The following is a 72,089-nucleotide window of genomic DNA, read 5'->3' as shown; positions in this document are numbered from 1 at the left end:
ACACAGAATTACGCCCATGCAGGGAGAAATATAATACGTTGTTATATGATATGGTTTCACTGGTTTCAAAATTTTATACGCAGGTGAAATTGCTGAACGTGTATACTTCTTTGAAGGCCTATACGTGAATCCTTAAATTAGAACACCAGAATGCATCTTCGACATATAAGGGTTCCGCTGTCGGAAACATATCTTCTTGGTATTCTTGGAAAAAATAACTGAACAATTGAATAATCACAGTTGATTATTCTTAAAACTGATACGGAAACACGCATATCCGTGACCTCTTTTTTACATGATAACAGAAATAGCACGGGTGCACAACGGTAAAATTGACCAGCTTTGATTATGTGATATTCAAAAGACATATATTACATTATGTATCCTTGCAACTGGCGAGTGTTCTTTATGTCTGGAACAAATGGAATGGCTAGCCGTTTGATTTCACAATGGTATTCCGAATGTGTAGATAAAATATTTCTTTTTCCCAGCCTTCACGGGTGTGTCTCCCGTTTTCGCCGGGAAAGATCAGCTTGTCACCCCCTAGGGGGAGATAGCCTCGTTCCGTTTAGCACGTGTTCAATTGTGACGTCATTAGAATGTGTCACCGGTAATTGTGACGTCATCAAAAGGGAATGACGATATTCATACCCCACATGTGTTTTTGTTTACACTACTGTCAGTGTAGTTGTGACTGAGAGAATAGGATGGGAGAAAAACAATGATCCCCTACCTTGAGGGTGTGACAGAGAAACCTCCAACCCTCGGGGTGATTAAAAAACATCACCCCTCGGGTTGGTGATTTCTCTATCACACACTCAAGGTAGGGGAAGATTCTATTAGTCTCCCTGTTGTTATTCTCTGCTTAACTTTCAGCATCAAGGGGAATGGCAACAACTGGTTCACCCGTTGTCAGTATAATGTGACCGGCGGAATGCTGTGCTGGGTACATTAGGCTTGGTATTTCAGTGAGATAACACTATAAAGTCGGCACCAGATCCGCGCTATCACAAGGAGGCAAACACGCCAACATACCCTGTCACCTGCATACACACACGCAAGCATGCGTTCACTACACACATGGAGGCACGTTCTTAATTGACCTTAGCTGTTAAGAAGGACGTTAAACAAAATTAAACCAAACCAAACCAAATATGTCTCCCCTGTCACAACAATTACATGACGTCACATAAACAATGCACTGATGCCATGTGAACAAAAGTAGATCACAGAAGATAACTATGATTTGTTGTAAATAATTAACTCAACGTTTGCAGCTCATTTAATTGCCACTTGTATTTGATGTGGTAGAAAAATAATCCTGTCTTTTTCTTCTGGGAATACCTCCTACGCGCACCATGACGTCAGAACGTTTGCCGCGAGGCAAGTCCGCCAAATGACGTCAGAACGTTTGTCGCTAGGCAAGTCCGCCAAATGACGTCGGAACGTTTGTCGCTAGGCAAGTCCGCCAAATAACGTCGGTTGGAATTGGTTCTGTTATATTGACAGTGTTTGATAAATTACTTTTGTACTTATCATACGAGATATCAACTGATATATATCACTGCATTATTTCCCTGCCACAGAGCACACCCATGTAGGATCCTATTCATTCACAGCAGATCTTGTATTTCGAAGATGTCTCGATGAAGATAATTAATGATAATCTAGGTTTGGTTTTATTGTGATTGATAATGTAACTAAATCAAAACAGACAAGGAAGATATACTACTGATTGAGTTAGAATATATGACCGTTTCCTGTTAATCAATTAAATACAGTAAATGTACATTTTCAGTGGTAGTCTTGTTTTAGCGCTTTTCGCTAAATCATGAATGCGACGGTTGAAATTCGTGTATAATATTCTCTATTGCATATTTTCGGGACGCACCAATTCATAAATGCGTTAGTCTATTTATATTCGATAATGCGCTATAATTTGAGTGTTTTAAAATAAGTACGTAATACCATACTCCTCTAATGTAGCTCTTGTACTATCACTCACAGGAAATGAACCTGACAGCCATTCACATAAGAGATAGAGAGTGTGTATGAGTACGAGTGGTTCTATAGTATATGAAGGGATAAAGTTATCGTTACAAAGTATAAACTATTTTGATGCATAATGATAAATGAGATTACAGTTGAGTAGATTTGTTATATCTTGCTTATTTTCTATTCAATATGATAAACATAATAATATATTGCCTTTCTGTCACATTACTAAATTTGTACGTATTTACTCATAAACAGTATTAATAGCCATACACTTTACACGCACATGGACTTTTGGTCAAAGTCTACTGTTACTCAACTTCGCGAGCCAAGGGTGTTCAATACGATACCTTCCTATTCTATTGAATAGGAGAGTATCGTATTGAACACCCTTGGCTCGAGAGTATCGTATTGAACACCCTGTGCTCGAGAGAATGTATTGAACAGCCTTGGCTCGAGAGTATCGTATTGAACACCCTTGGCTCGCGAAGTCTACTCTTACTGTACATATGATATACTGACACTGACTATGCTTCATTTAATTAGAAAATAATTGTACGTGTGTTGGATGTATGATTGTTAGTTGTTTGTGTATTGTGTTTGTGATGTCCTCCCCTGATCCTTTAATTAGTATTACTCTTTATAATTTTTCATTTCAAAGTATCCTTAAATTAATTATATATTCGATCATAATTTTGAGCCACTCCTGAAAAGAATGTATATAGGCTTGCCTTTTATGCAATCCAATTAACTATTACATCTGTCAATAAAATTTGTTGAAATGAAAAAAAAAAGGTGACAATGTAAGAATGCTAGGTAGATACTTCAGCGAACTCAAAGAACTAAGAAGTAACATCTATACTTTCGTTGATTGGTTATTTATGTTACGAATACTATCTATATCTTAATATAGATATCATTTGTAACATGTAACATTTCCTTTAATGTCACTGTTCTCTCTTTCAGAAAAAAATCGTCACGACAACAGGTAGTTCACAGTGGAAGGTATACGTCATCAAAACCACCGGTTACGCATCGAACGCAACAAGGCAAACTATACGTCTTCAAAATGACGGGAAACCATGAATGCTACTGAATTTGAAAAAAAGAGTGTGTCGTAACATCAGCGCCGATAATCAACACAGAACAAACAAAACATAAGTAAGGTGCTTGAAATAAGGGAAACAGCAAATATCTGTAACCATGGCGACACTTTCTGAAATAAATGCGGCCGAGGCTTTCCGTCAGTTTCCCCTGTCCGTATATTTGTCAGTATTGTCTCTAGTGGGACTTGTCGGAAACTCCATAGTATTATACATCTACACCAAAGTGTATACCAACTCAAACTCGCGTTCTTTCATCCGATTCCTGTCGACCGTTGACCTAATGACATGCGTAGTGGCAGTTCCGGTAGAGATCTTAACAGTTCTGAACCAGTACGAGTTCGACAACCCCGTCGCTTGTGTGATATCTCGGTTCGTAAACTCGGCCGGAACTGTATCAGCGTCCACAATATTAATACTGATAGCTATTGACAGATATCGTAAAATCTGCCAACCTCTTGAGTGGCAAATATCAAACAAAAGAGCGAAAATCTTAAGTGTGTGCTCGATGATATTTGGTGTTGTGTTTTCAATACCGAATATTTTTCTGTACGGTGTTCGAACCCGCGAAGTAGTGTTTGAGTCGTTTGTGTATAACGGTACTGAATGTTCCGTTAGCGACGCTTGGTCTGAATCTCGCTTTCCTCTCATCAATAACGTCGTCACATTGCTAATGTTTATCGTGTCGGCTGTGACACTGGTAACACTGTATTCCATCATCGGTAGAAATGTCCGATTCTTCGCAAGGCGTCAGGAACAACGGAAAAATTCGTCCGTTGTCTTGGACACGCATAGTGGTGCCAACACGGCAGTGAAGAGGCGAGTTTCTGAGATGAGGTCACAAGATGGTTTATCAGCGGATTCAGTTTGTGAGAATCCTAAACGCAGGTGTAGGAAGTTACCCATTCCAGAAGAAAATAATCAGACGCTTAATCAAAGTAAATCATCCGACCAGCTCGTTCAGACGCTTGACAGGGAGCAAACACTACATGAAATTATCGAATTAGAAACGGATCTGGAGCAGAAAAGTGATTCGTGTGATTCAAAGGACAATGCATATTATGAAGTGGAGACTGGGGAAACGATTGGAAGCGCGCCGATAATTCTTATAAATTGTTCGCCAAAAACGAAGGAAACTACTCCAAATATTAGAACTCTATCAGATTCAACTCACACTTCAATCTCAAAAATATCCTCCCTCAAAACCAAGGTCAGTAGCGTGCTTCCGTCCAACCACAGGCACATCTCTCGAGACACATCCCGACAAAATAAGAATCTCGCAAAAAGTACAACGTATTTAATGTTTATTATATCCATGGTCTTTATTTTGAATTTCGTGCCGTACCTGCTGCTTGTTATCCTAAGAGAACTTAAAGACGACTTTGTTGACAGCTTGCAAAACAATGATGCTGCCAGGACTGCCTATCGTTTCTTCCTGAGGTCCTACTTCGCTAACTGTGCCGTAAACCCGATCATTTACAGCATATTCGATAGAAGGTTTAGACAGGCTTGTAAACAAACACTGAGGTCTGTTATTTTAAAATGTTTTCCTGCTAAATGCTGAAAATTCTGTCAAACTTCCCTGTATCGAATTTGTTGGAACGGTAGCAATACATGGAGTTATAAATAGCAGTTAAAATAGCTTGTTTAAAACTCGATATTCCATATATTTAACATTTGTAAAAAAAAAAATCGGAATTCAATGCATAGCAGTAATTCATTCATTTAAAATAGTGTCATCAATTACCAAATGTTATCGGTGTAATCACGTGTGTGTGACTTACTTAAGTTTCCTAACTTATATTAATTGCTCTTGTTGGTCTGCCGTAGCTGTCAGTGCGCAGGGTGTCTTAATGAAAGAGGTAATTGAGAAAGCCCGGAGAAAGCCCACGCGGGTGGACAGGTGACCGAATACCTCTTCACGATCGGGGAGTTAAACCCCGGCCGTTTTGGTGAAGGGCGAGTTCGCTTTCCTCTACGCATTCGAACCACCCAAACTAATACCTTTTACTCTTGATACCAGTAACAGTTTTTAAGCTTGATGCAATCTTGTTTTGGTTTGACAGTTGTTGTCATCTGATGCCATTTGATGCCATTTGATGAGTTAAATTTACCTGTACTGTTTGCTTGGATACTTATTCTGACTGAGGTTTAAATATAGATGGGGTGTTTTTTTTATAGAAAAGACAAAAGCTAACTTGACACTAGCACACTTGTAAATTATGTAAATACTTATATGATGTCTCATAATCTGACTAGGGCTGGGCTGTACATCATTTATTCAAGGCTGCAGCTTTATTTTCAATGACTATTCAAACGAAATGTGTATATTATCTATGTCTTGTAAGAATGTAATTTGATGTGTGTCACTCTAATTAAAGCTTCATATTGCTTGAGAGTTAGAATGTTAGAGTGTTCGCTTTTCTAAGTAGGTTTATTGTATTGTATTTTGATATGACCAGTTAAATGCCGATTTTATTGTTCTTTATATNCCCCCCCCCCCCCCCCCCCCGAAAACAAAACAAAAACCACACACACAAACACACATTTTCACTTACCACAATCTACAGCACCCCATTGTAGATTTATATGGCGACAACACACCCACCCTTTAGAAGACGCCCAGGTCATAATCATCGCTAGAGATTTAGTCCACCATCCACAACTAATATATCTTGTAAATTTAGTACGTTTTCATTTCTCAAAATTCCCGGAGCAACGTTCTCTGCTTCTCTGGGATAGACCATGACAAAATCGACGGTGCGGTGTAAGCTTAGCTATTTGATTGGCTTTAGGTTAAAAAGAGGGACTGACCAATCGCTAGGCTGATACATAACCTTTTGAGATTATAGACGAGCGAACGACACCCGACTGTAAAGCAATTTAAGCGTTATGTTGTCGCGCGATTCTTTTAATATAGAAGTGCGGAGAACGTTAGCGAGCGTGGAATTTAGAGTGTTCGCTTTTCTAAGTAGGTTTATTGTATTGTATTTTAATATGACCAGTTAAAGTGCCGATTTTATTGTTCTTTATTTTGTAAATGCAACAGGTTTTTATGGTGTTCCTTGTACATACAAAATTGCAATATGCTATTGTGCTGTATCTAATAAATATAACTGGTTTTGGATGCTATATGTATTGCATTGTATCATTTAAATATGAGATGTACTGATACTATATTTTTTTCGACATTAAAGATAACATTTCTCATTATTTCTTCTTTATTTCAAACTCCAAATTGATAAAAGTAGGGTAAAATATGAACAAGAGAAAAATTGACATGGAGACCATTGCAAGCGTATCAGGAGAATAAAACCAGGAAGGGTAAGCGTCATCTTCCTCATCCACGCCACCTGTCATATGACTCTGAAAGGTGGTTAACAAAATACCACGTAAACATATAAGGGTCTTGCTATACAAAGTACAAGTGCTCATCCATTGTCCTTTAGCCATAGCACCATTCTATTGTTCTGTCAGTATAGGGGTAGTAGATAAAACACACTTGACACGTTATGGCTAACAATTAACGATCCATAATTCTTTTCTGTTTTAAACAGAATATATGCTATTGTAATGAACAGTACTGCAAATGTATTATATATGAACTACTATACCTATTTAAAGCTATAAACATGTTAATAACAATAATCTGAACTTTTATACGTATTTATAGCTATAAATATAATAATAATGTTACGCTGAACTTTTATACTTATTTATAGCTATAAATATGTTAAAAATATTTACTTGTTGCTATACTTTTATACCTATCTATAGCTATGAATATGTTAATAATATTAAGCTGAACTTTTGTACCTATGTATAGCTATAAATATGTTAATAATATTAAGCTGAACTTTTATACTTATTTATAGCTATACATGTGTTAAAATCTTTACTTGTTGCTATACTTTTATACCTATTTATAGCTATAAATATGTTAATAATATTAAGCTGAACTTTTATACTTATTTATAGCTATAAATATGTTAATAATATTATGCTGATCTTTTATACTTATTTATAGCTATAAATATGTTAAAAATATTTACTTGTTGCTATACTTTTGTACCTATGTATAGCTATAAATATGTTAATAATATTAAGCCGAACTTTTATACTTACTTATAGCTATAAATATGTTAATGATATTTAGCTAAATTTTATCCGTTTTTATAGCTTTGAATAAGTTAATAATAATTAGCTGAACTTTTATACCTATTTTAAGCTATACACATGTTAATGCTATTTAGCTAAAATATTAAACCTATATATAGCTATAGATATGTTGATAATATTAATCTGAAATACCATACCTATTTAAAGCTATAAATATGATAATGATTTAAAATGTACTATCCAACCTATCAATATCTATAATGTTATCACATAATGTGCTGTGTTATCAAAAGGGTTGGGTTTTTTTTTGCGTATTAACCCATGTATTATGACCTATCAGCCCTGTGAATGGTTGTAAGAATTGTAAAGTCACGCCTAGGACAAGTACATGACGTCACACACTGGAGTCAAAATGGCGGCTTTTTACATTTCCGGGTTGCATGAAAATTGTCGGTTTACACGAATTAATGCCATAAATCTTGTTTATGTGATAAAAAAGATCTTACACTCGTCTTCAATCATGTGAAATTTATAAAACTCGTCATGGAAAAAATCTAAGACTCCTTTGATAAATCTCATATGAAGTGGAAACTCATGTAAGATCCTTCATGTATATATATCATTATGTATCAATAATATCTTTGTCATTCTTGCTTTTCTCTGATAACTATCAATATATTGATGAAAAACAATTCCTATTATTACTCTTCCTGGATTTATTTGCTTCGTATTGTAATATATTGTTTGTCGTTGTCGTTAACAGACTATCGTTACTTTCTACATTGTAATAAAATAATCGAAATGTTATAACCATGAAGATATTTTATATTTTCACAATGTCATATTGTATGTCATTGTTGTAACCTGTGGTATCATAATACAACTATTAAAAAGTATTAACTTAAAAAAACCACACATTATGTTTATAATTCATATTCACATTTTACTGAACTTGGACTCAATAAACTCACCAAAGAATATGAATTTTAATTTTCTATTAACGTGCCTGCGTATTGGCGTATGCAAACGTATTCAACCAAAAGCAGCAATTTATCTTACAACAAAGGTACCGCGAAAGGGAACATAATACGTCCGTCATACAACGAATGAACAGTTGTCTGTATGGTTGTACATACAGGGTCATTACTCCATAGTTTTTTGTTGGACATTGGTGGTAATCGAACTTGTCGGAGTTATCATTGCAATGAACCTTCTTATAAAGTTTCAATTTAATCCCTTAAAAAATACTGGAGATATCGAGCGGACACTGTTTTGGCAAATAAATAAAGGGCCATAACTCTGTTAATACGGTCCGATAATTGCGGTTATCGAACTTGTCCGAGCGAATATGGTAATATTTCTACGAAGTTTGAAGATAATCCATTGAAAACTGCTCCAGGTATGGAGCGAACACCGTTTCGGAAAGTGAATAAAGGGCCCTTACTCCGTAAGTTACGGTCGTATATTGGTGGCTATCGAATTTGCCCGAGGTTTTTTAATAATAAACTTTCCTATGAAGTTTGAATTTAATCTGTTGAAAATTAGTGAAGATATCGAGCGGACACCGTTTCGGAAAGTTATTAAATGGCCCTTACTCCGTAAATTACGGTTAGGTATATATTGGTTGTTATCGACCCGTCGGCCCATCCGACCGCCCGCCCGCCCGCCAATGTGATAGCATAATTCGTCACGTCTTTCGAGGGGTGTCATTATGACCTATTACGTCATATAGTAAGTGATGACGTCACATGCGGTGGCACCTTCCGTTACATAGACTTGCAAAAGTCCATTGTTTTAGAAATTATCAGGATTGAATTCTGTTCTGTTAAAGTTTATTGGTAAACTCACTATTAATTTTGAGCTGTTCGTTATTTATTTTGAAGACCCAATGAGGTTTCCTTTTTTTTTTCGATTTGCCATTTACTATATCATTGTAATATAAATATATGTGTGTTTGTAAACCACTTTACTTTTACAATGTATGTATTTTACTACATTTGTACAGACCTGTATCATAATCATTATAATGTTCATCTCTGTGTGAAGCTGTACAGTCAAACTTATCATAATGTTCATCTTTGTGTCACGCTGTATAGTCGAACTTATCATAACGTTCATCGTATTTATATATAAAACATTGAACTTAATATTGTGCAAGTAGGATCTAGCCCCGCTAAAATGTTAAACTCCGAACACTAATATTCGTTATATTTCTTCTTTCTTATTTCCCCTTAAAGTACAACAAGGTATAGTTTTCCTTTCACAAATGATTTATCAAAACTATGATTATGCCGGAATAACAGTTTCAAATACTTATCTACAGTGTTTGGCAGTGGTACGTGGATCAGTGGCGGCCTCGTGAGCAGATGTAATGGCTTTTTCTCAAAAATGATAAACAAATAATTATTCCTGGAAAATGAACAAATGCATGATAAAAACCGGGACATTGATTGTCCAATTGATATACTTGGAACTCATTGAAGCTATATTTAGTATAACGGGACATTGATTGTCCAATTGATATACTTGGAACTCATTGAAGCTATATTTAGTATAACTGGAATCCAACGGAACTTCCTCATTAACATTTACTGACGTTTTAATTCATAATTTTATCATTTTCATGCACTTAACATTTTATCTTAAAACTTTGTGAATGATGAAGTAATATCACTGGAATAACTAGGTAATATCACTTATCAGAAAGCTCGCGTGGTGCATTGGATAGCGCACTTGCCTTTCACGGAGTCGGCCGGTGTTCGATTCTCCGATCGGACGTGAAAAGGTAAGGACACCTGCCCGACCACGTGGGTTTTCTCCGGGTACTCCGTTTTCCTCCCACATTTTAAAAGACCCTCCGCGCTCACATCCGAGCCAACAAGAGTACTCAATATAAGTTGTAAAAATTTGTTTCATAATTGTTGTAAAATATACAAAGTTTATATTATACTTATCAGGTAATATCTATTTTCGAAATGGTGATACCGCAATCATCTTAATAAACCCTTGCAAACACCCAATGACTGTCCAAAAGTTTCAGACAGGTAAAATCACTCGAAAAATGGCATTAACCAAGCTACTGTACATTCTTCATCAAATAAATATACTGTTATAAAGTCGAAAGGTCCCATGTGTTTAATGCAAATCCTCCCATTTGTTGAAAGTATATTCAAAGCTTTATAAGGACGGTTGTGAAAGCCTCTCGCGCTTAAAGGTGCCGACAACTGATTCGTTAAAGTGTTAAAAAGCTACTTAAAACATGTTTCTTTGCAGTAGATGTATTGACTATTAAGATTTGTTATTTATCAATTTAATTTTAACGAACAAATTTCCTACGATGTGTAGTTTGCGCAGAACAGTGTTTTAGTAAAGGCCCGGTCACATTGTAACGAGTTTGCGTGAACTCTTAAGGGTTCGTGTAGGACTCAATCTCATCTTCATGTCGCCAGTATTCGGCAAACAGCGGCGAGGATTTTCATCGGTTTAAAATTGTCCTGCGATATTTTGTCTCGTACACATGTCATTGACATGTTGATGGGGTGTTGTCCAATCTCGTACACCCATGGTAGACATGTCGACACTTGTCGCCGTGTAAAATGTCGTTTGAAATACTACAAGTTTAGTTGTGAGTTTGGAATGCAACGAGTGTCCACGACTTCTGCCGTGTTGTGATGATTCAGCATCAGTTCTCCAGTAGACTTTGATCCCTCCACATCGTTTTGTCAATCAAGGCCCAAATTTTTAATAAATATTCGTCTACTGTAGAACACGTCCTGACGTATTAACTTTTAACTATAAGTGACATTTTCCTCGGCATTATACTTAAATGAGGAATGACTTCGTGTAATTTCGTCGCAACATTCATGAGGTAAAATACCTTGTAAAAACAACATCAATTCTGGACTGAAAGAAAATTATTTTACAGAATAACATGCCTTTTTGTAATGTTCATCACGGTCGACCCGTTAATATAGACAATTATGTGTTGTATATAAATGTAAACTTTATGTATTCTACAAAAATAAATCTACAAAAAATGAAAAACAGGTGTTATCAACAAATATTTATCATGTCGTTGGCCCAGAAGCGCACAGGGGATCTCAAATTGGAAGAAAATGGGGTTCCCGAAGAGCCATCGAGGCTGGGCAAATGACGAATGGGATTTGTCAAGTTGACAAAGTAGTTGTTATTGCGATAATAACACTTTAACCTAGTAACATTAACTGTCGCTCTACCGGGATTTTAGTATGAGAGGCACTGATCCTAACTGCTCCAAAAACTGCTATTTAAGGCAATAGATAGATAAAAAAAATATTTCCTCCATTATCATGAACATTATAAACATATATACATACAATCAAACATTTAGAGTAAGCTCATTTAAAGAGTTATCGTATATTGCAACGATACGTACATCGTTACAAGTGCACATATTTTTCAAGTGAAAAGGCCCTCAGCTACGTCAAAAGCAAAAACAATGATATTTCTTAAATACTTAACATGACTATAACATGAAAATACTGTAAAATGTATAACTGTTTTTATGTCCGCTTCCGAGTAGTAGTTCCGTTATCCAGACGAATAATGACAAAGGTGCCGATGCTTTTATAATGCATTTAGCACAATGATAGGCAGTGCATGGTATAGTAGTGTATACGTATTATAACTTATAATGCTTAACAAACCGTATTTGGTCTTATGCAAGCCCGTTTTTAACTTACCTCGCAAAGTTTAACAATGATCTTTTCATATATTACATTCGCAAATATCAAGAATACTTTGGATATATTTAATGCTAATAAGATGTTGCTACATTATACATTGTCTTCAAATTATGTGTGTTCAAACCCTTTTACACTGCAATCTCTATGCTCTGTACAGGTCCCGACAGAACATTATTGAATTGAGTTGCTGATACACTAAGTGCTTCATTAAAGCGATAGACAATAGTTAGGGGATATTACAACCTGTCTTAGCAATGGACAATAGTGAGATGTATTGCTACTTTTCCCAAACGGTGGCAATATTGAGGCGGTTCAAATGCTTATACGACACAAGTTACACAAGTTACGCTCTAAAGGATAAGAGTCAATGACCCAAAGAAGTAAATGTGACTACAGGTACAGCTATTGTGCTTGGCCTTCAATCTTTAAATAGGTTTTGAATATATTGAAAACATGACAAAAATGTAGAATATTGTTTTTGTATATATTTGTAACTAATGCGCAGTGTAGAAACAGTAAAATAGTTTACCTCGCAATGTTTTTGACATTTACTAAAAAGAAAGAAAACAACAGATAAGTTGACTTCTGTTCTTCTTCCTTCATCGAAAGAAACGGATGAGCATTGTCTTCTCATGCATGACAAAGTAATTATTATATATCAAATATAGTGGGCTACTTTACCAGTTGTCACAATGAATGTTTTTTTAGTTAAACATTAAGTTTGGCTATGTCACTGCTGTTTTAAATCACTTATTGTTTGCCCTGTCATTTGCCATAGGCTGTTGCAATGACGTAAAACTCAAAACAAACTATTATTTTCTTTTGAAGTTGTTTATTTTTCAGAGATTTTAAATCGTCAATAAACGTGAATGATAGATGCACATAGAATATACAAATGTGAGCTTTCCTCTTTGCAATCATCATCAACAACTCTCCTAAATTAGACCTCGTGAGTGAATGTTCCACTTTGGTTGGCGATTACCCTGACGTTCCAGTGATACTAAGTCATGAGTTATATATACACAGGAATAAAATAAAAACTCCAAGCGAATGAGGATCTCAAATATAAAACGTAAGTAAAGGTCCATCCATCTTTAAAATGTTAATTTAAATGCACCAGACCACCACACATGCTACTTCAGGATGGACTAAGATGATCTGAGTCACAATGTAAGTAAGAGTCCGGCCGTCAAGCATCGCTATGGTAAATATTACACACATTAAGTGTGTACACGTTTGTCGAGTGAAGCACAATACTCAAAGGTCAAAGGTCAAAGAGCGTGAACTAGCTTATATTGTGCGGCTGTTTAGTCAGGGAAATATACGGTGTGAATAACGTACAATGCAGATATATACAAACAATATTGATCAAAGGTCAAAGAGCGAGAGCTGGCAAATATTGCACAACAGCTTATTCAGAGGCATTGGCATGTTGCCGCTTATCAGAGCGAATTATGTGTAATGTAGATACATGCATACACAGACAACACAAATTACACACATAGTACAATATACATTGATAGACAGTATTAGACATTTTTATTACATTCTGAAGAGCTCGGTGCCATGTTTTACATTGTAGAAGAACTTTATATATTATTTCACTGTGTTATAAAAAAAAAAATGAAACACATGCTCGCAAAAAAAATCCGGCTGAAATAAAATCAAAATGTTAAATGTAAGTGCACGAACCCAATTAGTGTTTTGCAAACGCATATTTTGTTTCATGCAAATTGTCAGACCATACAAATTACAAACAATGCAAAGTCATTTTCCGGCCCTGTCTATACCATTGTATGGACACAGATGTGCAATGCTTCCATTTAGCTTCGTGTTCGACCCCAGAATGGAGTAAAGAACCCGGGTAAGAACTTGTTAAAAATCTGTCGATGTGTTGACATTGCCAGACCCAAGTACAAGTTCAACAATATTCCATATGTAAAGTAAGACTCATATATATTAGCATTTGATGCATTGAGGCTACACTTGGCATCTTCCTGTAAGTTTAAATTCTCGAACTTCGTTTGTGCTTTTTGGATTTTGGATTGTTGAAAATATGTTCAAGCAGTTTTAGATTATTGGTNAAAATGTTAATTTAAATGCACCAGACCACCACACATGCTACTTCAGGATGGACTAAGATGATCTGAGTCACAATGTAAGTAAGAGTCCGGCCGTCAAGCATCGCTATGGTAAATATTACACACATTAAGTGTGTACACGTTTGTCGAGTGAAGCACAATACTCAAAGGTCAAAGGTCAAAGAGCGTGAACTAGCTTATATTGTGCGGCTGTTTAGTCAGGGAAATATACGGTGTGAATAACGTACAATGCAGATATATACAAACAATATTGATCAAAGGTCAAAGAGCGAGAGCTGGCAAATATTGCACAACAGCTTATTCAGAGGCATTGGCATGTTGCCGCTTATCAGAGCGAATTATGTGTAATGTAGATACATGCATACACAGACAACACAAATTACACACATAGTACAATATACATTGATAGACAGTATCAGACATTTTTATTACATTCTGAAGAGCTCGGTGCCATGTTTTACATTGTAGAAGAACTTTATATATTATTTCACTGTGTTATAAAAAAAAAATGAAACACATGCTCGCAAAAAAAATCCGGCTGAAATAAAATCAAAATGTTAAATGTAAGTGCACGAACCCAATTAGTGTTTTGCAAACGCATATTTTGTTTCATGCAAATTGTCAGACCATACAAATTACAAACAATGCAAAGTCATTTTCCGGCCCTGTCTATACCATTGTATGGACACAGATGTGCAATGCTTCCATTTAGCTTCGTGTTCGACCCCAGAATGGAGTAAAGAACCCGGGTAAGAACTTGTTAAAAATCTGTCGATGTGTTGACATTGCCAGACCCAAGTACAAGTTCAACAATATTCCATATGTAAAGTAAGACTCATATATATTAGCATTTGATGCATTGAGGCTACACTTGGCATCTTCCTGTAAGTTTAAATTCTCGAACTTCGTTTGTGCTTTTTGGATTTTGGATTGTTGAAAATATGTTCAAGCAGTTTTAGATTATTGGTAAACATAAATGTACGGCCAAAGAAGAATAGATGAAAATGTGTTAACAGATTCACACAATAGAATAATGACTTTCTCACTCATGATTGTGAATATCGTTGTTCAGGATCTGTCGGTGTTCTGCTTGTGCAAGCAATTAGTTTCCTGATATTATATGGCGTCTAACAGGGATTCCATCGACCACATAATTAGCCAACTTTGTCGGATCAAAGTATGGCAATACTGAGTCTTTAGTCAGTTCCTTTTTGAGCTTTTGAAACAGCTGTTTTCTTTTGACCATTTCCCTGGCGATGAGATCTAGTTTGGAGATCGTGTTGGCACCATTTAAATCTCTATCAAATCATCGAAAGTCAATGTTATGGGGCGTTTACACCTAGTCTTCCTCTATCAACACCTAAAATCTGCCATTGCCAGTTATGAATTACATGACTATCAGCAAGATATTACAAGACATGCTCATTGCTAAATATAAATGAAACTATTTTTCTATGTGAATTGATCTGTTTATTTGAGTTCTCAATACCTTGCAACACTTTGATTTTTCTCTCTCTTCTGAACAATTGTTTCGTAACATCTTCCTTGGCAATATCTTTTTTTTTTCTCTCTTTTGAACAAGTATTTCGTAACATCTCTATGTGTTGCGTTTAACTTTGAGTGAGAGGCAGTAATGACACGCTAGTCCGAGGTCAATATAGTGTGACCGGGTAGAGTTACATGATACAGTGTCCAGATTATGACTTTTCGGTGTGATGGCGCCTAACATTGGCCCTTGAGTTGCATCACCATCCATGGGTATTGTTTTAATTTGACATAGGCTGTTGCATTGACGTAAAACTCAAAACAAACTATTATATTTCTTTTGAAGTTGTTTATTTTTCAGAGATTTTAAATCGTCAATAAACGTGAATGGCAGATGCACATAGAATATACAAATGTGAGCTTTCCTCTTTGCAATCATCATCAACAACTCTCCTAAATTAAACCTCGTGAGTGAATGTTCCACTTTGGTGGGCGATTACCCTAATGTTTCAAACCTTAGACCGTTGGTATGTAAACTGGCTTTTCCCTTATTCGGCTCCATCCTCCTCCTCCTCCTCCCCTCCTCCTCCTCCTCCTCATCATCATCATCTTCCTCCTCAGCATCAGCAACAGCAGCATCAACACGACAACATAATGGTCATCATTATGGATAACGGCAGCGAAAAAAATATTATTTTACACACACACCATTATCATTATACATATACTCAATTTGCACACACAAAGATACATCTTATAGAGATTTGATACCATGTTATGAAACAGTGCACAAATGAAAATGTGAGCAAAGTTGTGGAATGTGCAGGATATATTATATCTGTTGTTCGTTGCAGAGATTTTGTGTATACATACGATTCACAGAATTGCGTGATGCGAATGCTGAACAAACATGCGAGGAAAACTACTGAATTGTAATGATAGATACTTGATATACATACATTTTGGAGGCTGGCAAACGCAAAGGCATTTCGTGACACCAACATCATATACCCGCCGGGTGTGGTTGAAAACGAAACATGTTCAGGGGAGTTAATGCACGGAAACAAATTGACCAATCAGAAACGGAGAGCCGCGTTAGTTATGTAAAAAGCACGCATCAAATTTGTTATTAAATTTAGCCCCATACTATCCAATAATAATGCGATCACAAAATTAGGTTGAATTTGAATCTCCTAAATTGAACAAACCGAAAAGAGAAGTTGCATTATTGTTTTGAATCACCTAACCAGTATCGTGTAATTACTGATAGACATTTTTACAAAATGATTATCTAATCATTGTCAACGAAGCTGCGAACATCATGCTTATTGAAGATGCAGTCATGTTCATTTAAATGTACGTATACTCTCAGATTTTAATTTCTAAAAAATTGACAGATAGTTGGACTAGATTCAGGTTAATCCTTCTATAGATTGTAATATTTCAGATTGCATCACATTTGTAAATATAAACATAAACTATTTCTTTATCAAAATACTTGTCGGGGTTGGCAATGACCTATGACCCCCAAAGGTCGCATATTTATCAAGCAATTCATGGCCGCATAACTCTGTCTTAGGCAGGACTTCGTCACACCAATGTTTTCACGAAATACCACACTCCATCCAGGTTGACAGCGTCATTTGACCTATCTGGTGTCGATTTCAGCAATCTGCAACGGGCGGATGTGACGTCAAATAGGAAATTATCACAGTTAGCTTGTTTGCGACACTGCACACCACACAGTTCCTGATTTCATGTGTCTGTTTCCAAAAGTACGGGCAAAACATCACCGGCTAATCCCAGCTTGGCTTTCCATTTATCACATTTATCTGCGGAAAAAGCTTTTTTTAGCATTACCTATCTAAAGAAATACTGATTAAACCACTTTATAAAAGGGGCACAACTCTTAACATTTAGTTTGCATATCAAATAAGATGAAGTTTGTCTTTGTTTATTTCCGGAGTTTAATCATAAAAGGTAAAAATCACTTATTAGATGTGAAGCAGATTGCACAATAAAATAATAAATATATTATATGATATGGTTTTTTTTCGATAGCCATGAAATTGCCATAATGAGTAGCAATGCTGCAGATGTACATTTTAAATATTCAACCGAATGAGGACGAAATATTCATACTGGCATAAACATTGAAATATACTTTTAAATAAATATATTTACATTCTAAATTGTATAGTTATTATTGGTCTAAATATAGGCATTCCCTTATATTTTTGATACTGAATGTCTGTGTCGTCAGTGCAGACAAGATTTCTGGAACAGCCTAACGTCTACAAATTATTTGCTTCTAATGGGCTTCTCACGTTATTTGAGGCGAGAGAAGATGCTTCAAAATTACGCTTTTAAACTGCATTCAATGCCATATGAACCCAATTTCTTTTAGTTATAATTGCAGTCGAAATGTCAATATACTGCAACGTGCGGGCGGTCACCCATCCAACTACTGACCACGCTCGACGTTGCTGAACTAGTGAGCGGGTCCCCGGGTTATACCGCATCACGGGAAAAGATAGCTTGTCAGGGAGGCAGTATTGTCCCCTCATAATCCTTAGCTGTTACAATACTTAGTAGCATTTCATTCAACGACGTTTTGCAACAATAACTGATGAACGTGATCACGCCATTGGTATAAGAAGGAGTTATTGTGAAGTGACATGCATCTATCATATAAATTGATCTTACGGTGCAATATATCAATTTTAAAGTTATCCAATATACTTATAAACAGATGAAAGAGAAGAAAGACCTATTCTGCAGTTTAATTTTGTCTTTCCATACTTTAAACATATCTAACTAGCAAAAAGTAATAGTATGATACACAACGGATGAGGAGGGGCAACCCGTGACCTTTAGCCTCATCGATCTGTAAACAAAGGCGGCAACGGGGTAGATCCGGAAGTAATTAGCGGTGATAGTCCCTTTCAGGTTATTTTTCACGGAAGTGTTTCTATCGAAGTTTTCGGGAAACACCTTAACGAAATAAACCGAACCATTACCAGACTTCTAGCAAGCCTTTTGAATACCATTAAAGCAGGGTTACAGTCGACTGTGACGTATTTTTATCAATCATTATGACTCTCTTCTATACCATATCCCGCCTATCATAATATTTGACTTTTCACCCTTTACACTACCATGCTTCTTATAAAGAGATTCTACTTTTTCAGGAAAGGCAAACTGTGATATAAATATATCGTTTAAACACTATTTGAAAATCACGACGAAGATCAAGAAAAAGTTTACTAAGGATGAAATCATAAGTTCATGGTTGATAATATCTTTGTTGAGTTCAGTGGTAAAAATTTCCAGCTCTTTGAATTTTTAAATAATGAAGAAAATGTGAATATGGTTTGAGAACCTTATTACGAGTACATATCTATCCTTTCTTTTCTTTTTCATTTTTTTTCTCATTTTTTTTTCAGCCAAACATACATATACATTTTACATAGTAATATCAATACACACAAACACGCACACATATACATAGCAAACATACAAACATACATATATATAATATATATATATATAATACATACATACATAGCATACATACATATGTACATATGTATACATGGACATACACTAGAGGTGTCTCAATACGCCAAGAGTGTATCACGATATATCGCAATACAGAATGAATATATTGCGATACGTATCCCGATATATTGTCATAGCGATTGTATGATAAGTTGTTGTCAGAATGTTATCAAACTTATTTGAACTAATTTCCACCACTATTAAAAGCCTTTTGTATGCTTATTGGCATATCTGTTAGAATTTGTAGTAATTTGCAAAGTTAGATTACCAAGCAGATTGAGATACATGAAAATTACTTTAAAAAAATATTGCGATACAGCAATATTTCATCTCCGTATTGTAGTACAATATAATATACCTGTGTACTGCGATACACCTGTTTTCCGATATATTGCGACAGCCTTAACACACAGCTACACACATATGTATACTGAACACACTTACATTTACTCAGGATACATACAAACATACATGACATATGAAAATATTGTAAACATACACACATTCCTACATACATGCATAAACGTAGCACAAATCAATACATGTAGTTTATGCAATAATTCAAACCAAAAGGATTCTTCAGTATGTGTCACTTTTGATCTCTAAAATGTTTCATTACTACACAGCATTAATACGAGGGGAGTCATCAGAACATATATACACGTGTAAATCGAGAATGCGTACATGCATATATGCATGCTCCAACATATATACACACAGATATGCACATATATACACATATATCCAATCCATGCCTAAGAATGTGCAAATATATCCATTCGTACATACATAGATGCATAAGCATACACAAACAAACCAAAAAACATAAACATGTATACACATAGTTATATATTTCATGTGAGTTCTTTTTAATTTTATAAGATTATATGTCAATCATCAGTTTCCTCTCACAGCATTTTGCATATAGAATAGCATATACCTATATATATAAACAAATATAATTTAGAATATTCAATACTTTATGTAGACATATACTTAATTGTTGTTATATATACTATATATAGTTCTCGAGTTTTCTCGGGTTTCAGCTAGGTTTATTAATTTCTTTACCCATAGAGGATTTAAAATAAGATTTACATTTTTAGCTTTAGGGTATGAAAATATTCGACCATGACTCCCATGTTTTCTCAAAGGTCTCACTCTCCCCCCCCCCCCCCCCCCCCCCCTCTCTCTCTCTCTCTCTCTCTCTCTTGGGCTGTTACCTTGTCAATCCCAAGTACATTAAATAAATAAAAAAAATCAATCATACTAGGGTATAGGGTATACATATCTATTCTTGGTTTATATCTCTATTTACCAACGTTCCTCACAAACGGATCTCTTTACTTTGACACATATGCAGGCAAATCTTATGTCAGAAATTTTGATAATAACCATGTTCTTCGTAGAAATATTGAACATGAATGTGAGATTTATATTACGATTTTGCTTTCAGAAGCGAAGGCAAATAGTCAGATCGTCGTAATGGTTTTTTAGGAAATACGGAAAAACAGGTAAATAAATAGGTTTTTTTACATTTTAGTTATTTATTTTATTTTATGTTATATATTGTTATAGCATAAACGACAAGCCTTAAATATAAGCAAAAATCATTATATCGAAGAGTAGCAGAGTAACACCAATGGGGTTCGAGCTAGATTTACCATTTCATCTCCGGTAGAGTTCGATACGTAGGTCCAAGTGACTCCGTCCATACTGGTTCTGACTTTGTACTTGATCACCCATTGATCTGCGTTAACCCTCCCGAGGGTCGTTATAGCCTTCAGCATAGAGACGGTCCGAAATGCCACCTGTATATTGTAAGAATAGCACAACATTAGTGACCCTAGCCAACCAGATTAGTCGATGACGCAAAGTTTAATCTTTAATACTGACGATTACCAAAACCATAGAGGAACCTTGATCTCTACGATTATAAATACGATCACAATAGGTGTCTACTTACATAATTTTCATCGCCAGTTATGAGAAGGTTTGTGTAATCTATGAATGTTTACATTAATTTGGTCGGTGTGTGCTGATACATGTTTGTGCATGTGTTCATTTTGAGGTTCAAAGAAAATCATCTTTTTTATCTTCAGAAGGTATTTAAGATGTGATAGAAGTAATTTGTAATATATTTCTTATTGATGCAAACGAACCTGGACACAGCCTTTATCCTGCTAATGCAGCTATACCAGGTACAAGTATGTTGCAGTATGACTAATACACAGGCGGCCTATTTTGGAGAGAAAATTGACTGCATGGAATCCAAGACAAATCCTGCTTAGTTTTGAAGCTGCCTTTCACTCATGATATATTTGAATGGAATGAAACCCATGGTTATTTTCAAAGCTGGTCTCTTTTCAAATCAGGTTTATTATTGGGATTTTCGGGTGTTGCACCAAAGTCTCGAGATACCTTCATCTTGAAACATGTAAGTAAGAAGTTTATGGATGACGCAAATATAAAGGAAGCGGAACGCCGTGAGTTTTGGAAAACTGGTGCTCAAATACATTTATCTGACTAATAGTTGGTACAGATACGTGAGTTTTTTAAGAAGAAAAAACGTATTGAGATCAATGCTACCTTGTTAAGGTATCTCTTGAAATGTGGCAGTATATTGGCGACTGTATCGAGAGCAGTACCAAGGAAGAGATGGTGGCAGTGGTTGGGATACTTAGGGTGAAAGATACTGAACTGGTAAATGCTGAATTCACTGTACGTCGAAGGTCAAAGATTATTGAATGTTAACATTGGTCTACCAACACTCAATCACAGGGTAGAGGCTCATAAGAAAGACCACACCTGGCACAAGTGACACATCTCTTGGAAGGAGGACAGGAACTATCCAGTGAGGTCTGAACTACCCCGAGTAAGGTCCTGGTTGATGGACTGGTAAACACTCCTTCTCAATGATGCCATTTTGTACAGAACACGCGCAACTAGCACTTCAAGAAGAGTTCCGTCAATTGGTGTATAAAAATGTGTCATGTTGGGAAGACAGCCCTAGTGCTCATTCGAAAACGGACATAGCCCAGTATGTGAAAAACTTTAATGCTTGCCACCATGACAGAACATTGCCAGGTGTCTAAAACGCAGTTTTGAAATCGACTTTCACCACCTATCACTCGAAGCTTAAATCCATTAATTATATCCATTGGAAAGGTGAACAAGTTGTTTTACCTGTAACTCGTATTTAAAATTACCTGTAATAAAGTTCCAGGATTATCTGTAATAAAGGTCCAGTATTACCTGTAATAAAGGTCCAGTATTACCTGTTACGTTATACATTTGTAAAGTATTACCTGCAATACTTTTCCTGTTTTACCTGATACTGGTGTTTAGGACCCAGTATTACATGTTATAAGCATGCATTGAATCTTACAATTAAACATTACCATGCATTCAGTACAACAAGAGTTCAGCACGGATTTTGTAAGGCTGTGTCCTATTAAGACGTGTATAGAAAGGCATTACCAGCCAATTGGTATCATGATTACCTGTAAGTATTGTCCATCTACGGACCTGCCGGGACACCAGCCAGTGGTACTATTGATTCTAGCCTTGTTGGTAGGACAGTGGGGATGAGTTGAGGACGCGTCATAAGGCCCAGTCATAAGGTTGTAATCACAAACAGAACACACTAATACTGGGGGGAAGAGAAAAAATAATATTACAACTGAAACTTACTTGTTTGGCTCTCTGCAAAATTTATTAGCAATATCATATGTATCTTACTTGTCCAGTCCAGTCAACACACGTACACACGTTTGTATGGCCTTGTCCTTTTAAGGATAGAATCACAGTCTGATGATATTTATTGGGTATAAACTTCAATGAATAGGCATTAAGATAATTTGTTTTTACTCTAGATCCATTGAAGTGTATACCCCATAAACCACAATAGACCAGGATTGAATATATTTACTTCATTTGCAAAGATAATCTCGACAATATAGTATCAAAGAAGGAAGCGTTATTTTAGATTAATTATTTGAGGAATCAAAGTGTATTCTTAGAGTAAAACGAATTCGAAATTCATATGTCGTTGAACAGATTTTCGTGTCAGGATGTTGGTTGTTCATTATCCACTTTTACAAAATTGACACCAAATCAAATGAGTTGTTGACGTTTATAACGATTTAAATACTCGTTTTGTATTCCAGAGAATTGTCTTTCGCTCATAATCAATTTGGCCGAAACCGATGAAGGTATCAACAACAGGAAAACGTACACTTTAGATGTACATAAAATGGCTTGTTGAAATAAAATATGAAAATAAATAAGTTTCACTTTTCGCTTGAAACTTATTACAACTTACCACTATTCAAAGTCGCCAAAGTAAGCACACTTGCAGCATGCTCCCCATTGAAGGTAGTCCTCGGGCAGTGGTGTATGATGTATTGAACTATTAATGGTGAATGCTTTATGATGTCCTACCTATGTCGGAATCATTGAAGTAAAGTAAAGACAGCGTCATCTATTGATATGTAAGTTTTATTTTAAACCGCGTGTTTCGTCAACATACTTCAAAGTGCCCTCCCATTTTTTCTTACAAAAATCCTTAATACACATTTTGTATTGCTAGTATCAAACAAAATCATATTTCTTTTAAAGAAAAGCGTGTTTATGCAACATCTGAATAGTGGTACAAGGACGATGTTTACTTACATGAAAACGAGGGAACATCCGGCCAGATATTGACAGTGATTTGTATAAACCTCTCCTATATAAAGGAAAAAAGGAAAACATGATTACTTGTACAAAGATGACCTTCGTTGTCTCAACAATTCTAAAGACTTGAAAATTATAGAGTTTGTTTTACCAAAGGTAAGTAATGTTACAAGCCTAAAAATAAACGAGAGAATCGCACTGTTAAAGGAACACATTTTAATCACTTTAAACTATTACTTTCACAATTTTTGTGTTGCCATATAATGTTAATTTGGTTTGAGTTTACCAAATATTCTGGTATGAAAGAGATTTATGAGAAATTTCTACAAATAACTGACCAATCTAACCTTACATTTTGTGGGGTTCGTAAATACTGATTCAAAAAAACAAATTTTGAACTTGATATGACCTCGGTGAACAAACCGATGTTATATGCGCCCTCTCTTCTGTTGTCATAAAAAAAACCTTTAACAAGACATGTACATTTATCATCAAATAACATGCTCACTGCATCCCTACATTGGTTCAGATTTCGCCATTCCAAGGAAGCTGCTGTTACAAGTTTTGTGGGAAAGTGGTTATAAATATACATCTGTGGATACAAACAAATTACAATAATATACGTCATTACGAAGAAACCAAATAGATTTTTCCATTCCAGGTATAAATACACAATGAAAATTGATAAGAGGTGACGTCACATACAAACAGACATGCATACTTACAACAGCTGAGTATATGTCGGACATTGTTGAAATTTTTAAAATCCAATCACAGTTGGGTTTTTTTATATACATATATATATATTTTTTTAACATGATTACATGATATCAAACTATGACAACTAACCCCAATACAAAAGCCAGGATACTCTCCAAACGTAACGGGAGTGCCCTGTGACGTTGGGTAACTTGGAAAATCTATGAAGGTCATTAACGTGTATGGGTTAAGTGCGCTATCAATGCTTTCTACCTTGGTTCGTCAGTTGTATAAAGCGCTATCCTAGTGTTACTGGGGTAATATCGAATAGCCATGTACATATGACTATAAATATAAACTTTATTTATTTTACAACAATTATGAAACAAGTTAATTTTACTTTTATTAATCGCTCTTGTTGGCCCGGATGTTAGCGCGCGGGGGGTCTTAGTGTGGGAGGAAACCGGAGTACCCGGAGAAAACTCACGTGGTCGAGCAGGTGACCCTATACATTTTCACGTCCGATCAGGGAATCGAACCCCGGCTGCCTTGATGAAAGGCAAGTACGCTATCCACTGCATCACCCTACCACCCAAATGACTTGGTAACAGTACAGCAGTGAGTGATACTTCAATATTATGGTAACAAAAAATGTCAATACACCAAATACTCTTCACATGGGAATTGATTTTGTTTCAATTGTTGGCTGTTTGTAAGTGATTTAAAAGACAATGCAGCCAAACTACATAATGACATGTCTCGTAGAAATGGGAAACAAGAGCATCTGAGGAACGTGTACCTATGACACTAGGGGGAACACCATGGTATCCTGGATGTCAAGCTCTGGTTCTCAGATGTTTACCTATGGTACTAGGGGGAACGATATGGTATCCTGGATGTCAAGATCTGGTTCTCAGATGTTTACCTATGGTACTAGGGGGAACAATAAGGTAACCTGGATGTCAAGCTCTGGTTCTCAGCTGTTTACCTATGGTACTAGGGGGGACAATATGGTATCCTGGATGTCAAGCTCTGGTTCTCAGATGTTTACCTATGGTACTAGGGGGAACAATATGGGATCCTGGATGTCAAGCTCTGGTTATCAGATGTTTACCTATGGTACTAGGGTGAACACCATGGTATCCTGGATGTCAAGCCCTGGTTCTCAGATGTTTACCTATGGTACTAGGGGGAACAATATGGTAACCTGGATGTCAAGCTCTGTTTCTCAGATGTTTAGCTTTGGTACTCGGGAAGAATACTATGGTATCCTAGATATTTATCGTTGGTGCTTGTTGAATTAATAGTGTATCCTTAATATTTAGCTTTGGTACACGGGAGTGGGTACTTTTGTATTCTGGATATTTATCCGTGGTGCTTGTGGAATTAATATTGTATCCTTGATATTTAATTCTGGTACTCGGGGGGTGGGGGGGGGGGGGGGGGGGGGGGGGGGGGAGAGAGACTATGGTATCCTGAATTTTGAACTGACACAATGAGGGAATAGCATGGTATCTTTGGTATTCATGCTCTCTTGAGTTTTTTCAGGCGACAGATATAAATTAACAAAGTATCAATGTTGTTCTATCAAAAATATAACTTTGTAACTGAGATAGAGTGGCAATAAGCGGAACGACAAAAAATTATTTCAAAAAATAAAAATCCAATAATTATATAATGAAAATTTAAAAGATAAATTTTATTTTTATTTTTTTCCACAATTAGTCGAGAACAAATTATAATACCCATGACAATGAGATTAGTCAATAAATATGCGCGGTGAGTAATGTAAATTAATATGTACCGTAAAGTGCGGATGGGAGGTGTTTGTATCAGCCTGTCGGGGCGACCACATCCCTGATAGCTGTAGAGTATCATTGTTGATCCCTCTTGACCTCGATTGTGCTTATTATGAGTAAATAGCAGACACCAGGGAATTGATGGGTAAGTCTGGATACTTACATCATTGACTCACACCAACTGGTTCCCGAATAGGCTCTTACACTGTCTTGGGCATCGTCGATACACTAGGGGTAACGCTCACTTACGCTCTCTGCAATAGTGAGCGTAACCCCTTGGGTATCGATGATGCGTCTTGGGAGACTTCTGTGTATTAATTACCATCGTGTGACTACAGCTGTGCACCTCTGCCATCTCACATAACAATAATGAATAATATACAACATTTATATAGCGCCCTATATAATTGGTAAAATTACTCTAAAGCACTTTACAACATATGGATATTAGTAATAGTTATAATTGTGAAACAAAAGAAAAGGCTTACAATCACTTTTATACATTTAAGCAAGCAATTTGCATATGATTGAACAAATAAAGGTTGGTATTTACATGACGTCTTTGCAAGGATTCTAAAATGCAGACGTGAAGAGGTGAGTTTTGATGTTCCTCTTGAACTTGGCCAGGGTATTTGACTTTCTTATAGCAGATGGTAAGCTATTCTACAACGTGGCCGAAACCCTCCCAAAACACCTGCTTCCGTAGGTCACAGTACGAGATTTTGGGACACACAACAAAGATTCTGACTCCGACCGCAGTGATCGTAACGGCTGGTACAGGGGAACAAGTTCCTGTAGGTAGTGAGGAGCTGTTCCAGTCCGTGCGTTGTATGTGTACACCAGAATATTGTACTGCGACCTGTATCGTTCAGGAAACCAGTGCAACGAATATAGCACAGGTGTGATGTGCTCTCTCTTTCGAGTACGAGTAACCAGCCGTGCTGCAGTGTTATGGACCCTCTGTAGACGACTAGATAGTTTGTCAGATATACCACAGAGCAGGGTGTTACAATAATCCAAGCGATAGGTAACAAGGGTTGACATTTGCAATAGTTTGATGATTTAAGGAAAGTAAGATTTTATTTTTAAAAAAACGTGTACACACATAGTACAGCTTCAAAAAATGCGAGGTTATTTACCATTGAAAAGCGTCCTTGATCGCCAACGTTATAAGAATATGTAATATATACTCAATTGCTGTATACTATTTAATTATTTTGCTTTTTTGTCGTATACCATCAAAATTACACTTCATACATTTATGGCGTTTTATAGAAATCATATCATTGAGTTTGTAAGAATTGATAAAAGATATAAAGAAGAACAGTAATTTGAATACTTATATATATCAGACGCGGGGGGTCTCACACGGCTTGTTTGGGTAGTTTGTAAGCATTAGAAAGAAATATGGGAGCTTGACTAGTATCTAACAGGTGCAGAATAAATATGTTAATTTATGTTAATTTGGAGATTGGTTATTAGCAAGGGAAGGGAGAGAAGGTATATTACTAGTTTTATTACTTAATACTTACTTATTCAGTGTATCCAGGTTTACTCTAAAAAAAAAAAAATCAGATAAATATTTGGCATTAAAATTACTCGCATACCAATGCAAACTTTAATGAATGATTCATGCACTATTACTGTATATATTCTACAATGACATCATACACAACGTATATACAGACATTTTCCACAGGTAAATAGATGTTAAAACTGTTATTCTGACTCAAGTTTCTATTTGTTCTAATATCCCTTCTGATAATAAAAAGAATCAGGTAGCAGAGGGGTGATAAGGGATTGTTGTCTCTGGCAAATAGAATACCAAAATAAGACACAACACAAATTACATCACCATACCCACTTAATATTGCTTTCTACTACACAGGTTAGATCATGATATGGCGTAAAAAGTGTGGACGCCGTTTCGTAATTTATTACTTGTTTTTTTAACCGGACCTGTGTTGTTTGGATTGTTAAGTATAATATTGCGATTGTAATGCATTATGTTGATATTATGAGTGGAATAAATTGGTAAAAAGGTGCGTGTTTGTTATGATTGGTATACGTAATGTTTTCTGAGAGGATAATGAGCATATTATGACATTGCACAGAGTACCAGAATGTTAGGCATATGCACCTTCTCATCAAACTTTTCAGGGACACCCACAGGTCATCACCGATAAGCAAGGCATTACCATTCAAAGACCAGCCGGAATCCGGCGGATACCGAACCAATCAGTGAAAAATAAGGTTCATGAGTAGTACAGAGCGCGCTGAGCAAGAAGACACCGATGATAAAGGTTGTGGTTTGTCAGCGGCGTCAGTCAAACATGAAAGTATGTGTGTGAGTTGTTTGTGCCTAATGTCTATTGATGCTTTGTTTTCTTACTTGTAAACAATTTTATAGTAATCAACTTTAACATAATTTTCTACACAGAAGTTTTTTGTATTTGTGAATGTATGCTTATTGTAGTTATTACAAAATGTAATACACACCCCTCTTAACTGTAAATTGTTTACTTATGTATTTATGGTTAATGTACTTTTTTATTGTTATTATTACAATGACGTAAAATCACGTCCTATATATTACATTAAACATAGGCGTGTAAACACACCGTCTTTTTGTATTGCAGAGTTATCTGCTCTTGTGAACAGATGTTGATTGTTACGTCATTAGTTTGTGAGAGTAACGTCATCATTTTTTGAGAAAACGACGTAATTTTCTCATACAAACCGATGACGTAACAATCAATACCACCTGTTCACAAGAGAAGATAACTCTGCAATACTCAAAGACGGAATAGATGTATAAGACATTCTATTGTGTAGAGACGCATAAACATATACTAGAATCGCCTGCAATTTGGTAACAAGAGCCAAGACAGCCTTGACAGTCTCTATATCTATATAAATTTTTCATAAAAATTCAAAGATTTGTAAGTATTATATGATGTAGCCATAATACATTTGTCTACACTGTAAAATTCGTATTAACTGATGAGTGATTATTGTTATAATTATAGGATTAATATATATGCAGGTTAATTTCCCTACATCGTGATAATTTTAATAATGTATTATGCATGGTTGATGTTGATTATTATGATATGAACTTCCTTACACTGTACAGTTTGTAGTATTATTTAATGTTATTTACACTTCCCTACACTGTAGAGTGTGTAGTATTATTTAATGTTATTTACACGTCCCTACACTGTACAGTTTGTAGTATTATTTAATGTTTTTACACTTCCCTACACTGTACAGTTTGTAGTATTATTTAATGTTATTTACACTTCCCTACACTGTACAGTTTGCATTACTGTATGTGTGATTATTGTAATTAGTATATGCCGCAATTATTGGACACTTCACTACACTGTAAACTTTGTATAAATGTTTTGTGATTATTGTAATCATTATATGATTTAGCTTCAAAGTACTGTGAGGATCAACAACATCACAGCTTATATGACATATGTGGATTTAGATAAATAGACTAGACTGGTGACAATGAAGCGCATATCAGCTGTGTAGATCGACTCATGGGAATAGTTCTTTGGTCCTTTAATTTACTCCAGTTATTTCCCTTTAATAGTTAATATTGACCCTGAAGCAGTAAATGGAGTAACGCACCTAGTTCAATCCCCTTTAGACGTATTTGATATCTCCCACTCCGTTTTGAAAACCTAGCAAATATGCATACACTGTGAAATTCTTCAATGTTTAGGATTTGCCAAGAAAGGTACAAAATCAAATTCAAACAAGTCAGTGAAAAATATAATATGAGTGGAGTTAGTTTATCTGACTGAAGAATAAATTGTATGTATGTGTATATTAATCCCGTAATGACACTGATGATAAAACTACCACGGGTATTGAAATATTCATATTTTGTCTGATAAAATCGATGCAAATGTATTACCTTAATTGAACAATTCGCTTATTAATAAATGTAAGATAGATTAGAGTGATCGTCTGCAGAAAATGGTTAGGATAACTTAAAATCGATGTTCATTGAGAGTAGCATAGGCGGGTAAATGTCAAGACCTGCTTCCTCACACGTGTATATTTCATTGTCTTCTCTTTATTAAGCATTTGTGCAGCAGCTTTTTATTTTGTGATGCATTCTTAGTAACAACAAAATATGTTAATTATACGTACAGTGTCCGTCAAAGGTGTAAAATGCATAATTGCCTGTCATTCCAAAGTAATATTACATTATGTGATTATGTACGCTAACTCGCAATTATAAAATGCATTATCTATTAGCTTCTTATCATACCATAGCAACATTGCATTATGTAAATATTAATGCTCCCTCACACGCGTAAAATACATTTTTATTTTATTTTCTGCCATACCAAATTCATTATGCCATTATGTATACTCCCACGCACGTAGAACATACAATCTCTTGGTAGAATTGTAGTATTCCATTTACTTTAGTATCATATTCTACCTTCAATTGCTAGAGAGTTGGTGTTACTAGCAAAGGCAAGATGTTACTTTATACTGCAAAGTTGTTTCAACGCTTGTAGTGTTTGCCTGAATTTGTGTTTTGTACATCAACAAGTTCGACATTTATGTAAAAATAGTATTCAAAAATTGTAAAGGTAAATAACAGTAATATTTTTACAAATTATATTTATCTAACTTTGTCAATCTAAATGCAATCGATTTGATGACTAGATTTGTGCTTTTGAGAATTAATAAATAGTAAACACACATTTCCTAGATAAAACATTTATTTCCCAGAATAAATAATCAAACAAAATAATATAACCTATCGATATAGAGAAAAACGTTGTTGAAGCTTGCGTGAAAAGCTTTATAAGAATTTCACGCAAATATTTCATGGACTATTATAAAGTGATTTTGTAACTAAAATTGCATTAATTTTGGAATAAGGCCTTGTCATTCGAACCCCGATCAGATTATCAAGGATTAATACAGAATTTAAAACAAATGCTTTTCTACATATTAACAAGTAAGCTAAACAGGCATCCCTTTCTTCATCATTGAAATCCACTATTCTTCATTTTCGAAATAGAAGGGTTCTCGTTTTGATATCAAATGTCTACTCTACACCCTTGAGTTTTCTTATGACGTAGTCACTGTATTCGCAGCCTTATCTGTGATCTCAGAGAAATCATTTGATTATAGATCAAACTTGATCGCAGCGTAACAATAAAATTGGCAAGTTTTGATTTCACTGTAAACTTTTAATTATCTAAAAAAAAAATAGACTACCACTATCAGCCATTGGTCAGGTTTGAACTAGAACTGTAAACCGAAGGCTTACTAATATCCCTGCTGCTATATAAACCAGAACTGTAAGTTAAAGACTTACTAAAGCAAAGCATTGCAAAGCAATCCATAGTCTCCCACCAGTATCAAGTATTTCGCACAAAGGGGCATACCTCCATCAAAAAAGGTCGAAATCTCAAAATAAAATGCACAACTACATAAGATACTGATTATTCTTGCAAAGTTTCAATGAAATTCAGCTGTTAGTTAAGGAGGAGTTACGCGGACAAGTATTTCGCACAAAGGGGCATAACTCCATCAAAAAGGGTCGAAATCCCAAATTAAAATGCCGGTGCACAAATACATAAGATACCAATCATTCATGCAAAGTTTCAATGAAATCCACATGGTAGTTAAGGTGGAGTTTTTCGGACAAGTTACTGTGGACGAGTGATTCCAGTAAATCCCCCTCATAACTTCGTTGCGGGGGTATAATAAATGGAACTAATCAACGAGCTTTCCAAGACCATTCGATTTGTCAAGGTAAAATCCAAGGATGCAGAGATGATATTATTTTTTAACACATATGATATAAAACGCTATTAGAATTCGTTTAAATATCTATAATACTGTTTGGGTAATGGTTGCTTTACATAGTTATACGATCAAGAAACCTCCATCATCATTTGCCGCTGAGCTAATTTGATGTTTGATTCAGGACAGATTTTCCTACATCATCCATTTATTCCTCCTCTTGTCCACTTGTTTATCGGCATTGTTTGTTCGTTTTTCTCTTTTGACACGGACACTTGAGCTTTATTTCTCTTTCCACCCGGATAAAAGTCGTCTACTTTGATTTTTCCAAATATATGTTTCATGGCCTTGCGTGGCCGGACGTTGGCGGATTCCGATGGCATGATTCCTATGTTATCAGGGCCACCAGGTAGAGCATTCTTTTGATGTGGCCTAAGTTTGAAATACGAAAACACGTGAGGTTTACTTATTCTATCGGCAGCGAACTTTTCATCAACTTCATTCATTTTTTTCAACTTTTCTAGGCTCCTCGCTGCTATGGCGCGGTAGTAAGCGTCCCTATGGATGTTTGGATCGACGCGTGGATGCACTTTTGGCAAGTAGTCCTCAAAATCTTCGTCGTCAGAATAATCGGAGTGCTCTGTCCAACCTTCACGATTATAAACAAAGTCTTGATATGCCTTATCATATTTTTTATAATCCTCGTCCGTGACAGTTTTACTTCTAATACTGTCCGCATGCTTTTCTGCATGGGAGCCTTCTTTATCGTCCTCGAAGCGGACGTGTAGACCGGCAGCCTTCCCCGCTGTCAGAGGAGTATCACTAAACGGTCGTTTACGTGTGACGTCAGAATCATCTGACTTTGTAGTCCCCTTCGACAGTCTGCGCGTTAAACTTTGTTTCCGTTTAATGTCCGTCTTAAGGTCGTGTGAACTCAGTGTCTTCGTCTTACGCACGTGCCTCCCACATTTCGGACATTTTCCGTTACGAGTTGCAGAACGCGCGTACGTGCACCAATTCTCGTGCCCGCCTACGGCAGCACATTCGTCACATTTTAGTGTACTATGGTCAAGATTAGTACACTCGCACCAAAGTTCTGCTGATCCAATCTTTTGGATGATCATTGAGGGAGGATTCTCCTGGTTCGATTTCCTCCGGTCACCGAATGACACTTCCTTCAGTGAACTGGAGGACACGTCTAATGCACCAGTATTCAATTTTGAATTGTCGCGAGAAGGCGCCATTTCTAATCCTTCATTTGGAAGAGACGAGAACTCATCTCTGTGATTATATTTTAACACACCTTCTTCATCTTCATCGTCCTCATCATCATGACGTTGCATTTCATCCTTTTCCGGATGAGATTTTCCGGATTTTTCGTCCTCTCTTCTATTCCTTTTCTTCTTCAAGGAATTCCGCATCTTTATTGATCGCCGAGGTGACCTGGAAGCTTGGTCGTTTCTATACTCATCGAAGTTTGAGGTAATGTTTTTCGTTTTAGAAAGAGAGGGTAAATGGGGCACCTTAAAGTCATCGTCAGATAAGATCGTATGTTCCTCCTCAGCATAGGACCCTGCCTCGGCAAACGATTTATCACTGACATGTAATATGTGTTTCCCATTTTCTTGAACTTCCTTATCAAACATAGGCGGGAGTCGATATCTGTCGTCGTCATTATCGTAATCGTTATCATCCACGCCATTCAGGACAGCAGTATCGAAATATTTCTTGCTATATTTCTGATCCGGTGACGGGGAGTTCTTGTTTTTGATGGTGACACTCACACTGAGGTTCACGTTCGGGTAAGGGGGCGGTTGTCCTGGAGACCGATTCGTGATATATTCCGGGGGAATTAATGGAATATCAACGTCTTTATCATCCTCGATGAACGTGGGATATGGTGGGCGTGGTGGTTGCATGTGTTCGCAGTGGGCGAAGAAACCTTTCGCAAAGAGGTATCCGTTGGGATTTTTGTGGCGTGCATTAGGATCAAGTCGACTGCACACATAGCAGAAACCAGGTGGGAGAGGTCGGCGCCGAAGCTGTATAATATTGAAAAAACTTATTAGAACGGATTCTATATTTAACAATATGGTTGTAATATCATAGTATTATTCTGAACAGAAAACGCTTCATTAATAGATTATATACTTCTATTGCCTCAAAATGGTTAATATTTAAGGCATTAAACGATAAATGATACATGTCTAAAACATTACAAATTGCTTTGATTTATATCTAAAACATCAAATGATAAATTGATTGATATGTTTTATGCAATATAGTAAAATGATAAATAGATAAAACATAACATTATCAATATTCTTCTAAATGTTACACACCACAATATTAATAGTTACATGTCTAATATGAAATATATCGAACGATAAAAATGATGTAATACTTAAAACTTTAAAGTAATATTTTTAAATATATCAAATAATCATACAACCAAGTTATTATGCATTGCATGATCTACTTATCAATCGCACGATAGATAATAATTATCAGTTGAGCTCACGTTGATTCCGAAGTGTTGCCAAGACTTAAGCGACTTGTTATGATTATACGTTTTATATGTATGTATGTATGTGTGTATGTATGTATGAATGAATGTGTGTTTTATGTACATACATACATTCATACATACATTCATACATACATACATACATACATACATACATACATATATAGCGTGATTGTCTCTTTATTTGAATAATTCAAAGTGGCACTCAATAATTGGACATGCTCTGTTTTTTGAGGATTTGTTCTTTGATATAAGTTCTACATAAGAATAGCCATGCTTAACCACAGCTAAAAAGTCTCCTTTCTGTATTAGCCCGAAATGTCACGTCTTGGACACATATCATTTTGTACGTCCATGTTCTTCATATAAAGAGCTAGTGTTACTATGAGCCATGAAAGGAAAAATATTTGACGGAAAAGAAACGCCAATCAAAGCAAAGGGTTGTGGATAGTTCATTTAGGATGGAAACTAAGTTTAATACAAAATGTATTTTAGGGATTCTTAACATATTACACAGGACATTTTGGGAGTTTTTTCATCTTCTTTGGATAAACTTTGTTCGTTTAATCTTTATGAAAGATAAGGCATTGTATATGGTTGAATTCTTAGAGATATTTGATATATATTACGTTTTTAAAAGGGCATTAAGATGAAGTCTGTAAAGATGAAACAAATTTTGAATGTCTTTTCAGTTGAATTATTTCAATGTTTATCTTTGTTGTCACTATTGTCAGATGAATACTATAACATTATAGGGTTTGCCGCTGGATTACATCAAAGCATCTGCACGATATTTAACAATCTTATATATCAAAAGAAGGAATTGCAGTTTACAGTTGTATTGCGAACCCAGTGTAATGAAATTGAGGGATCAATCATATTAATTGCCTCTCGTAATACAAATTGGCAGCCGACTTCTTCCATATAGATAACACTAACAATTCTAATTAAAGGACGAGGCACATTAAAACATGACCAAAATGTGAATTTAAACTTAAATCACAGAAAACGGACAACATATAAACAAAATAGTGTGTTACGCGGAGAACATGAAAAAGGGACAAGAAGTGTAAGATCATGACTTCCGGAAAGGTAAGCGATTTCGGTTTCATCGACGTCACTCGCCATGATATCTAGGTAAAATCCAATCAATGCCACGTCCTCAAAGTAACAACGAAACCACAAGGTACACTTATTGGGATGATTATCATGTATGCTTAGTCGATTCACTTGTAGTTTGGTTTAGTTTGATTTAGTATTGTTTAACGTCCTATCAACAGTTATGGTCATTTAAGGACGGGATTTACTTGAAAAGAAATTCAACAGAAATAACAACGATATACTTAATACTGATCTGTATAACAAAACAGTCGATTTATATTCAACAAATATACACTGACAGATAATTCTTGAAGCAGTTTAAAACTAGAAAAATATTTTTTAAGTAATGAAGATCAAAACACATTAACGTTCCAATATTTTCATACAGCAATACTAAAAATAATTAAAAAGAAAAAAAAAAATATTTTACTTTTCAAATTGATCTATTGTTAGCATGTGCATCCCAGCAATGTCTCCCTGTAAATTATAACCTACCTCCTGATGCGGTTTGGGTTTGATCCTATGACCAAATAAACAATTATAACCTACCTCCTGATGTGGTTTGGGTTTGATCCTATGACCAAATAAACAATATGTCCTGGTGATATACGAATCCATAAATCCATCCATGATGATATTCCTAATAACTATGGCTTTTACGTATAAAGTGGTCTGTTTCTTACAGTATCACCATCGGAAACTATTTCATTCACAAACCGCAGAACTGTTCTTTTCTTACAACTTCATTCTGATGATTTTTCAACCATGATATTTCTTGTAGACGTATAATATTCCCAGTTTGTTGAGAAAAATAAATGAAAACTTCTTTTATCCAAAAACCAGTTATGCCTATATAATGCTTGTGTTACAACCAAACTACAATCGTATACCACGAAACTAGATCCACTGTTGATTAATTCCCGTTGTGGCTATGATACCGATGAGAGGTTTGGGTATGGTATGATCGTTGGCAATGTGACACCATCTCTGAATGTCTTTCATTACATATAATGGTTACATAGCTCTAGTAGAGAAACATTGTTTTAAAAGACGGTTCATTGTTTAAAACTCATTATCCATTGTTACATACGCCGTGTACTTTGGAGGGTATTGTTTAATTTTAAGAATAGATATTTAAAGTGTTCATTCAGAGTTTTGGCTCGACTAGATTACCGACGATTTGTTAAATAAAGTGTTTGATCACGGTTGAGTGATTTTCTATTCCCACAGGAAACATGAACAACACTATTAAGCTTCGTTAAGCAAGGACAAATTCTTAAATTTTTAAATTCGAGTTAAACGTTTTGGCATTTTTAAATTTGTTGTATCTTGAAATTTGTCATACTAGCGGTAATTAATTGAATTGACAAAATACTTTTTCTCTTTTCTTTTCGTTTTTCGCCTGAACAAAAAACAAATTAATACATTTATCTAAATGTTGTCTTGTTATGATGTTAAGCTAACGAAGGCCGACTTTGTTCAGTAATCAATTGTACTAGGTTTGTTAGCAGCATGATCAACTTTATGTAAAATCTTGATACCAGTTCTTTTTAACATCTGCAAAATTAAAACTAGACACTCCTGCTCATATGATTTCAAAATATTCTTTATACATGAAACAGGATATGTTTCATCATTTTTTGTTTGTGTAGAGATTTAACAAATTAGAAACCGGATAATCATCTTGTGTTTCGTTAAGCTAACATAATACCGTCACTAATTGTTCTTGCACCTGGTTGTTTCAATAATTCAACAGCTTAGTGATACATAAAGGACAACATTACAAATTAAATCTTGTTGAACTTGACCTTAAAAATCTGAATATTTCTGTGTTAATTGCTTAAGGGTAACCATTGAAACATACTGATATGGTTTTTTTAGTTTTCATAACTGTGAAAAGATTGTTTCCAAAATTACTTTAATGTATCATCAAGCTAACAAATAATGTATAGATGGACACTTTACAGGTATACGTATCGTATATAAAGAGCGATACACATGTATGGAAGTCCTTCAGACTTCTGTCCTATGAATTTGCAGTTTCAACACAACGCACTGTAAATCTTTAAAGGAGCTCATTTGAAATATTGTTCTGAAATAATTTACAAAAATGGTCTATGTGACATTTTACAAGAGATACACCACCTACTGTCTATAATTATGGATTAAATATGTTGTCTATATATATTTAAAGACATTTGTGTAAATACTTATATATGGTTTTATTCTTATTAAGTTTACTAGCCGTGCTATCTACAGTTCTCGTTTCTACGTATTCTATTTACTCCAATAATACAGTTAAACGGTAAGAATAAGTTTTATAGTAATACGTAACATATAATAAAATGGTATTTTTGTAAATAATTATACAAAACATATTTTAAATGCACTTAAAGGAACAGTCACATCATTTTATACGTATGTCATATGTTTATATTTCAGAATATTTGCCGTTGAATTATAATAAATATATCTCGCTTAACAGACAGGTTATTTATAGTATAAAGATATATTTCACCTTTGCATGGCAGTGTCACTGAAAATGAGATAAAAAGTAAAGTGACAGTAATAGTGAATGAAAACAAATTGAAGTGAAATTTACAGACAATATGGAATGTTAATTTGAAACTTATAACTCAGTGTCTGAAATTGCCCTTTTCGAATTGGAATGTATGGTGACTATGTATTAAACTGTTAATGTATCTTTTTGAGAGTTCAATTGAGTTGCGTTATCAATCAACAGTTAACATGACAGCTAATTAGGTAACATTCTACATGTAACCTTCAAAATTGCTCCTAACACTGCGAAATCAGAACTGTGTGTTACTGTTGCGGAAGTTACTTGCAACATGCATTGCTCAACTAAAGCGGCATGACGCGTAAAGTGTGCTCCTTTAAAGTCCCCTCCAGACAACGTGTAAGACATATGATCCTATTGTGTAGTCAGAATAGATATGGACTTTAACGGTATACACAAATTGAGCACGCCTTCCCTGTAAGTCACACCATAGTAAGTAGGACTATGGAAGAGGGAGCATAAATGGGCATTCGGGGTGATTGAACAGCCCATAGAAGTAGATAAGCGATTCTAAAAGGATTATATGTAATCGTAATACAAATACAACAAAACTCTTTAAATTGGTGAATTATTAATGTTATTCTATCTAAAATGTACACAGGTTTTAAACCGTACTATATCTTATTTAAGATATGTACTATTTCGCTAATTCACTATTAAAGTTTGTCCATTGTGCCATAAATGTAATACCAAATATTTAATTAAGGGTAAAATATCGTTGCATTGGTTAGGACCATAGACATGTGTTAGTTTAGTAAGTCGTTCGAGATATCAGATGAAGTAGTCGGAAATACAGTAAAACCTCGATATAATGCCCCTCGTTTAAATATAGTAAAACTTCGGTATAAGGCCCTTGTTTCATTTACCACCTTTTTAAACGACAATGTGTTTCAAGGTCCATATTTTCTCATTTTCTTAAGAGTTCATTTACACATTTTTATCTTAATTAATCACTTAAACCCTCTATAATGCTATTTTTGTTGTAGAAAATTGCAAATGCTTGTAGTTTAACTCTAACTTCTGACATTGAACCAGGACACGACTTAAGATATAAGGCTATTTTGTGATACAGTTGAATTGCCATTAGACAATTCGTAATCAGGGAAAATGTTGTTGTTATTGGCAATAATTAATAAATACCTTGATTTTGTGTAGCATATGTCGTGAAAATGAGGTTTGACAAAACATAATTCTTTCGCCTATAAATGCTTGCTTCATTTTTTAAATGTAAAGTAGTTAATTTTCGCCTCACTAAACACTCACACTTAACCGGTAAAATCCGAATTCGCGCCGTGTAAATTTCGCCCTTTAATTGTTATTACTACATTGTATAAATGGTACGAAGTGTACTAATGGTTGCTGTGATGATAAATTCTGTCATTCAAGAGGGCGAAAAGGTGGACGTTTAACTGCAGAGAAAAATTCCCATTTTATAGTATGTTTATATCTGTATCCACATCAAAATCATCATACTTTTTTTGGAACAGATGTCATTTCTTGTTACATTGAGGCAATGTAAATTTAATATTGAAAAACTCACATATTACAATTTAATGAAATATTTGACTTGAAGCATTTCAGGCAAGCACATTTAAGTTGAATTATGCAGTAAGGAATACGTGTATTTCAAAGCAATCATTATTTCTAATTTAAGCTTTATATAATATTTATCATTGGTAAATGAATGCGTTCAGGTAATACTTCGAGGACTATAATGTCTGATGACATTTTCTCCCACACCTGACAGATTTATCTCCCGTTTTGCCGGTGCTAGATTTATCTGTCTCCGCCCTAGGGTTGAGACGGGGGGATTCCCCTGTTCATAACAATGGCATGACGTCACCTCAACAATACAATGACGTCACGTCAACAATCCATCAACAAATTGCCTGTATGTGTTTTGGGTCCATGTTTACCTTTATTTCACATTAAAATACTGTTAGATATGGGAGAAAAATAATCAATCGCTACTGGTTGTGTAAGATAGAGAAATCTCAACCCTCGGACTAAGATTTTTTGTCCAGAACTCGACAAGCCTCGTTCTGGACAAAAAATCTTAGTCCTCGGGTTGAGATTTCTCTATCTTACACAACCAGTAGCGATAGATTCTATTAGTATCCGTGTTGATGGAGTTCTCCATATACATTGTATCTGCATTTGAGCTTACACAAGAACTGTGAAGCCTAACTGCTAATACTTTTCAAAAGTATACCTATGTACTTCGTATGATTTTCTGACACTCATGCTTACTGGATGGTTGTATACCTGGAAACTTTTCCCAGTTAAATCCCTCTTCGTCAATATTTTCCATATTATTCCTGTTAAATTTTTCGCCATTTATATATAAATTCTATATAATATGAAATGTTTTGTACTAATATTCGCTGTCCTTTTTCCTTCGCTATCAATAAAGAGGGCGAAAAAGGTAAAATATTAACTGTAGCGCAAATATCTCTCTGTAAAGAATTTAAAAGGCTTATTTCTAAGTGACCTTGATCATGTATCCCGGCTCGAGACTGCCAACTATTCTTAAGCGACATATTGCATGTATAAAACTCAAACAGGCTATCAAAGTACTAATTTTTAAGTAGGGGGCAAGCATGACAAGGATTACAAATACACGCAGTTTTCAATTTGCAATGACTTAACATAAATTTATTGAAAACCGATAACAAAACTAGAACCGTATAGAGACAATCTATATACAAAAAGTTTTTACCTGGATGATAGTTATTTAGAGACGATAAAAAAATGCCGGTCATTCTAGATTAGATCTAACACCGTTAGAGTAATGGAATACGAAAGCCAGCCAGGATTTGATGAGATGATAGGAAGATTTAACATGGCATATAGAATGTAATTTGCTCATTAATTGCGTGTTGACGGCCAATTACCTTTCCTTCATTTTTCGTTTTATTAGCTACCTGTATTAATTCCTCCAGCGTTCAACACAGAAATGCTTTTATGGCAATGTTGTGACATTAGGTTCACATGTAGACGTAATGATATTGGTATTTAAAAACTAAATTGATTTTCTACATACCTTACAATAAAACTATTTAATTTCTTAAAACGGTCATGTTTGATTTGATTCGTCACCTTTTTCTTTGATATAGACTATTTAAAGAAAATATTCTTTCTTATTTTTCTTTTCGATTAATTTTTTTTTTAAACTGTCAATAGTCACTGGATAAGGAATTTTTGTTTTTTTTAACGAAAAGGATTAGTATACATAAACAATATAACTGATGGTTTGCGTGCTAATCTATTATAGGTGAAAGAAAATGTGCTTTATAAAAGGAACGAAATGTGCGGTATTACATGTGCATGGCAGAAATAGCAGACGAAAGTTAAGAGAATTCATACAACAATAGTGTAGCAAGCCTGCAACTAATTGGATAATATTTTTGTGCAATTTAGGAAACAAAACAAAAAAAAAACCGTGATTGTCAAATTTACTGACCGGAAATTGTTGTACATCTTTAACTTCCTGAACTTGAATTAAACACTTTAGTCTACTCTGTGTTTTTCGAATGTCCCTTAAGTTCAGACTGACTGAAACCGCCATTTTATGACGTCACATCCATCCACGTGCAACCTACAACATTAATAAACACATAAGCGATTTGAATACTTACATCACCAGGGTAACGTTCATTGATGATCCCGACCATCTCCAGAATACTCAGGTTCACGGGCTTGCGACTGCCATATCCATGAAACATGGTCATGATACTTGAGTTAGTTCGTTAGGCAGATAAGGCAAAACCAGTTGATAAGTGGAAAATGCGGTGTCTCCTTCTTTCCTCGTTCCCTGGCCTGCTGTATAACTGTATAGGATGTGCTACTGTATTTATAATGCCCGTCCAACACAATGACTTTAATCCGGGTTAATTAAGAGGTATCTCTTGTCACATCTAAGAGGAAATTAAATCATTGACCTTACTAACATCGCGTTATTCTACAGGTCGAATACACATAACAGGAATTTTCCCTTCCGAATCGTTGTAGATCATTCACACAATAGATTTCTAAAAATCCCAACAATGTCACAACCACCCACCGCCTGAACACTTCTGGGATGACACAATGATCGTTTGACTCCGGCGCTGTTATGTCCTCTGTCATCAATAACCTATCATGGACAAATCTGGTTGTACAGTTCACGATAATGAAGAATTAAAATCCCCAGTTATAAAACATCATTTGGTAGCAGTCGTTACAATTCATGTCTATAAGTAACATTCCATAGTAGTCATTGTTGTTTTCAGTTTCTGACTTGGTCGAACCGCCGCAAATTTCCTTGACAGCTGTTGCATTTCTTTCTCTTGTTTATGAACTCATAATTAATTTGTTCTGAATGAGGTGTTATACGTATCAATAATCAATAAAGCCTTACCCTCAAGTCAATAAAGACTCCTAACTATATTCCACGTGTTATAACGTCACTGTCAAATGCGTTAAGTTCGGATCATATATGTTGACACAACTCTTTTCTATAACACACAATTCAATATATTCTCTGTTGATCGTCTGATCAATAAGTCCATAATGATGCACTTTTCCCCTTTCTAAAGTTGTTTTTGATGTCGAACCATCCAACTGGAATTGAGTTGTTGCGTAAGAGAAGACAATTACTCAATGTGTGTTTTAAATTGTGATGTATTCATTTGCCGGTTTGTATAGCATTACAGACCGCTCTTTGTGATTCACTGAAGTTAGCGATCCTTAAACCCTGTTCGTTTTGTCAATATTTATCCGTTCAAGTCATTCAAGTGTATATTAATTTACACAGGATACAGTAAACAACAAGCTAACATCTCCTTAAACAGTAGGTTAATTGACGGTTAAGTGATGGTACACAATCCGATATAAATGTATAGCGCGCACAAAGTTCAGTATTCTCGCGTGCTCTAAGTGTTCCTGGTAGCCAGGTTCACTGACGAACTCTCCAATCTTTGCTAGGGTTGTCTTGTGCACCTATGAGTTGGTCTGTGTTATGTAATAGTGTACCGTTAAGCGAAACCCTTGCACATTACTTCCTTTCGGTTTGACTGACACCCGATACGACACAAACGCTTAAGTGTAATTTTACACCAAAGCGTGATAATCTAACAAGATCAGCTATCTTTACATCAGCAGATCTACTTTAATGGTTTTGAAAGTTTCCTGAGCTTATCATTGACAGGGTAACATAGCTACCTGTCAGTGGGTAGCCGATAGAACAAATACTCCCACTTCTGAGTTGTCTGTTAACACTTTATGTTTATGATGAACTGACATGTTATAATCCCTTTAAACGGAATAAGTATCATGATGTGTTTCTTTTCACCAACGTTATAACGTTACTTAGCAAACATCGTTTGTCACGATTATCCAAACTGTCATCTCGCTGATAAAAGCACTGTTTATATATTAATTAATTGACGTGTTGTTGACAAACTCTCGACATTGTATATAAGTGTAGTATCATACATACACAACGTACGTGACATCTGCCTCACGTTTATCAATTATGCTAAGTAAATATTTTGATGTCTAGTAAATTTCTTGATTGTTTTAGTATACAAAATGACATTCCATTGGTTCAATCATAATTACAACTGCAATTAACTATTTATGAAGAATATAAACATGTTTTATATCCATTGTCCGCTATTGTACTCAACCGCTGTTCTGATTTCCTGTTTATGTTTTGGTATTAAGCATGCTGTTATGAGTTCCTATGACGCGTTTATCGGATATATCCGATAACCAAACACCAAAAAATTGTTTATTAAATGCACTGTTTTACATGTATCAAGTTCCGACATCGCCGAGCCCCGTAAACCCTGGTATTATATTTTTGATAATATGACGTATTGATCATTTCTACATTTGATATGTGTTTACGTCAGACGCAATGAAGCGTTCCTTGTTCAACATTGTTTATATGACACCGTCAAATAATCCACACATTACGGATCCGTCAAACCGCCACCCGGCCCGAATATTAGACACTGTTTGATTTGACGACACGTCGTTATCCCCTTCAGATGAAATGATTGGTTCGTATATTGTGTCATCATAAACAACATAAAAGCATCCTATTACGAAATACAAATTAATTACCGAACATAGACCACAAATTCCATGTCAGAAACGAAGTTGAATTTCACCGTGTAGAAGTTTTTTGTAAATCATCGGAGCATACATTTGACGTTTCCATTAGATGTCAGACATCACGTATAAAGATGCTTATTAAATACTCGTCCAGTATTTTAAGTATACTACAATACGTAAACGATTCCTGAAATCGTATTCCTTAAACTTTCTTCCGATATACCAACATTTCCATTTTAAATCAAGACAACAGAACGTTTGCATTCTACACGTGTCAACTCTACATTTCCTAAACACAGATTCCTGTTGAATAAGGATCGAAGAGGTGAGATTTAAACTAGATATATATATATATACATATATCTGAAAACTAATAGTGTTATATCTGTATGTTCTAGTCATTATGTAGGCGTAAAACTATCGGTGTCTTTGTTCGCTAGCAAACAATTGTATTCGTGCATATATTTCACTTCTATCTTTAAAACATATCGGCTTACTTCTTAATTTATTTGCAATCAATTTATAAAATGTAAAAGACCGGAGTAATTTGCATATGAAATGTCCAATTTCGTGATTTATAAATATAAGTTTACAGTTTCAAACTTATTGCATTACTATACAAGGGTATATTGAAATATAATGGGTTGGAGGATCTCCAACTCGGGTACATTACGACTTACAATGATATAATGGTATAATGGAAATAGGTACTACATTTTGTGTATATTTTGATAGCTTTATACAAATTTACAGTGTGGTTCATCAATTACATCTTCAATAAGGCTAGTACGTCATATTCAAGCCAGCTTTTACTTAACCTTTGTTATTACAAAAGATTGAAAGCATACGTTGTTCTAAGCAGTTCACAATGTTTAGAACGCGTTTAAATATTTAAAAGTGGACTCTCATTTCTGATTTGAAGTCTACATTAAAAAACAACTCAATAAATCATACACGCATATGCTTTGAATAACAATAAACACTGCGTATATATAATTGATGTTTAAAGTAGGGGCGGGCCCCCTGATAGACTGAGGCCCGCTAACACTACTCAGTATGGGTGATGGTGCTAGTTGGTACGAACCCATATCGAGTAGCACTGTGTTTATTATGCATGCACTGTTTTCTATAGTTTTGTGCATAAACGATATATTTCACATGTGGGGAATCAACATAAAAAAGAAGAGAAGAGAGAACAATATACCGTAGCGTTAACACACAGGCATTATTCTGGAGCACATCATATTGTATCGTGAAATATCAAATTCCTAAATGAAATGCGCTTCTCAATATGTGCGTCTTATACCATATTCCAGTGGGAAAACACATTTAAAAGGCAGGTTACCTCCCGTGTATTGCCACATATCAAAATGATCATTTCTCAACAAACGCATAACACTGACCATTAGGCCATTCTGCCTTCATTGGCTTCTTCAGGCGAACTGATGTTTGTCAGGTTTACAGACCAACGTTTATCAGACACTGCTATATACATATACCTTCCTATAAAAGTAACATTTGAGAGTACACACCCAAAATGATCTTGACAAATTAATGAAGATACAATAAACAAGAAAGAAATAAACAAGTGATCTGAATGTAGAGAAACGATAGGACCTGACCAGAATTTGAACCCAGGACCTCAGAGCTTTATAGCGTCGCTCTACACACCTGAGCTGCCTAGTCAACGGAAATTTTGTTGCGATATCACATTATAGCTCGATCTTACATGTAGCTCAACCCGCGATTTCTGAACTTTCCAAGTTACGGGAGCACTTAAAGGAGCGTCCGTAACGCTAAGAATGATATATGAAAAAGATGTATAAAAAATAAGAATATGTTTTCTAAAACGAACTTTCTTAATCAAATCACCTGACGGCTCAACTTTACACAACCATGCATTCTGACGGATTTGATAAGCCGTCAAACTCACTAAATAATTTTCTATCAATCATCCGATAGTATAAACTATACATGTCTGTCTACAATAGATAGATAAACGTGAAAAGTACTTGAGGGAACCACGTGGATAAAGGCGACTAACCTTTACCGGATATCACGCTGAGAGTTATCAGACACTGTGACACCTGACAAACTGTTCACGATACTGAATCGAGGTATAAAGTTATTGAGAGGTTACACTATATGTGATCAGTGTTGTCGTTCATTTTCCATTCTTGTACTTTAATTGTGACGATAATGTATTTTTACATCAACGTTTTATACAGTTTAATATGATGGATGTTTTGAATTGCTCTGATGCAATAACTTGTTGTTACAGTTTAGCATGCAATATTGCCTCCATCAAAACAAAAAAATGATAATCCTTACATGTACATATATAAGCGTTTTATCAAGAATATTGAATAATTTGTAAAAGGAAAAAGTTATTATAAATTCAGCATTAAAGAGCTTTTTTGTGTACAGATAAGCACATTTAATGATCTATGATCATAAAGCATTGTTACACATTCAGAATGTAAAATCATATTGCATCATGTTATTCCGTCTTTGCGTATTGCAGAGTTATCTTCTCTCGGGAGCAGGTATTGATTGTTACGTCATTGGTTTGTGCGAGAAAATTACGTCGTTTTCTCAAAAATTGATGACGTTACCCTCTCAATCATGTGACGTAACAATCAATACCTGCTCCCAAGAGAAGATAACTCTGCAATACGCAAAGACGGAATATTGAGTCTGCGAACACAATGTTTAGAACAGATTACCTATACTGTATCGACTGAACACAGCCGAGCTAAACCCATCCAAGTAATTCATTAAATACATTAAGCAATAAACTGTTATACACATTTTCAGGTTTGATGAACGTACCAATTATCTGCATCCTATTGCATTGCAATGCGACTAACGTGTCCCTCTCCCCTCCCCTTCGGCAAGTGACACTTTTTCTATGATTTACGTATCAGACACTGTAGAAATCAAAAGTCAGTTGCTGAACTGATTGCATTACTCGGGCCCTCTTTCTTTCCACCTATCTACTCCTTATTTTAGGATTTCTCTATTTCTTAGCATCTTGTCAGAAGTGGCAGGTTAGCCAATTGTAAAAATGATGTTTCCACATTTTGAATTTTTAGTAAAGGTGGTAAGGGAGGCAATTTATATTGTTTATTTGCTGTGACGTCATTTCTATTATGACGTCATTAATGTAACATTATGACGTCTTCGTAATAGTGAAGGTCATATGAAGACGGGTAAATAAGGAGACACCACCAGAAAAGAAATAGCAGGTAATGGGGAAAATAGAAAAAGGATCCAAGGTATTGCAACGGTGGAAGCAGGTCAAACATGCTCACTTCAAATTGACAAAAAAGAGTTTGACCTGATTTTATTTTCCCTCTTACCTTTCTTCATCATTATCTTTACATACCTGTAAACGTTTACCCTTGGTACCCTCAGTTTACCATGAATAGCCGTTTTACAATTATCCTTAGTTCCAGATTTGACCCTTATGTTTCCAGTTTTACTTGCATACATTGTAACCTTTTGTTGTCTGTCTAAGCAGTAATTTCTACCCGTGATATCAACAGCTTATACTTCGTTAGTTGACGTTGTCTGTTTTAGCACCATTACTGTCCTAGCATTAAAGCTTTACCCTGGTATCCTTACTTAATTCTGTTTGTTACTGCCAATTTTATCAAGCGCCGGTGCGATAGCGATTGTAAACAGCAAACTATCAACAAACAAGATGTCATTACTTTTGGTGTAACAAAATAGATATGACATTCATTAGCAGGTGACAGTGAATATCAAAGTTTGGTGCTAAGACAGACAGTGATACCGGCTGTTTACCTGTAATAACTTGTTTTTGTCTGTGTTAGCACAATCATTTTAAACACAATGGTGGCGGTTAACCTGTAATAACTTTTGTGTTTTATGTCGTCTGCGTTAGCACAATCATTTTAAACACGATGTCGGCAGTTAACCTGTAATATGTTTTGTGTTCTGTAACTATCATACCAATCAATGCATTCCTGTATTTTATAATTTGTCATAATGGCAAACAGAACTTGTGTTCTGGCTGTAGGCTACACGACACTGCCATTAACAATTACTGTGTATCGTTAGTGTATACACTATAGGCCGTACTGGTGAATGTCTGCCTTTGATCTGGTATATAGTTTTGTACTCTAACGTGAAACACCTCTTACCCATCAAGTTATATTTATATCCCATGCCAATAATTCAATTCCGACACGATATCGATTAATTATAGACAACTAGGTGTAAATAGGCCGAATCTAAGCTATATGAAAAATGTGTTATATAAATTGGAATCAAAGCAATATCTATTCATATAAAGAATACAGAAAATGAAGTTCTTGGTCTGTCACTGTGAAAACACAACTAACTGAACAATTGAAAGATGTGTAATCAGTTCTCAGCCTACTCATCTGATTGAAATTAATCTATGATGAATCAAACTTGACGAGTTTAGTATCTTTGATATAACTATACTTAACGCGCCTTCACAAACAACTTCTCTGGAAACACATAACCGAATGACTTTTGTTTAAAATAAAATATCCATGTTACACTAAAGAGACATTAGTGAAACATTGTTTAAAATTATGTTTTGCATTCTGCATTTTGCTTACGTTCTAACTGAAATTCTTATTAAATCATCAACTTTATTGATACTTACTGTCAAACTTGATATAGTTGCCATCATCATCCTCTTCACACCATTATAACATCATCTCACTATTCATCATCATTATAATTCACTCAGCATAATCAAGTCATAATCTCACCATAACTACATAATCATTAGTAAAATATTATCAGCATCTTCATCACTGCACCTCATCATCATCATCATCATCATCATCATCATCATCATCATTATCTTATTCTCAACATTCATCATCATCATCATTGTCATTATCTTATTCTCAACATTCATCAATCATCATCATCATCATCATTATCATCATCAATCATCATCATCATTGTCATTATCTTATTCTCAACATTTATCAATCATCATCATCATCATCATTATCATCATCAATCATCATCATCATTGTCATTATCTTATTCTCAACATTCATCAATCATCATCATCATCATCATTATCATCATCAATCATCATCATCATTGTCATTATCTTATTCTCAACATTTATCAATCATCATCATCATCATCATTATCATCATCAATCATCATCATCATTGTCATTATCTTATTCTCAACATTCATCAATCATCATCATCATCATCATTATCATCATCAATCATCATCATCATCATTGCCATTTGCTTCGTCAACAACACACACAAACCAATTCGGTGACACTATCATATAGTTGCCGTGTTATTCAGCTAATACACCTTTGTCATATTTGTATGAACTCGTGTTATTTAATGTTTTGTGAGCCATTAACAAAAACAAAATGACTTGTTTTTCGCAATAATTGCAAAAATATTGATGATTTTTCTTTTTGTTTAAATCTTCGTTTCCACAACTGTCTTGAATATTTCATTACAGAATGCTACAGGTTCGCTCAAATGACAAGTTCTTTGATAGGTTGCGAAAATTCCGTTTGAAAAATATACTCTTTCAATATATGTATTGGTGTTGAAATAATTAGACAATTATGCATTCAACACATATAGATTGGAAACGGTAAATGGTTAACAAAATAGGTGTAGTATACACTTTGGTTTCACTGAAAAATTCTGGTCAGTCAGATTATCATAAAATGCATACATTTTGATAACAATAGCCGTGACAGAACTTATAGCGTTAATATTTACCCGTGTGTAAACAAACATCACAAAGATGAATGTTAGAGACGCGCTGGTGATAGCACCTTTAACATTTGATACATTAAACTACAATTTTTAACAAAAATGTAATTTAAAGTTGATTATTATTATTTTAAAGTAAAAGTTCAGTTGGTGTGTAAACACTTGGGTTCAAAACAGTAAACCCGATATACCGCCAAACTCGTTATACCGCCAAACTCACAGAGGACAGACGGTGGTAGTATAACGAGGTTTTACTATAGATGCAGTAATGCGGAAATTGAATTATACTGGATCATACAGCGGTTTCGTCCCTTTAGGATTCATTGGTTATGCTAGGGGCCAAGATATTGAAACTCCAAACTGGCCTAAACCACTGTTGTAACAGAAGATATGTGTAAATCCCATTAATTCAAACAAGAACTTAAAAAAGTAGAGGAGTACTTTGTGTAAGTGAAGGTTGTAAATTATGGGCCGTGCCACTACTAAATCATTGTGTCGATCAAGGTTATGGCAAATCTCGGGGACAAAGAAATCGACCCCAAGAGTCCACCGCTTTGTGTCTTGATATATGAACTGGAGGTATACAAATGATTGCACCTTTAAAAGCACAAATCACGATCTAGAATTATGAGTAACAACATCATAATCAAAATGAAATACTTGCTACATTTTACCTTCGCGACTAAAATAGGATTATACACCTGTATTAATCTCTTAATCCAGATTCAATGAATGGAGTCGTGCACTGGATCTAGAAGGATAAATAAACTATACAAAATCTCTTTTATATTCTCATTTCTGATAACGACAAAAAATAATATTTTTTATTTAAACTCCTGTCTGAATTGCATGAAAGAAAATCATTTGGAATCCTTTACATCAGTGTAAATGTCTAGGATACATTTCTACAAATTCAATTATCAATAACTGGCATAATAACCAATCAATCCTTTTTTTAATCTACTTAATTGATATACCATTAGGATGATATTGATTGTTAATTGTTTGGATTGCTTTTCCTTTTGTTTTGGTGTCTCCAGCAATAACGTTCTTCTAAAGACCATGTCTGTGACTAAATATGGTCATGAAGTGTTCCCATATAATGCTAAATATTTAAGCAGTTAATCAATATATATATATGTTCTTACCGAGCCCAGATAATAAATTTGAAATGCAATTGTAGACGTCATCAACAATTAAAAGCGATTTCAAATAAATGAATAAATAAATAAATAACATATAAATACCTCTGTAATTCGTGTCACGATCCAACCGAGAGAGAGTCGACCATTGTACCGAACCGTTAAATCGTCTTACTGGAAAAATATTTCTCTCCCTGATCTGACTACATCCCTCGTGTTTAAATTCGTTGTAAGATATAATCACAGTATCCATAGTTATCGAACCTATCGGCACAGTATTGAGTGACGGTCAGTGAAAACCTGACACATCCCTATGAACTGGTATTCCACTCGTCCCCGTTCACTGGTGTAAAGGAGGCTCTAGACAGGGGCGTTAATAACACAAAGGTTACGCTGTGTAGGTGTATTAATGGCTAGCTTATAATATACATAGGATCTAGACACACAAGGGGTTTGACTATATAACCATATATCGTGTTTCATTTTCCCCTTTTGTCATAATACATATAATTGTGTAGTATATTACCTCAACAACAGTAATGTACATCAGGAACACCTGTTAACTGGTTTGATACGCTGAACCATATTAACACACCAATAGCATGAAATTCACATTTAAAAGTAATAATTAGCGAAGAGATTAAATAAATATGCTTATTATTATAATTATAATAAAGGGAAATGGGTATTACCTTAATTTTCCGACAAAAAACATTATTTGTTTGTGATATATAGTTATATATATATATACATGAATAATTCTTTGTCTATTTATAATAATTTAAGTATTAATGTCATCAATATTTTATAAAAAGAAATCTCAAAAAATTGAGCCACAGTTCATTGTGACTGACATGAATTGTAGACAAATCAAGATTAATTTCATAGATAAAATCAAAAATCATGATAAAGTTTCGACAATATGATATTAAATATCTTTAAAGTCAAATTTGATCTGTGTAGTTAAAAGAAACAACTCTGTTAAATATATTTTCGTAAAGACCCCGATATCCATTCATGTAAAGAAGAGGTGATTGACATGTAAGCAATTTGTTGTTCAATGTGTGATTCTGTCCAGTACATTTTGTTGAAAAGCATTTAAAGTTTTTGCTTTAAAAACATAATTAGGATAAGTGTTTACGGTAAACAGCGTCACAAGGTTTTCTGAAGGATAAAACAGCTCACATAATCGTCTTAAAAGCTAAACCGTTCAACAATGATATTGTACCTATTGATTCAGAAGTTTGTATTTGCAGTATAATCTGCTAACATGTTAACATGCAGACTTAGCAACACAGTACTAGTCTTTGTATTGTGGAGTATATAAATATGTGTGTTCCCCGAACTGCCGAGGACTAAGATTTGTCAGTTTAACAACATTGCATGTGACCATACAGCTGATGTCAACTCATTTGACCAACCTGTATAGATAGTAGGAGTTTATGTGCAGTTATTTAGTACGTTAAAAACCCATTGTCTTTGTTCCTGTAAGAATAGTAGCTTTGTGAAGCTAAAACCAAAATGCAACGAAACACCAAAGCATCAAAGTACATTACGTTAAAGAATGAAAGGTGCATATCAAAGACAAAATAAAGCTGAAAATACGATATGTTACAAAACAGACAGTGTGTTTACTTCGTGTGTTACTGATTATCCTTTAAATATACACTTTGTGTAAATTAATATAGCTAAAGCTCCGAATTTAGTGTAACTTAGTGCAACCTCTTTATCTACTATAGATTAAAATGCGAATAACAAGACATACAAAAACTATCACAAAATAAAACTCCAGCGGCAGGGATACTGTATATTCAGATCAATCGTGGTATGTCATTCTACATAAAATTCAACATCATGAATCACAATTAATGACTTCGATATAAAATATTTGTGATATAACAACTCTGAACATAAAATCCATACCGACATGTTTGTGATAGATCCGGGTTTAACGCATAAAACATCACGGAAAAATAACGACTTAACGAGATAAAGTTTTTGTGAAATATAAAGTTTGATAAATAAAATCAAACATCATGGAACATAAATTTTACTTCGAGTTATTTGTGGGATTTTGTTTTATAGACGTTCGACAGACACTTCATCAAAACTATGATCAATTCCTTTTGAACATGAGACGACAGCCGCTTGAATATGTGTGTTCCCTTCATTTGCATTTAAATGTATTCAAAGTGTTACATATTTTTTGTCAGATGAGCCATATAGTTTGTTGATTTTGCTCCAATGCTTTAATCGTTGAATGTTCAGTCCATGTTGTTCCTTTATTGACAAAGTATTTTAAAACAGACGTGTTACCAAACCCGCGACTACTTAATACACTACTCGAGAACAATGACTAGAGAGAAAATCCAATCGCTCTATAAACATGGACACTGACCGTGTGTACCCAACTTGAGGGATTATAAAGAGGTTTAAACCTAGTTTTTATAGGAGTTTTCCATGGATTTCATGCAGCATTATTGACAATTACGTTCTAAGGTAATGGAGGGTCTTACAAAGTATACATACCTCCTCTACTCAATGGTTGGTGAGCTTCGTCCAAGTAAATATTGAATTAACATTATATGCTTAATCTCAATGTTCTATTTATCAGTGTTTTTGTTGATTGAATGTGAAACGTGAACATCCTAGACACGAGGCACGAAGATTACTCAACTAACATTTACAGAGATAACCATACACCCACTTAACATGACAAGGTTTTGTCAAACACACGGAGACACACCATATTACATTGACCTATAGCAGGCGGATATAGCTTTTAAGGTAGCGATTATTTGAATCACTACATGAATAAAACTGTTAGCAAAATGATGTACACTCCTGTAAATTTACCCTAATAACGAATTAAGCTAACGACAGTGTGAAGTGACTATTTTTATATTTCGCTTCTTAATGGATTTATGTGGATATTTTCATATACAGTGTATATATGCATGCTTACAGGCTCTTCAACTGAACACGAACTGATCAAATACCATCACCCTAGACCTCACGGTTATTCCGGAGAAGTTGTTTATAGTTTTTTTATAAGGACAATTAACTCCAGTTACCTTATTTATGGATGAAAGTCATTCATTTGAACAAACCTGGAAGCTTTTTTATTTCTGCACTCTACTTGCCAAACATCATCACATTGGGTCTTTTTGGTTATCAAGAAGGAGTCGTTTATTGTTTTTTAAGGCAATTGAACCTGTGGCCTTGAATTTGGATGAAGATCTAAATATCATCACCCTACGCATTTTGGTAAATCAGAAGTAATTGACCCCTGTTATCTTGAATATGGTTGAAGGCCATTCATTTGAACCCCGATGGATGGTTCAAGTGGTAACCCTTGTTTACAGTATGATTGTGGAGTTCTTTAAGAAATTGACATATGTGACCATGAATATGGGTGAAGGTCATTATTTGAACAAACTTGGTAGCCGTTCATCCCAGCAAGCTTCTGGCTAAATACCATCGCCATAGGCCTCTTGGTTATACTGAAGGATCTCCAGATAGACATTACGTTACCATTAGCTTCAGTGCTTGGGAGTTATTAAAGTATTGTGTGTATGTTACCTACCTAAATCGTATCAACATAAGGGATGAATTTATATATACTTCATAATATAGTATGGCATCCTTTTTCCCAGAAGTAAGTAGATATACAACAGATACCAATAAGTAAGACGAAATCAATCGTTTTGACGATCAATAATATCATTAAGGGCTGTTTTATCATGGGACAATATGGAGTTGAAATAAATCATGTTACACCTCAGTAATTAATAAGGACATTCTAATTTAAAGTTGACAGAAAACGATATTAACAACAGGGGCGATATTGTTAGTAGTGATGATCAGTTTGTTATATTAGAAAGAAATCAACATCCTTCCCACTCCTCAACATTGTAGGAAAAACAACAACCAAGAAGGTTTGGTTCGGTTGTATAGGGTAAGACGCGCCTCCGTGTGTGAAATGTTACCTGCTGCAGGCGGACTGTTTGCGTATTTGCCTCCTTGCGATTGCGCAAATATGATACATGAAACTCCCTGAAACTTTATGCCGAGGACAACCAACACAGTAGTCCACCTATTCACATAAAACTGACAAAAGATTAATGAGTTTTTGTCATTAGTTAAATATTGAGCATAACAAAGGTAATAACAACTACCCTATGTCAGGACATCGGTATGTCCCGGCCTACAGACAGAATATATTATCTTCCTCACGTCATCCTCGAAAATCCAGAGGGTACTTAAACTTACATTGTCTACACGTGTGTAATATTTCAGGAACAATCAGAAGGCACGAAGTATGCTATTTGATTGTTTTCAGGTTAAAAGCGACCAATTTCTAGGCTCATACCTGTCCTCTAGAATATAACAGAGGAGCGACGTCATTTTTAAAGCCGGTCGATTTTACCGTTTCACTGCAGCAATATTCTTTGTATGTACATTTAAGGAATCAAACTAGTCAAGTTGCATCATCCATAAGGAAGCGCGTACAGATACTTATGCATGACATATTATATGGTATAGGTGAACGTTAAATCTAAAGCCAAAAGTAAAATAGTGCCAAGCAAGGCGCTAGAAAACAAAAAGGCTTTTAGAAAGTAAAAAACAAATCCAAACATCGCAGTAGACACAGCAAATCTAATTTGGTAGTTTTTGCGTCCCCAATTAGCGAACACAAAATTAGATAGCCAATTCTGCAGGGATTCAAACATCAATTGTCTATTACAACGTGCAGTGGGTACCAACAGGGGTACTCTTTTCTCGACCCCCAACTGGCAGGGATGCCATATATTAGGTAAATACGTCTACTGTCTAAGAATTCACCTTGGGTTGAACTTTAGTAGGGAAGGCAATAGGTTCCGTCCACAAGCCGGGACATACCAAAGTCCTAAAAAAGTATTTGTCCCTGCTTAACGCTTAGCATATCGGATGATTACAACAACTGGTTAAAACCCGTTGTCAGTTTAATGTGATCGGGGGAATAACATGCTGGGTGTATCTAACATTGTAGTTAAGTGAGATAGCACTCTGAGGTAGGCATCAGATCCGCGCTATCAGCAAATAAATCACTATATCACCTCCAGCAAACATACACACATGCAGGCATAATTACATTCTTGAAAGACCTCAGTTGTTAATAGGACATTCAATGAACTAAAACCAAAACCAAAACCTCCCTATATACATTTGTATGATATGATATATTGATATATACTTATATATAGTTAATAATATAAATACATTAAGAACATTTGGCATCATAATACAGTTAATATTCTGAACATGTTTACTGATTCCTTTTATACAGTATGCAGGCAAATCGACCACAGATATTGTATTGAGACTATAGATATAAAGCCTACATGGCGGAATTTTATATTTTAAGAATGACAAGGGAAAACGCTTTTTTTGTGTTTTTGCAATATTCGTAAATGTTAAAATAAATTATTACATACCTGATGAATTTCTCTACAGCGGTACATCAAGATACCAGGCTATGCAGTACTCGGTCCCGTATTTCTCACTGTGATCATTAAAAAGGTTGCATTACTCCAGTAGATAGTTTTTCAGGTTAAACATATTCGTTTTGATCCATTTTATTTTATCGACAATTCATCTTGTTCTATTGCAATTGCTTTGCACGAAAGTTGAGCTATTCACATGCCATCAATTTATATAGTAGATGATTTATATACTATAAAACTAGATGAACAATTACTTATGTACATGCTATCATTCAATACACCAGACTGAAATAGGCGATTGAATAGATAAACAATTATATAGTGAAACATTTACCTGTACTCACCTTTACTATAAAGTATCATCAGGACGAACATTATTCCGTATTTAGAACCATGAATGATTTTGTATTCTGATGGGAGCGTCTGACATTTACCAACATATTCGCGGTATTGATTATAAATGTGTGAGTATAGTTGCCCAAGGCGAGAACAAACAATGGGTCTGCATTAATTAGGACTTTCAATCGGAACTTGTCGATAACGGTGTCCTAAAGGAAACCCGCAAATTAATGATCAGGATCTTGATTTTGTGTAAAGCATACTCAGCTGAAAGATGAAATATTAAACAATTCTATCACGCCGCATCAAACATAACTTGATGTTTTGAACGAACACACATGGGAATTCATTTTAAGCACATTTGACAAACGTTTCATTAAAATATATTTAACAAGTTTGTAAAACGATACAAACAAAAAAGAAAGAAAGACCATTTATGAGTTTGCATTACTTTGTTACAAGCATACCCTGTATGACTGCCCTAAGTAAGTTGTTTTTCTCATTAAACATAGGTACATGCTCATTTCTGGTTTTGAGTTCGCTATAACTTCAGATTAATCATAGATTTAGGTATCTGATATTTAACACGGATACATGTGAAAAGCACATGGGATTTAACAATTACTATACCAGCCCGATACCAATTATCTGGTCGGTTAAAGCTAATTCGTTCACACCGGATCATCCAGGGCCCAGTTCGTCGAAGTATAGTCAGCTTGATGGCTAGCTTTTCCATTAGGTAAATTGTATATTTATGTATATCTTGTCTTTAAAATGTTATCTCTATGATATATACATTTCCATCTTCAAATGCCAATCAAATAAATTTGAATTTATTAACTTTACTGACACTAACAAGACATATTTGGAAATGCGGCCCCCGGTACTTATTATTGAAATCCTGGTCGAGGTGATAAAATATACATTTGAAATGACCATTAAAAACTGTTTTAGATTAAAAATAATAATCGAAAACTAGCACATTTAAACGTTTATAGATATATGTAAAATAAGCTACAGATTTTTATTAAGTATTTATATGAATTTCATAAGGGCTTTGCCGAATCTACTTGAGATATTACTGATTATCCTAATGGATTGGTAGACTTTTTAATTCGATGGTATTACTCGATTTTTTTAAAGTTCCAATTAGGAGGGCTATTCACATAACCATAGTACTACATTAATAGTGATATATTTACCCTATCCTTCCTTCCGACAGAATTGGCAAACATTTTGCCACCGCATCTGATTCAGAAGGGCTACACATTGTTGGATTATGTTCTGGCCTACTTTTCAGGTCATTATTAAATGTAGAATAAAAACGTCCCCGAAATATACACAGAATGTAAACATTATACAGTATGCTTATTTTCGCCCTGAATTTTATAATATTATTCTATTATAATTTATCATCAAACTCTAATCTTCATTTCAAACATGAATTTTAAGTGTTGAATACACTGTATAATAGACCTGTATGTACTCTAGCGATGAGATAGCAACAGACAGATTGTCGACAAGGAACATCAGACAGATCTTTTTAAATGTTTAAATTCTTTAAACTCTTTAAATGCGACTTGTTCAATTAAAATAGCATGGATCAATAAAAATTCATTTTGATTTTTAATGTTTTAACTTTAATTGATGATAACGATGTTTTGGATAATGAGATACATTTTTCTCAATATCCTGTTCAACATCGTTAAATAAACACTTGTATGTTTATAGTTGTTTAGAATAAATTGTGAATGTTTTTTTTTATTATCTGGTAAGATTTATTATTTATATACAGGAAAATTTAAACTGGATTTGGTGAAATTCTATTTGATTAAAGTAATGAAAAAAATCTATACAAATCCTTTAATGGTACATTTCTGCATAACTTGATAATTGGTTCAATTTTATATAACTTGATGAATGGTTAATTTCTGCAGAACTGTATCGATGGTTAAATTCTACATCATTCAGCTTAATCTTTGGTAATATTTCTACATAACACGACCAACGGTGAAATTCTACATAGTTAAAAAAAAAAAGGTAAAAGGTTATACAAGTCTTCACAATGGTGAAATTCTTTATAACCGGGACAATTGAGAAAGTATATATAAATCGACTAATAGTGAAATTCTGAATCACTCGACCAATGGTGAAATGCTAATTAACTCGATATATGGTAAAGTTCAATATCACTTCTATGTAACTCGATCAATGGTGAAAATATACATAACTCAACCAATGGTGAAAATGTACATAACTCGATCAATGGTAAAGTTCTATATCACTTGATCAAAGGTAAAATTCTACGTAACTCGATCAATGGTGAAAATTTACATAACTCGATCAATGGTGAAGATTTACATAACTCGATCAATGGTAAAGTTGTACAAAACTTGATCAATGGCGAACTTCTATACATCGCTCGAGCAATGGTAAAATTCTATAAATTCGATCAATATTTAAATGTATACAAAACTAGATTCATGGTGAAATTCTATGTAAATAGATAAATGGTGAAAATCTAAAAAACTGTATCAGTAATAAATATAACAACCATAACCACCATATGACATTTCAATATTGACTTATCTTCTTAATTATATACATTAATATTCATAATGTTAATGGAAAAATGATGAGAAAGATATCATCAATACACTCTATATACCACACCAGATCATTGAATATCCAACTTATAGAAACTTATAATGTTCTCATCTTGAACCCAGAAACTGAAATGTAATTCCAATATCCAAATAACATAGACACCAGGACCTAGTTTATAGACATGTATTAGCTTTATGACAAATTACATTTCAAAATGATTACTTAAACATTTTTTTCGGAGATGGTAATAATTATGGATTCATTGACATATTATATATAATGTTTTCAGTACACACCTATGAAAAACCCATTTAATTCCGGTTTGTATCTAGTGCACTATTTAACCATGCAAACCCTAATATCGCGGAGAACAGATTGTACTGGTCAGTATACATACTAGTGGCGTTATCGTTCCAGGCTCATTCACCATCGCTCTCTTGAGAGGCGACAAAACGAAGAAACGCTTATCGTTATCTTGCGGAGTTAGATCATAAAGGACCTTCTCGGTAGTGTTTATGAGTGAATAAGATAACAAAACAAAATGTCATCATTATTTGTTCCAAGCATAAGGTCATATTATTTGCTTCTTATTGGAACAAAAGGAAATTGAAAACAAAAATTCGTACAAATATCGAAGTTAGATTTTATATCATTTTTTAATAAAAACTGTTAAAAACGTGATAAAAAACGGTATACGGTACAATATATAGTTATTAACATGTATCATAATTAATAATTACTTACGTTGTGGATGAATCTTCTCCTCTGGTTTATCAAACCACACCAAGTAGGCACCTGTGTGATTCGTCGCCACCGGATGTAAGCTACAGTTTACATTATATACTATATTACACACAAAATCCTATCGTTTACGACAGGGCAATCAATTGTAGACCACAGTATTTTTGTCCAAATTGGCTTTATATTATACTTTTCCTGGTACATTTTTTGCCATGTCATTGCGTACAATTGTCCAACCCCTTATGACTGGTATATATACTTCAGAGGTGTATTATCAACGTTGTTGGCAGGATATTCTGCAAGCATTCAAAGCGAAGATGTGAAGACGATGCTTCTATACAAACCACAGACTAACAAATGATGTCATTTAAGGATTCAACTATTTTCACCGTTTGAATGTAGTCGGGATTACATAACGTTATAATTACGGTAGAATTGACAAAGCTGTCTCTCTGGTATAAAGTAGGTGTTTTGGATTTCGTTAATAGAAAGTATTTGTATGGTGAGCGTACAATTCCAAACGGTGATTTACCTAAATTCCTTGTTAAGCTGGGATATGTTTACTCTGCCGACCGCACTGAGTATCAACAAAGACAAGTTTGTTTAATTTAAAGTCATCCATACACGCGCCCTCGTAGGGGGTATATAGATTTAGTCCTGATATCGTCACCAAATTAAATTGTATATATGGTTTGATTCACTCCATAATGAAGAATGAAAATATTTAATACTTCCAAACATAAAAAAGGTTTATAATGGATTTTACGCGTTATAAGTGTAAAGTAGCTACTCAAATAGTGACAATGTGTTTTCAAAGGCTTGGAATATAATTTGCTACTATGCACATTTTTTACGTATTCGTTTCTCCTTTACAGTTAATTTAGCTAGGTCTGAAGTTTTGTAATGAAAGATTTCAACAACTTTGTAAATAACAGTTTCTTCTTTGATAATTACCTATTTCAGATGATAAGAAACACACACCAAAAGCGGAGGAAGGGAACATGAATGTTTCAAATATTATTGATACCGTAAATAAATTAAAACAGAATATACCATAAGGTCAATATTCAGAAAAAATAACCGAAATAAGATACAGGTAGCAACAGGGGCGAAGAGATAACAAAACTAAGGAGAGACAAAATAAATAAACAAAACCCGAAGGTATTATCAGATACACCGGAAGTTAAGTGTAGATTGTTTGGTTCCCATGCAGACGTAGTCTCCTTCAACCAGACGCTTGATCACTTTCTAATTCAAGAGTCTGGCCAAGGACTCACACAACTAAATCCGCCAATCAGCAAGTGTTTCATATGTTTGTAGTTCCTATCTGAAATAAGTTCCGGCTAATTACTGGGCTACTGAAGGAGTTTAATAAGGAACTGATGGCAGATGTTTAGATAAATGAAATGTTCAGGTATTTAACTTTTGAAAAATAGTCTGTGTGCGGATTTGCACAGGGGCAAAATGTCTGAGGGCGTTTCTGTTTTGGGTCACCGGTTTTGCTTGTAAACTTCCGGTTGTCAACTTCTTGGCGCTGTGACACTCCAATATGCCACTAAACCTACCAAAAAAGTCACTTTGTAGCCTTTGCAAGGTATGTATTGATGAATCTAGACAGTTGTCACTAGTCTTGAACTTCAAATATTAAAGTTATTAGCTAAAATGTTTGGTAATAACATATAGTAAATGATTTAGTTGTGCGAGTCCTCAAACACAGTACTTTAAAATTACCATCACCAGAGGGTAGTGTTTTTACTTTCGTTTCCGGACGTAATGTCAACGCCATTAAACATTTCAATGAAAAATGAAATTAATGAAGAAAACTTACCTGTACATGCATTCCTGAAGTACCCGTGTATTCACTATTATCGAGAACAATGTAAGAAAATGTGTCAAATCTCCAGAATATTGCCATATATTTCCACTGAATAAATCACAACTGAGCACAAAGCAAGCCAACAAGGCTGACTGAAGTTGGAAAAAGCATGCAAAGCAAGTGAGATTTTACCTGTACACTTTTCAAAACACCTACAAGTTCTCACTCAGGTAATCTGGCTTGTTAGCTGCATGAATTATTGTAAAATATCCAATGAAAATACATGAAATCATTCTTTTTGAAGCATTTTCTAACATTTTTCTCGTTAATAGTTAAAACATGGATACTTCAGGAATGCATGTACAGGTAATTTTGTCATGAATTAAAATATTCAATGTAATTTTGCGCCACTCAAATTCTGATTTCAAAAGTTGAAAAGGGTGTGTCAACCTTTGACTAATGAAATCATTTACCAGAAATCTGGTAAGCCTCGTTATGATGTCACAAAACGAAAGCACTGGGTTTGACCAGACTCTCTGTTCGGCGTAGCATACGCAGGCAACAAGAGTCTGGTTGAACGATATTAATGCAGACGAGATCATGTACAGCGGAAGGTACATTATTTCAAGTGTTATTCATATCATTAATTGAATTATAGCTTACATGTGCCAAACAAAACAAATATATTTTGATTACATCTATAAAGGACAGCTATGTGATTGACGTGGCGTAAAAAGACGTCTGTGGTACGCCAACAATGTTAGGTCAAGCTATAAGATTGTGACGTCACAATTAAACTACCACAGGCCCTTGTTGTTCATTTTCACTGACAGCAAATGCTGTTTTCTACGTGTGAAAAGACGAAAAAGGTAAGAAAATTTGTTTTCACAATTAAACTTCCCCTTTTCAGTGATAAGTATGTGATATAAGTAAAAAGTTGCACGCCTCTGCTGTTATTTCCCTTAAGTCCGTGTTACCCTTATGTACAGAGAGAAAACCTCGATATTTCCAACATCTCGAATAATTCCAGATGTGTTTGAGTGATAATAATTAGAGTGAGCGATTTTTCATACAAAAAAGTATTAGTCTATGGCAAGCCAAGTTGTCATTTATTCATGGAGCAATGTTGATCCAGTACTTAACCAAATTATATAAGATATCTTATAAACATATAAGATATCTTATATTCACATAAGATATCTTATAAACATATAAGTTATCTTATAAACATATAAGATATCTTATAAACACATAAGATATCTTATAAACATATAAGATATCTTATTTAAAGTTTATGAGATATCTTATATCTTATAAAAGATATAAGATATCTCATAAACTTTTCTTTATAAGATGTCTTATTTATTATATAAGATAATTATATAATATGTAAGATATCTTATATCTTTTATAAGATATCTAAATTAAATTTTCTTTATAAGATTTCTAATATATTATATAAGATATCTCATAAAAGATATAATATATAAGATATCTCATTTAAATATATTTTTAAGATATCTTATATCTTTTATGAGATATCTTATATAATATATGAGATATCTTATAAAGAAAAGTATATAAGATATCTTATTAAGTATATAAGATATCTGATTTATTATATTAGATATATTATAGAGTATATAAGACATCTTATAAAGTATATAAGGTATCTCATAAAGTATATAAGATATCTTAAACAATTTGGTTAAGTACTGGATCAACATTGCTCCATGAATAAATGACAACTTGGCTTGCATTATGAGTCCATTCAATTCCGATTCAATTCCGATATGATTTCCACGGCATCATATACATCTGACGCTACATCGTCCTCGATACTCCAGTGGTTACGTTCGCTTTCGTGTTCTGCACCCCTAGAATATGTCATAGCAAAATCAAAGGCTCGGTGACAAAACTAGTTCGATCCTTTGATGTACATCAAAAGAATTGACTGGCTTTGAAGTTGGGTGTCGCTCCTTTGTAATCTTCAAAGGACATGTTTCTGCAAATAACTAGTAGCGTGCCCTTATTGTTTTGCAATAATACATCCCAGGGGTGTAGAGAGCGAAAGTGACCATTACCCCTTTAGTATCGAGGCCATCTTCGATATCCAGGTGTTACGTTCACTTTCGCTCTCTACATCCCTGGAATATGTCATAGCAAAATTAAAGGCACGAAGAGAGCTGTTTGACTGGTCTCAGGTAGCAAATACTGACCAATCGCTAGGCTGATACCTGTCCTTTGAAGATTACAAAGGGGAGACGCCCGACTTCAGAGCCGGTCAACTTTTACCGTTACGTGACCGCGAGATTCTTTTGATGTATATCAAAGGATTGAATTAGTCTCCTTGTCTCATCAACAAGGTGGCGCACACTGAGCCTTCAATTTTGCTATGACATATTCCAGGGGTGTAGAGAGCGAAAGTGATCGTAACCCCTGGATATCGAGGATGTATCGAGGATGACTTCAGTCAAATGTTGTTGCCGGGTTTATCTCCCTTTGACTATAATCATTTCCCATGCTTACTCGGTATCAGTAGCAGTCGTATTAGGCAAACCAGGGGCAATTCAGTGTATGGTGTTACCTGCTGCATGTTGTAAGAGGCATATAATGTAAGAATCCTCTGCAGAGTTTGTGATTGGCTAGTGTCCTCCCCTTGAGATAAAGATCGCGACCCCAATGAATCTGTTCGATCTGTACATGAATAACACACTTTGTTTGTACCGTTAAATTCAAAAGCCAACAGAGAAGTATGTCAATGCTACCATTACCCGAAGAACATTTTGACAGCTTGGTTGTCTGGCGATATTGTTACGGTGCACCTAAGCGGAATGTCTATATACATCTGTGTCTGTGTGTATTATTAGTAATAACCAGAAGGCCTTACGCATGTCAACATGATTTGTATTGCTTGACGGCTTTAAATGCATAAAATATAGCTTCTGTTAAACAACTGGCCTGTTTCACTTCTTTTTTAAAGCTGTTATTTTTAATAATTGAATGATTAAATGCCATAACATTGATTTTCGTTACTTTAAACATTTTCATACTGAGATGACATGCATCTAGCAAGCTTGGCGTACATTTTGACCCTTATTGCATTGTTGAGAACTTGGCAGGCTTGCTGCCTCTATTCAGAAAATCGAAACTAAAAACCCCGATACCGTTCGTGGAAAGGTCCCAGCTTTATAGTAAATGTGTCGGTAAAACCCAGCCACAGCATTGGTAAAGGATAGACCGGCATGTAAACCGCACGTTCTGTTCGGGGGAAATATTCGTCCTCGTTAGGATACACTCCGAGGTTGGTGAAGATTCACAGGTAGGTGTTTGTTAATAGGGTCTAATGTTAGGGGAAATATTCGTCCTCGTTAGGATACACCCCGAGGTTGTGAGGATTCACAGGTAGGTGTTTGTTGATAGGGTCTTTTGTTAGGGGGAAATATTCGTCCTCGTTAGGATACACTCGGAGGTTGGTGAAGATTCACAGGTAGGTGTTTGTTGATAGGGTCTTTTGTTAGGGGGAAATATTCGTCCTCGTTAGGATACACTCGGAGGTTGGTGAAGATTCACAGGTAGGTGTTTTTTAATAGGGTCTAATGTTAGGGGGAAATATTCGTCGTCGTTAGGATACCCCCCGAGGTTGTGAGGATTCACAGGTAGGGGTTTGTTGATAGGGTCTAATGTTAGGGGGACATATTCGTCCTCGTTAGGATACACCCCGAGGTTGGTGAAGATTAACAGGTAGGTGTTTGTTGATAGGGTCTAATGTTAGGGGGACATATTCGTCCTCGTTAGGATACACCCCGAGGTTGTAAAGATTCATAGGTAGGTGTTTGTTAAAAGGGTCTAATGTTAGGGGGGAATATTCGTCCTCGTTAAGATACACCCCGAGGTTGTGAGGATTCACAGGTAGGTGTTTGTTGATAGGGTCTTATGTTAGGGGGAAATATTCGTCCTCGTTAGGATACACCCCGAGGTTGGTGAAGATTCACAGGTAGGTGTTTGTTGATAGGGTCTAATGTAAGGGGGAAATATTCGTCCTCGTTAGGATACACCCCGAGGTTGTGAGGATTCACAGGTAGGTGTTTGTTGATAGGGTCTAATGTTAGGGGGACATATTCGTCCTCGATAGGATACACCCCCTGGTTGTAAAGATTCACAGGTAGGTGTTTGTTAATAGGGTCTAATGTTAGGGGAAATATTCGTCCTCGTTAGGATACACCCCGAGGTTGTGAAGATTCACAGGTAGGTGTTTGTTGATAGGGTCTAATGTTAGGGGGAAATATTCGTCCTCGATAGGATACACCCCCTGGTTGTGAAGATTCACAGGTAGGTGTTTGTTGATAGGGTCTAATGTTAGGGGGAAATAGTCGTCCTCGTTAGTATATACCCCGAGGTTGTGAGGATTCACAGGTAGGTGTTTGTTGATAGGGTCTAATGTTAGGGGGAAATATTCATCCTCGTTAGGATACAACGCGAGGTTGTGAAGATTCACAGGTAGGTGTTTGTTGATAGGGTCTAATGTTAGGGGGAAATATTCGTCCTCGATAGGATACACCCCCTGGTTGTGAAGATTCACAGATAGGTGTGTGTTGATAGGGTCTAATGTTAGGGGAAATATTCGTCCTCGTTAGGATACAACGCGAGGTTGTGAAGATTCACAGGTAGGTGTTTGTTGACAGGGTCTTATGTTGGAGGCAAATATTCGTCCTCGATAGGATACACCCCCTGGTTGTAAAGATTCACAGGTAGGTGTTTGTTGACAGGGTCTAATGTTAGGGGGAAATATTCGTCCTCGTTAGGATACACCCCGAGGTTGTAAAGATTCAAAGGTAGGTGTTTGTTGACAGGGTCTTATGTTAGAGGGAAATATTCGTCCTTGATAGGATACATCCCGAGGTTGTGAAGACTCACAGGTAGGTGTTTGTTGATAGGGTATAATGTCCTATGAACAGCTAAAGTCATTTAAGGAAGTGTCACAATTAGGTCAAAATAGTTATGACTAAGATAATGTTATTTTGATTCTAGATAAATTAGCTTTTATTTCACGATATGTTTACATGTCAAAAGCAACTTTGTTTCATATTTCATAATTTCTCACTATACATGAACAACAAATACCATTCTACATGTATTATATTCTGGCGGTTACTTCTAGCAAATGACGCATTATTACAAATTTTAACCATAATATAATGGAACAGCTTTTCACTTCACCTGGCTCGAAGCTCCTGTAAACTTATGTCATGGTGTGTTGTTCTTCGTCCGTCAATTTTTTGTTTAAACGACTTCTTCTTCAGATTTTGTTGACATATGGTTATGCTATTTCGCCAGTCGGTACCTTGGATAAACTGCTATAAAGTTACCTCAATTAAGTGACCTTGGCCTACTTTCAAGGTCACATGGGCCAACTACCTTAAACTTAAAAACAAACATCTTCCGATTAATCAGCAGGCTCAGAGTCAAGATACTAGGCCAGTAAGTACCTGACATAAAGTGCTATAAAATGTCTTACCTTGCAATAACTTACCTTAGCCAACTTTCGAAATCAAAAGGGTCGAATGTGTTGAAAACCTTTAAACGAAATCTTCTGAATAATCAAGAGGTCTAGAGCAATGGTATTTGGCCAGTAGGCACCTGGCATGGAGTGCTCTTAGGATTGAGAGATATTTGAAATTGCCCAGTTTGAGATGTGTCCAGAAGCCATAACTCAGTAAAAAACAGAACAAGAAGTGAATATGTATTTCATGTAAGTGTATTCAAAGGAGTAAATTTGTAAATTTCAACTCAAAATATAAATTAGAAAGGAAATTATTGAGAAAACAAAACACATTTCGCTTGAAAATTACCTAAAATAAACAAACGTCAATCGGAAACAATTCGGGATTTTCCGTAAAAGTTTGACTTGACGTTGCGACATGATTGGTCCCCGATAACACTACAAGTATAACGATAGAGCCTTTTTTAAATAGAAATGGAAATATTAAAAAATGCATTTAAACGGTGATCTTTTCCCACAGTTTCAGCAGTTTCAGCAGCACACATTTTGCCTCCAAGATGGATTCACTACCCTTGTGTTCCTTTATCGTGTTCGTACCAGTTGTACCGATTCGGTACGGTATCAAATAATGGAACGCCATTAAATCGCACGTGAGTTTCAAAGATAGCTGCCGTCACTATTAAAATGCCCTTCAATTATGAAAAGCGATGATTTTTCCCATTGATTAGGGAATACGATTCAAACAGTGCGTTTCTTTAAATAAACAAATGAATAGTCGGTATTTCGTGTCACATCCATTTCGCCCGGCATTTTGTGTTTACGCAAATCAACCAATCGCTGTCCAGGTAGTAGCGAGGGGAGCAGAAATGTTAACGTTGCTGTAGCCTAATATAGGATGCTGATTTTCATTTCCGATCCGTACATTTCTATGAATTCATCGGTGTCATGAAGAGATCAATATACCTGAGTAAATCTACAAGGGTAAAATATCCATTCACTTTGACTGATTGTAATCCTTGCTAGCTGTACTCGGACTGCATCAACAACAGGGTTCATTACAAATGTCTGAAATACATATACTGATATGGGTCACAGTGTGTGTTTATGTGTGCTGTGACCCATTTCAGTATAGCATATATGTATTTCAGACATTTGCAACGAACCCCTCTGATCAATCCTACTAATTACAAATTTAGAATGGGGAAATTCAATGTGAATGTGTGCTTTTCACTTTAACTCTAAACATTGTTTCAAAGCAAAAAGGTTTACACTATTTCTAAATATTATCAGACTAGATCTTAACATCTATTTTTAGTTGTCAAGTGCCTGTGATTGAGTATATGATTGTTTACTTTAGTATGTACACCTATGTCACACTGTGCTTGTTTTGTCTTCTCTCCCCCAAGTAAATCTTTTCAGCCTAATTTCAATCCCAACTCTTCACGGAAAGTGTAGGGAGTTGTCTTTTTGTAGAATACAAATGTATCCCAATAGATTGATATGGAATAGGCCTACTCCAACTTAATCATGAAAAATCCACGCAGTAGGATTATCAAATAAGCATCAAGTCAGGATGTGTTTCTTACTATAATAAGACTGGTAAAGGCCTTGTTAGAGCACAATAAAAAAGATAATTAAAATCATTTTCACCTACATGTGTAATATAAATGTGTAACATGTATCAAAATTAATTGTGGGGACTGAGTTGTGTTGTCATACAAATGTTGTTTAGGTATAAAGTTAATATTGATATAAAAAAAATATGTTACAATGAAAAAAACCTCTGTTAAGTGTAAGAAAGAGGATTCAAGATTGAAGTCAAATATAAGCTATTACAAGAGATACCAAAGAACTACTTACACTATATATACAGATAAAAACCAGAATACTGTATTGGTATACCATCAATCGAATCAAAATGGAATTTCAATGTACATCCAGTTAATGCATACATGTACTAACATAGTGAAGAAAAACCAATACTTAATTTCCTGTTTTAAGACTAGTTTTTCTGAAATCATGAAAGTTACAATATACATGATAAGCAACAAGTTTTTAGAAATTAATTTAAAACAAATATTCAAATGCATCATATTTTGTTTCTCTTTGTCGAAAAAGTAAGGAAATTCTTTCTATCAAGTACCTATAAGTACGGGGATAATCCTGGAGGGGGCCATGGGGACATTGACCCCTCCATGTTCCAATTTTCTTTTACCGGTACAACTGGTACGAACCCGATAAAGGAACGCACGGTCCATCATTATTTTTCTAAGAAGAATTTCACTCATGTCTGGTATTGCATACAGCACAAAGGGTTTATAACTATTGACAAGAAAATAAGTTGTTATAAGCTTTAAATGTCCTTCAAAATAAATCAGGTCTTTCGAAATAGTATTTTAGTAAATGTTTCTTCATTAGGTTGCATAAATCATTAGCCTATCTATATATTTGCAGATACCAGTCTTAGGATAACAGCGCCGGGAATACCGCCAATATGCTTTCCGCTTTAAAAGAAACGTTCAAAAAAGCTTCAGTAACTGCTTTGAAAGCAGCAACGACAAGAACAGAAGCTGCCACAAAAGTGATGAAAACAGCCATGACAGCGGCAGCAGGACAAGAGGCTGCCACGAGAGCAACGAAAACAGCCATGAAAGCCGCCACAACCGGAACAGAGGCGGTCATTCAGGCGATGAAAACAACGAAAACAGCATTAAAAGCCGCAAAAACAGAAACAAATTCTGCAACAACGAAAGCAACAAAATCAGCCCTGAAAGCAGCCACAAAAGGAACAGAAGAAGCGATGAAGGCGATGAAAACAGCCATGACAGCGGCAGCAGGAGAAGAAGCTGCCACGAGAGCAACGAAAACAGCCATGAAAGCCGCCACAACAGGAACAGAAGCAGCCATGAAGGCGATAAAAATAACCATGACAGCTGCAACATCAGGGACAGAAGCTGCCACAAAAGCGACGAACACAGCAATGAAAGCCGCAACATCAGGGACAGAAGTAGCAATGAAGGCGATGAAAAAAAGCGTGACAGCAGGGGCTGGAGAGGAAGCTGTCAAAAAAACGATGAAAACTGCCATCAAAGCTGCCAAAACAGGAACAGAAGCTTGCATGAAGGTTACTAATTATGTCAGGAAAACAGCAAAACCAGGCAAGAGGGTAGTCCTCGAGCACATTACGGAGTCCAATTCGAAGCAAAAAGGAGCGTCTGCTTCAGATACCGAACAATTATCTGACTTGAACAAAACTTTGCACGTTATACAAAAGAAAATTCACGAATTGCAAAATGACGTCAAAATCATAAGAAAAGGTCTAACCAGTCAAGAACTGAAAGAAAATGTTCGAGATCTTACTGTTAAAAACGAAGCAATAGAAAATGAAAAAACAACAGAGGCAGAGGACGTGTATTATAAGCAAAACGTATCACCCGTTTTGACAACAAAAAGAGCAAAAAACTCATGTTACACTTTAGGAGATGCTGACCTAAATAAAGGAGCAGACACCACAAGAAATAAATATGTAGAGATTTGGGTTCTAGATGGCAATGGTATAGCACGGAAACCAATCAACGAATCTTCCGATACCCCGACAGAAAATCTAATACAACGAATCATTCAGTTTTTAAGGCGCCTAATGGGGAACATCGATATCGAAGCATTGATCAAATTCATAAATAGACTGCAAAAGAACAACCGCGTCAGTGTCGGCAAATACATAACTAAGGTTTGCTTGGACGGGATGATACCAGGGGCGAAAATTGTTTTGGATTTAGCTGATGGTATCTATCACATCCATCAAGGAAACAACATGACCGGGGTATTTTATCTGGTCGCAGGTATAGGGGCATACGCATCTGATCAGGACTTTGATGCTCTACCTATTTCAACAGTGGAAGTTGACGCTAACCAATCTGTATGTGTCTCTATTGTGAATGTTGAGAGTCTCATCACAGCTCCGAATGTTGAGACACTCATCTCAACTGTGAATGTTGAGACATCAATATCAACTGTAAATGCTGAAACACCCATCTCAAATGTTAATGTTATAACTAAATATGCTATCCTTGTGGCAGTGACTCCAAAAGACGACGGAAACAGTTAAGAGAAATCATTTGACATCATTCAACGATTCAAAATTAAATGAAAACAGCATGGGTGAAACGGAAATGTCCTAAAATAAAATATAGGTTATATAATAGTATGATGATATTGTTATTAATGTATACATGTTGTTTCAAAAAAAAGATTGGATTCTGAGTAGCTCAAACCATGTACGTATGCATGTATGTATGTATGTACGCATGCATCTATGTGTG

General features: G+C 35.2%; 3 protein-coding genes and 1 long non-coding RNA gene across 9 annotated transcripts in view; 2 read left to right on the top strand and 2 right to left on the bottom strand.

Moving 5' to 3' along the window:
- The window catches only part of LOC110452183 (D(2) dopamine receptor B-like), an 8,223-nt gene extending 2,640 nt beyond the window's left edge, over positions 1 to 5,583 (top strand). For both annotated transcript variants that reach the window (XM_021500554.1, XM_021500553.1), the window contains exon 2: positions 2,962 to 5,583. In XM_021500554.1, coding sequence (XP_021356229.1) covers positions 3,199 to 4,662 — 1,464 coding nt within the window. In that variant the 5' untranslated portion in view covers positions 2,962 to 3,198 and the 3' untranslated portion in view covers positions 4,663 to 5,583. The remainder of the gene's footprint in view (positions 1 to 2,961) is intronic.
- Positions 5,584 to 16,130: 10,547 nt separating this feature from the next.
- Positions 16,131 to 22,721, bottom strand: LOC110452182. Its single transcript, XR_002463154.1, has 3 exons — positions 22,593 to 22,721; positions 20,754 to 20,900; positions 16,131 to 17,360 (listed from the first exon to the last, which is right to left on the bottom strand). It is a non-coding gene; the product is annotated as an uncharacterized LOC110452182 (long non-coding RNA).
- A 9,135-nt stretch (positions 22,722 to 31,856) lies between these two features.
- LOC110452181 lies at positions 31,857 to 53,819 on the bottom strand. 4 transcript variants are annotated; one of them, XM_021500550.1, is made up of 3 exons: positions 53,805 to 53,819; positions 41,724 to 41,858; positions 31,857 to 34,096 (listed from the first exon to the last, which is right to left on the bottom strand). In XM_021500550.1, the coding sequence occupies exons 2-3, from the start codon at positions 41,826 to 41,828 to the stop codon at positions 32,255 to 32,257; spliced, it is 1,947 nt and encodes a 648-aa protein (XP_021356225.1). In that variant the 5' UTR covers positions 41,829 to 41,858; positions 53,805 to 53,819; the 3' UTR covers positions 31,857 to 32,254. The 4 variants fall into 4 exon arrangements, with proteins under 4 accessions (XP_021356225.1, XP_021356224.1, XP_021356226.1 ...); XM_021500549.1 differs by lacking the exon at positions 53,805 to 53,819 and adding an exon at positions 51,381 to 51,607; XM_021500551.1 differs by lacking the exons at positions 41,724 to 41,858; positions 53,805 to 53,819 and adding an exon at positions 41,899 to 43,661.
- An 11,637-nt stretch (positions 53,820 to 65,456) lies between these two features.
- Positions 65,457 to 72,089, top strand: part of LOC110452179 — a 7,689-nt gene continuing 1,056 nt past the window's right edge. Inside the window, exons 1-2 of one of the 2 annotated variants that reach the window (XM_021500545.1) lie at positions 65,457 to 65,586; positions 70,222 to 72,089. The exon at positions 70,222 to 72,089 is cut by the window's right edge and continues 1,056 nt beyond it. In XM_021500545.1, the coding sequence (XP_021356220.1) occupies positions 70,262 to 71,875 (1,614 nt within the window). In that variant the 5' untranslated portion in view covers positions 65,457 to 65,586; positions 70,222 to 70,261 and the 3' untranslated portion in view covers positions 71,876 to 72,089. Of the gene's footprint in view, positions 65,587 to 68,636; positions 68,749 to 70,221 lie in introns of those variants that run through there. The other variant, XM_021500546.1, reaches the window with a different exon arrangement.

This window comes from Mizuhopecten yessoensis, unplaced genomic scaffold (assembly GCF_002113885.1).
Source record: "Mizuhopecten yessoensis strain PY_sf001 unplaced genomic scaffold, ASM211388v2 scaffold6443, whole genome shotgun sequence".
Taxonomy (NCBI): Eukaryota; Metazoa; Mollusca; class Bivalvia; order Pectinida; family Pectinidae; genus Mizuhopecten; species Mizuhopecten yessoensis.
Note: the sequence above shows the minus strand (reverse complement) of the source record. Positions and strands in the feature narration are given on the sequence as shown.

Coding starts and splice junctions, on each gene's coding strand:
- LOC110452181 (XM_021500550.1), bottom strand. CDS start 41,828: ATGGCGGTTTCAGTCAGTCTGAACTTAAGGGACATTCGAAAAACACAG. Junction 34,097..41,723: donor AAGATGTACAACAATTTCCG/GTCAGTAAATTT, acceptor AATATTATACAG/CTTCGGCGCCGACCTCTCCC.